General features: G+C 34.8%; 6 protein-coding genes across 11 annotated transcripts in view; 2 read left to right on the top strand and 4 right to left on the bottom strand.

Annotated features, from left to right (window-relative positions):
- Positions 1 to 10,186, top strand: part of LOC121998265 (coiled-coil domain-containing protein 124-like) — a 12,203-nt gene extending 2,017 nt beyond the window's left edge. The window contains exons 2-4 of one of the 3 annotated variants that reach the window (XR_006116467.1): positions 8,167 to 8,286; positions 9,753 to 9,895; positions 9,978 to 10,186. Coding sequence is in view for 2 of the 3 variants with exons in the window: in XM_042553100.1 (XP_042409034.1) it covers positions 8,167 to 8,286; positions 9,753 to 9,779 (147 nt within the window). In the remaining variant the exon portion in view is untranslated. Of the gene's footprint in view, positions 1 to 8,166; positions 8,287 to 9,752 lie in introns of all 3 variants that reach the window. The other 2 variants (XM_042553100.1, XM_042553101.1) reach the window with 2 other exon arrangements.
- Positions 10,187 to 13,790: 3,604 nt separating this feature from the next.
- Positions 13,791 to 27,099, bottom strand: LOC121998264. The gene is made up of 24 exons (XM_042553099.1): positions 26,918 to 27,099; positions 25,679 to 25,815; positions 25,491 to 25,575; positions 25,237 to 25,290; positions 24,722 to 24,813; positions 24,531 to 24,634; positions 23,651 to 23,717; positions 22,991 to 23,393; positions 20,339 to 20,653; positions 20,017 to 20,220; positions 19,833 to 19,925; positions 19,676 to 19,739; positions 18,640 to 18,752; positions 16,632 to 16,878; positions 16,348 to 16,481; positions 16,146 to 16,270; positions 15,855 to 15,978; positions 15,711 to 15,769; positions 15,149 to 15,242; positions 14,888 to 15,077; positions 14,705 to 14,803; positions 14,468 to 14,586; positions 14,305 to 14,364; positions 13,791 to 14,144 (listed from the first exon to the last, which is right to left on the bottom strand). The coding sequence occupies exons 1-24, from the start codon at positions 26,954 to 26,956 to the stop codon at positions 14,043 to 14,045; spliced, it is 3,123 nt and encodes a 1,040-aa protein (XP_042409033.1). The 5' UTR covers positions 26,957 to 27,099; the 3' UTR covers positions 13,791 to 14,042.
- Positions 27,100 to 35,905: 8,806 nt separating this feature from the next.
- LOC121998262 lies at positions 35,906 to 37,060 on the top strand. Its single transcript, XM_042553097.1, has 3 exons — positions 35,906 to 36,143; positions 36,275 to 36,396; positions 36,803 to 37,060. The coding sequence occupies exons 1-3, from the start codon at positions 35,940 to 35,942 to the stop codon at positions 36,975 to 36,977; spliced, it is 501 nt and encodes a 166-aa protein (XP_042409031.1). The 5' UTR covers positions 35,906 to 35,939; the 3' UTR covers positions 36,978 to 37,060.
- Positions 36,933 to 40,260, bottom strand: LOC121998263. Of its 3 annotated transcripts, none has more exons than XR_006116466.1 (2): positions 39,663 to 40,260; positions 36,933 to 37,067 (listed from the first exon to the last, which is right to left on the bottom strand). XR_006116466.1 is itself a non-coding variant. In XM_042553098.1 (1 exon), the coding sequence occupies exon 1, from the start codon at positions 40,206 to 40,208 to the stop codon at positions 39,729 to 39,731; it is 480 nt and encodes a 159-aa protein (XP_042409032.1). In that variant the 5' UTR covers positions 40,209 to 40,260; the 3' UTR covers positions 39,485 to 39,728. The 3 variants fall into 3 exon arrangements, 1 of the variants encoding a protein (XP_042409032.1); XR_006116465.1 differs by having other exon boundaries at positions 36,939 to 37,067; positions 39,650 to 40,260; XM_042553098.1 differs by lacking the exon at positions 36,933 to 37,067 and having other exon boundaries at positions 39,485 to 40,260.
- A 5,749-nt stretch (positions 40,261 to 46,009) lies between these two features.
- Positions 46,010 to 46,775, bottom strand: LOC121994461 (uncharacterized protein At4g08330, chloroplastic-like). The gene is made up of 2 exons (XM_042548483.1): positions 46,584 to 46,775; positions 46,010 to 46,509 (listed from the first exon to the last, which is right to left on the bottom strand). Exons 1-2 carry the CDS (start codon positions 46,598 to 46,600, stop codon positions 46,149 to 46,151), a joined length of 378 nt encoding a protein of 125 aa, XP_042404417.1. The 5' UTR covers positions 46,601 to 46,775; the 3' UTR covers positions 46,010 to 46,148.
- Positions 46,776 to 49,698: 2,923 nt separating this feature from the next.
- Positions 49,699 to 54,906, bottom strand: LOC121998261 (WUSCHEL-related homeobox 8-like). 2 transcript variants are annotated; one of them, XR_006116464.1, is made up of 4 exons: positions 54,715 to 54,906; positions 53,706 to 54,224; positions 53,530 to 53,621; positions 49,699 to 49,760 (listed from the first exon to the last, which is right to left on the bottom strand). XR_006116464.1 is itself a non-coding variant. In XM_042553096.1 (3 exons), the coding sequence occupies exons 1-3, from the start codon at positions 54,857 to 54,859 to the stop codon at positions 53,614 to 53,616; spliced, it is 672 nt and encodes a 223-aa protein (XP_042409030.1). In that variant the 5' UTR covers positions 54,860 to 54,906; the 3' UTR covers positions 53,219 to 53,613. The 2 variants fall into 2 exon arrangements, 1 of the variants encoding a protein (XP_042409030.1); XM_042553096.1 differs by lacking the exon at positions 49,699 to 49,760 and having other exon boundaries at positions 53,219 to 53,621.
- Between the last annotated feature and the right edge of the window lie 17,183 nt (positions 54,907 to 72,089).

The raw sequence follows: 72,089 nt of genomic DNA, 5'->3' as shown, positions 1-72,089 counted from the left end.
TAGCGGGTCTACATTTTTTTATGCATCAATTTGCCTTCTTTTTTTTTTCCTTTTTGTTCCTATTGAAAAGAATGGGAGCTTTGGTGTAACGGTAAGGTTGCTGCCGTGTGATCTGAGGTCACAGGTTTGAGTATCGGAAATAACCTCTTGCAAAACAGGGTAAATCTGTGTATAATAGACCCTTCTTCAGGACCTGCATTGGTGGGAGCTTTGTGCATGCATTAGGTTGCCCTTTTGTACGTATTGTAGAACAATTAACTAGCACCTATACTTTGAGAGAATGATGTGCAAAAAGAAAAGAAAGCAAGCAAGGTCTTTGAAGAATAACATGAAAAATCTCCTTGAGATGCAATAACCAAATGCATGTTCACAAGAGGTAAATTTTTAGGCAAAAGGAAAAACGGAATGCAACAGTATGTATGATAGCAAAAAGGGTTAGTTGCATGGTAACATGTAATGAATAAATATAACAAATTATGTAGTAAGAGTAGTCTTTTTATGATGCACCATGTTACATTATTTTAGTTAGTTTTATGTTTTTGAGCAAACATGAGCCTGATGAACTTGTGGGTTACCCCTACACTTTAAAGCAATCAAGAGGTACACAATATATGCTTAATATCTAATGTATACCAGTTCAACACTTACTAGAGATTGAATGAGATTACTGGTAATATGTTGCTTGTGGTCGCAAGTCGTCAAGCTAGTCTAGGCCCTAATCAAGCATCCATTTTATTTGTTCCATTTGGCATATTTAATCATGTTTTCTGTTATATCAAATAATCATTCTATTGGTTCTAGTTAGCATATTAAATGTTATATTCCATAGTATGTAATCAATAGTAAAGAGATAATAATACCAAGTTATAATATTAGCCATATGCAATGAAAGTTAAGCAATTAATAAGCATAAGGAAAATATGCATAGCATGTAACTTGCTGTTTGAACAATTGGTAAACATAATATATATATGAAAGAAGTATATCATAAAAGTCAATGGATAAAGTGAACCAAACAAGCAGGTTAAAACCTTAAGAAGGTTAAACTTGTTTTTTCATCAAGGTTTCTAAATAAGATACCACCTGACGTAGTCAAGGCAAAGAAAGGTTTTCAACCCAATAGTTATTTAGAGTCAGCCCATTGTAGGAATAGATATTGTAGCAACAAATATATTTTAGAGTAGCTCGTTAATAGGTAGGCACAGGTCCTATTAAACACCACACTATTGACTAACGTTAAGGAATTGACCCCAATTATTTTAGTTAAAATCATTAAATGATGAGCCTTAGAATCTTGTCTTCTCCACCAATATTTATTATCATAACTCTCCTTTTAATAGAAGTGACAATCTAGCTGGGTTGTCAAGACCTAGCTTGACTCAGTCTAGTTTGGGTTAGGCTTGACACATGGTCTAATAGAGTTTGGGTCATGCCGAGCCTGATATGATTCTTGGGCCAAGCCAGGTAGAGGTCGCTCGACCCATGGGCTGAGTTGGGCATGGTTTGATCACGGGTCGTGTTGAGCACGTCATGTTCCTAGGCTGAACATAGCCTCCATGTTGAGCCTAATCCACAAATTTTAAAAATATATATATATTTTTAGAATGATAAAAAAAATAAAATTTAAAAATGAAATTGGAAGATAATTTAAAAATTATAAAAGTTTAAAATATATTATTAATTTTATATTTATTTCCCCCTTTTTTGTATATTATTTTATTTTAAAAAAAGCCTGGTTGGGCCTAGGCTAGCTTGAACTCATGCCAAGCGTTACGTGTCGATTACTGCTGAGCTGAGCTCTGCCCAACATGTCACCTGAAGAGGTTGTCTGAACTTGGTTAACCTGTTTTGCCACCTCTACTTTTAACAACTCCTTCGATGGAGCATCACTTGATGACAATTATAGGAACTTAAACTACTTCCATTAGGTAAACATATCTAACTTGTCAACCGCACCCTTTTTTGTACAAGAATCAAGACGTTCAATTAAGTTTTAAAAATTCTTGCTATAATCTTCACTCTATTATTCAAGCAGATAGAGATCATCCTTTTTGATTTCCCCCCTCTTTTAAAGCTCTAGAAAAACACCAAGATTTTTCAATTTTGGGCTACAATGACAAAATGCATGAATCATAATTCCTTAAATCCTAGGCCATTATGGAAACACCTCTATTTGATGGAGTAAGACCCAAAACCCAGAGATAAAGATCCTACCTCTTTACGCACTTGATTCACTGCTGAAGCACTGATTAATTCCTGACTATAAGAACACTTTCGTTGTTATCCACATGGTTAATGCAGACATAAGATGGAGTTCACATTTTTTAGCATTTTTTTAATATTAGCTTCATAGTCTTTTTAATCAAGTGGTTGTACCGTCTAATTCCTACTCTTATTGATTGTTTATGTATACATCTATTTCTGTGAATTACCATCTTGTGCATTGTCAATTCTCGTATGGGATCAACATCAATTGTGTTACTAGTATTAGAACTTGAGTGTATCTAATGAATTTTCCTTAATTATAAGACTTCTTTCGGTGGATTGCCCTCTGTCCTTATCATATAATCTACCCTATTTTATAACAGTCATTACTTTCAATGGTGTTGTGGTAATTTATGGGAGTTAGTTCAAGTAAATTATAGCTTGAATTGTAGAGACAAGATTTACAAATTTTAAAATTATGATAAATAAAACTAAGGTAATGTATGAAATGTAACATTACAATGCTAAGGTTTAGTCTATTTGGATGGTTTAAAAGGAGAAGATGGGGGAACAGAAAGAAAACAACACAAAATGAATATGAGTGATCCATAATCTGTGTGCTAATTAGTGATTCTTTTTGTCTCCCCCTTTCCCCTCTTCTATTTTTCCACTCTAGTAAGCCAAGCCTAAATGGTGAAGGAATAGATAAAGGATAGATAGAATATTCTTATAAGAGGTTTAGATATATTGATGCAATTGAGTGAGGATTGTGTGAACCCAACCACACTTTTTGAAAAGTCAGTGATGAGATAAACTTGTGAGTGATCAAGCTAAGAAAATGAGGCAACAAATCCTAGTTAAATGGCTATATCAAATAATTGTATAATAATACTGATACTATTAGAGATCTGTATTATTTTATAATGACTAATAGTTAAACATATAATCATTTACCTTAATACTTTGATGAAATATATTATAATTATAATCAATATTGATGGTTTCAAAGTAATTATTCGAGATTCATAATTATTCTTTCTTATATTGTAATTAGATCGTATTGAACTTTTAATTCAGTTGATCTTTAAGTTTTATCTTAGCTTATTGTAATATCACGAACCATGATGGAATGTTCATTGTTTGTACAGGTTCACTAATATATGCATATAGTACAAATACAAACTCACATCTTGTTTATGTTGTAAGTAGGAATGTTAAATTGAGATGTGTGCACATTACGGTATATGAAAACTACTTAATGTTAGAACTCACTGGCATATATTATATAATATATACATATATCTAGTTAAGACAACATAGATATATTGATGAGGCTCAATAATTATTTTACTAGGTAGTAAAGTGTTATAACCTAATCTTACAATCTGAATTCCTAATCCCTCTTATAATGCAGGTAAGAAAGAAAGTTTTGATGTATTTTCTCCTTCCCTATTCCCCTCCTACCTCTCTTGAAACTCCTTCCAATGTCCGTCCTTCATAAACCATCTCTTTATGAGCTTTACACTTGCTAGTTCTCAACACATGATATGTTTTCACTTGCTTTGTCTTTTTATTGCCAACTTTTGAGCTTGCATGGCAACCATAGCACCACTATTTGCCATCCATTCATCTCATGTTTTTCCCATGTGTGTAATTTCAACTATATTTGAGTGTGACTATATTTAAACTTGTTCATTAGAAAGAAAAAATTGTAATCGAGCATGAAATTCTATGTTCATGCATGTTTACTAATTAGATTGTCCTTATTAAGTTAGCTAAAATTGTGTCCAAGAAACTCATCTTATTCATTTGTATATGTAATAGATAATTTAGAGTCTTTACCTAGTAAGTTTCGTCATAGATACTTGATTCATTGAAAATTGGTAGGAGAGAGTGATAAACAGAATATAGGAGCGACCAGACTAATTCTCTTTGCCTATTAGAGTGACCCATCTGCTAGAGTAGGGCTACAGATATGGTAAACAAAAACCAAACATATGCTTCTAACCTCCTGAATTTCAACTCCAGAGTTTGTACCTTATATGTAATAGATAATTTAGAGTCTTTACCTAGTAAGTTTCCTCATAGATACTTGATTCATTGAAAATTGGTAGGAGAGAGTGATAAACAGAATATAGGAGCGACCAGACTAATTCTCTTTGCCTATTAGAGTGACCCATCTGCTAGACTAGGGCTACAGATATGGTAAACAAAAACCAAACATATGCTTCTAACCTCCTGAATTTCAACTCCAGAGTTTGTACCCATAGACAGAGAGTACGAGAACACTAAAGTTGTAAAACCAAGACATTGAGATTGAAGTTAGTTCTGAGCAAATTTGAAAGGATTCTTCGTAGCAGAAGTAGAGGAAGGTGTAGCATGCCTAGACTTGAAAGAGGAAAGATTCATGTCCATTGCAATTTGCAAGATGCATGTTGATTGCCAAGTTACTAGGGATAAAGTGACCAAGCAGGCTTGGTCAAAGATAGTAGATTCATAAAAAATTATAGCACATATAGAACAACGGTTAGATCTGCTATGTTATATGGAGCTGAATATTGGGCTATGAAATGAGCACACGAGCAGAAAATGGAAGTCGCAGAGATGAGAATATTAAGGTGAATGTGTGGGCATACGAGGATGGACAAATTAGAACTGAAAATATTAGAAAAAAAAGTCAGGGTTGAAAACTCTGAGAGACACATCTAAGATGGTATGGATATGTACTTAGGCGATCAATAAATGCCTCAGTTAGACTATGTGAGACTTTAATTGAGGAAAAGGAAGACAAAAAAAAAGAGACTTGGTTAGCAATGATAAAATAGAAAAAAATTTGATTTAAATAAAAATGATGATATAGGCTTAGGAGAATTCATATAGTCGAGATCCCACATAAAAGTTGGTTGTTGTTGTTGTATAGAACATGAGAAAGAGGTAAACATGAAATAGGATTGACCTGCAAGATTGATATTGGTAGGAAAAAATAATATTGTGAGGCTAGAGATGAGAGAAACATTACCAAATATTGGGCTATGAAGGGAGCACACAAGGAGAAGATGAGAGTTGATGAGAATGTTAAGATAGATGTGTGGATATATGAGGATGGACATAGAAGAAATGAGAACATTAGAAAAAGGGAAAACTCTTAGAGACGCGTCTAAGAGCAGGAACACGTGTGCTTAGGCGACTAATAAATCTCAAGTTATGTTGTGTGAGACTGTAACAAATACACATTAATTGAGGAAAAGGGAAACAAAAAAAGACTTGGTGAGCAATGATAAAAAAAAATTGATTTAAATACAAATGATGATATAGGCTTATAAGGATTCATATAGCCAACCCCACTTAATGAGATAAATACTTGGTTGTTGTTGTAGTATAGAATAGGGATTGATCTGATTAATGCCCTTTGCAAATGAGAGTGACCTATCTGCTAGACTAATGTTGGTAGGAAACGATATTAGTGTGAGGCTAGAGATGAGAGAAACATTACCAAATATATGCTTAAAAATTTCTAAATTTTAAAATCCAGATTTTTGAACAATAGACATGCATTTTGCAACTATTAAAAGTACCATGAACTAAAAATGGCACAGACTGAGATAGTAGTTTATTGTACTGGAAGATTAACTTGCAAGATGGCAAGTTGTCGAAGAAGCCAAGACTTTAGGATTGAAGCTAGCTCTGCTATGAGAAAATCTGGAGTACTCTTCACTGGACTAACAGAGGTAAATATAGCATACCTAACTTAATCTCCACGATCTCAAGTCGATGCTGAATTGACACTGAATGGATGTACTGGAACATAGTTGCATCTTAAGAAGCTTGAGTTGAGAGGTTCAAAAGGCCATTTTCAGATCAGGAAGCTGGAGAATAACCCTACTCAGCCAGCAGAAGCTAGAGCTGCTGGAATCTTAGAAATGTAGACATAGCAGACAGGAAGGAGAAGAAATGTTGTGTCAAGCAGATGCTGTTGGAATCTAGAGATGTAAACTTAGCAAATGGAAGGAGAAGATAGAGCTGAGCACCAAAGCATATCTACAGGGAAGAGATGAGGATTCAGATTGTCACGTCTTAGGAATGTAAATTCCTATCTCAGTAACTAGCAATAATCACCTAAAGCTAGCAGGATTTATGCTACAAAAATCTTCAGGATTTTGCTGAGAGCAAGATTGTTAGCAGAAATTTGTGGCAGACTCCATGACTCCTCGAGTCACTGGAAGTGTACTGGGAGTAGCTCACGTCCATGCGGATTTGGAAAATTAGAAGCCTCAGGAGATCGTAATGAGGTAGATGGGCAGTTCCAATATGATGTTGTAATCTGGAAAATTAACAGGCTTGTTTTTTGGGCAGTCCCGTCTACCTATATATAATATTTTAAATTTACACCCCTGTGATTTGTATATTTACAAATAGATCCTTGACTATTTACAATTATGTCCCTAAACATTACAAGGAAAGTGATGGGGATAGGAATTTAGGAAACAGATAATTTGTCAGTTTATTTTAGTCATTAGCATAGTGTGATCCCTTGTCTAATGCCTAGATATAGGCATCTATTATACTATGTCATTTACTCCATAATTCCAATACTTCTGCATCTGTTAGGTATTTCTAATGATATTACCATAAGGAATATTGCTCAAATATCTTATGTGGGTTTTGCTCTCTAGTTGCTATACACCAAGATTTTCATGGAAGTGGGGCTAAATAATTTTTAGCTATTATGCTCGTACTAAGTTATATTTTCTTGATTTTAAATCTGAAATCCAGCATTTCATTTTATAAACATAAAACATTGGTTTCTATGAAAATGTCTAAATACCTTTATCGATATCAAAATTCAAGATATGTACCATTTTTTAACCTGTAGAATCACATATATAATGCCACCTTGAAAGCTATAATGATAGTGGTGTCCATGTTCAACAAAGGCTTTTGCTTACCCTTAAGAACTGTAATTTGTAATTAAGGTATAGTTCAATTGATTTAATATATAAATATAGCACAACCTTTTAATGTTTTCTTGAATCTTGCGCAACCTTTCATTTTTCTTTTATCTAGCACAACATTCATAGACCATGTTGAAACCTAGCATGTGTTCCATTCATCCACCATTAGAATGTTGATGTAACACTCACGTGACATTAGGCCAATTCTCCATCCACTGTTAGAATGCTGATGTAGCACTCACATGGCATTTGGTATCTGTATCACCTTATGGACAAAGATAGTTTCAGTGATGTTCACTACAATATATAGAAACTTTTGATCTTGATAAAAAAAAAATCACATGTGTGCTAAATTGGCCTAATGCCATATTAGTGCCATGTCAACTTTTTAGGTAGTCAGATGAAATTTTAATGGCTGCCAGATTCTTACATGATTTGAAAAAAATAAAAGGCTGTGCTAAATTTGAGAAAAAAGTCAAAAGATTGTGCTAGTTTTATGTATTAATCCTAGTTCACTTCCAAGTGAATCCTTCATAAGTAATTCAAGTTCTATATTGTTGTATGATTTTCCACATGTTTGAGCTGTAATTGTTTATTAGATTCTAACCAATGACTCTTTTTTTCTGTCAGCTATCTATATTGTTATGATTATTACTATTTTTGTATTTGCATGTTGTTTAGTCTCAATAATTCCAATGGTATATTATTAATGCATTTTATTAAGACTCTGCCACTTTGTAAGGTGCTTTATTCTTGAGACAGTGACCAGATTTCCGTTGCTTTTTTGTCATGAAAACCTTCCTCATGCATGAAAAACTAGTCATCTCTGATGGATAAGTTTTGTCATTACATGCTAAATAGGAAATTATATTTCTGATATTGTTTGCATATGTAATGAAATCAGGTTATGGTATTTGTTGGAGAGGCTTTACTTGTTCAGGAGCTTTTCGTTTGATTAGTTTCCTTTTAGTGTTTCTTGTTATTTGTCCTTAAATGTGTGTTGATATAGGCATTCGAAGAAGAGGAGCTTCCCAAATTGAAGGAAGAGAAACCAGGCCTGACCTTTAATCAGTACAGGGATATGATATGGAAGCTTTGGAAGAAATCCCCTGACAACCCCCTCAACCAGGTATGTTTTCTAAATTTTCCATGCCCAACATTTTACACAGACGATTTAGGTATTGATCTACAGTATGTTTTAATGTTCTTAACAAGATGAAGTACAGTTTTTATGAACTAGGCCCATAAAGATCTAGATTAATCATTAACCAAACTTGACCTTATAATTGACACCACTAAGGTTTTTTTTGTAAGTCTGTGGTTGTATACTTCAATGCAGATGATATGCAGCCTTGAACTTAAGCTAATACAGCTGTGAAAGCATTAGTGAAATGATTCAACATGGCTTTGTTTCATGACATGATGTTTAATCATGATTAGGATGGTTTACAATCATTCTCTTCTTGCTGAAAGAGGAAATTTTGTTGAATTGTAATGCACTAATGCAGGAAGAAAAATCCTTTTGCATATAAGAAAGGCAGTATTTTAATATTAGAATAACATTATCATGTGATGTAAGTATTAAAGAGTCATAGTGATATGATATTGTAGGTTTTTTCACCTACTTTACTTCTATCGAGACCAAATATGTTTTCAGGAATCACGATGTATGATTATAGGAATGAGAATGAAGATAATGTAAGTTGATTTAGGAGTATTGTAGTGTTTTATGCTCTACGGCACTAGAAGCCAGTGATTCCAGTTGACCTCAGTTGTTTCTTCCTATTATTTCCTGTAATTAAGTCTTAATTTCTAGTGTTAATCTTTCCTTAATTAGCAAAAAACTAACTTGTTTTCTTTAGTAAACAATTATTTACATATAGCATGGATATGGTGTCTGTGTGCATCAACACACACCACACGTGTCCTCACACTTGTGAGCAAGTGGGTAGGTAGGTAGACGGGCAGGCTAGTGAGTGGGTGCATGTATGTTGCGTGGGTGGTACCTATTTTTTTTTTTAATTCATTGGCCGCAAAGGTGAAACCGTTATCTCGGCGGCCCCTCCAGGGTGACCCTCCACCCTCTAAAAGGGAGGTAAATTACAAGGGCGTTGCCCAACAACAGCAGGGCATGCAAAGGAGGGGTTGAGGCAACCAATGGGGTATTCCAGAACCATTGAGAATCGATCTTAAGCCTATTGACAGCAACACCCTTGTATGAATTAACTGTGCGATTACTTGTTTCTTATTCATGGTGGCAAAAGGCGATTTGCTTGCCTAGCGCCTCCGTCAACCTGTTCTTAGGTCAATACGGAAGAGGTAAATCATGGGTAGTTTTTTTTATTATTATTCATCATTTTATTTGAAGTGGAAAAAGAGTCTTCAGTTGTTATTGTTTCTTCTCTCTTTTCAATACAAGATACGGTAACTTATTTTTGGTTCGTCTTTTTAAATTTCAGGTCATAAAGGAAAATCAAAAAGTTAGTTGTCAATGATATATGCCCATTTGCTTTGACATATTGCTCTTTTTGGAAAGCATTCTCGTGTAATTCGTTCTTTGGCAGAGTTGCCATTGATAATAATTTTTTAATGCAGACTGGCGTTGCTGGTGCTGCTGACTGACGTTGAGCTATTTTTATTTAAAGAATACAGGTTACTTTTGTTCTAGCCCTCAGTTTCTTGTGCTATCTTGTGTTTTTCTAATACTCGAATCACAAAGGATGCTTGTTCATTGCTAGGTACGGATTATTTATTTCCTTCATCTGATATCTGAATCGTTCTAGAAGCTCATTATGGATGTAATTTGCTGGTAAAATGCAGTGCCGGTAATGCAATCTGCTCGTTTATGGAGAGATCGGTAGATTTATAAGCTACAAGACCCCACTCAGAAATTGTCTAACTCTTGATATTAAGTGCTAAGATGAGAATGCAGCCTTTTGAATTATGTAAAATATCGCAGTGTCGAACCATTGTGCCAATACTGCGTTACATGTGTGAACTTTTTTATTCATCCTGTTTGTGCTTTTTTACATGATCTTGATATAGATGAGTTTTGCTTGGAAGCTTTTAGTTACTCGCAGCAGCTGCAGCCGAATTGCAACCATCCGAATTACAGGAGGCGGCAGTTGAAATTGTTGTCGCATAAAAGTAGGTGATTCTCGGAATTCTCTTATCATGCAACTATCAGGAAGCTAGAAATCTAAATGCGACACGTTCTAAGATGATAATTAAGTAGGCAATTTTAGCCACATCAATTATTCCTCTCCTATTTAGTTTTGCAAAGTGTTTTCTAGAATTTGATACAGTATATGCTTTTGATCTCCCTAACCTTCATGTCTTGATTCCCATCGTATTTCATCATCAAAAGCCGAGGGTTTTTAGTATTTCACTAACATTTTGATGGTGGTTTTACGACACTATTAAATATAATATTTTATTATATGGAGTAACGCTCCAATGCCATCCCTAGCAGGTTTGGTGAGCTGAGCAGCCCAAAAAACAAACAAAAGTCAAATCCATTTAAACCGATCAAGTTATATAGATAGGTACAATCAGTTAAGTCAATTGAGTTAATTTAGTAAAATAGATCAAGTTAATTAAATATATTAAATAGACAAGTAGAGTATACTGTGTGGCTCCAGTAAAGGCAAAGCAGATATTCCATAACAAATAAGATAATTCATACCAGTGAAAAGAATCATTAAAAAAAATTACGTTTTTAATTCTGTAACTTATATGTTTTTTTAATTTTAGTCTTATTATGAGTTAATTTATATTTTTAGTCTTATAACTTATAATATTTTCCAATTTCAGTTATGTTTTTTCTAAAATTGAAATTTTTCAACAGAAAATGATGAGTTATAAATTGAATTTGAGGATTTTGATTTTTTATAACCCATGTATTTTTTATATTTCAATCATAAATTAGATATTTTTCGTTGAAAAATTTTAATTTTGAAGGAAAAAGGACTGAAATTGAAAAATATTACAAGTTACAGGACTAAGAACGTAAATTAACTTATAATAGGACTAAAATTGAGAAAGATGTAAATTATAGGATTGAAAATGTAATTAACTCTGAAAAAAATGCGTTGATTATAAGTAAAAGTATTTCAGTACACTAGTTATAAGATTTTATTATTGCTTGGTTTCATTCCCCCTAGTTGTTGCAGGATCGAAAATAATAATGCTAGATTGGTAAATAGTAGTTATAGCTTTTTCATAGTTTTTATAAAATTCAGATTAATAAATGCAGAGGAATAATCAAAAGATAATTTCGACACTATTAGTTTTATTTGATTCGGAACTTATAATGACTCCTATTTTAAGGTTCATGATCGTCGATCTCTTTCGTTGTACAATTCACTATCAATTTGAAGATTTACAATTTGGAAGTAAGAATATGAAGATTGCTTTAATTAAAATGTATCGACAAAACTAAATATCCGGTGAAGAGCGCAATTATTGGAGTAATGTCGTGAAAAGCTTTTCGAAGTAGCACGTTATAAGCATGGAAGTCATAGAAAATTGATGTATCAACATGTTGGTTGAGCCATTCTTTTATAGCTTCATCTAGGCACCTCTATTCAACACGATCTAATCCTGATCTATCCTCGTCGTAGCTTATCTTGACCTAGGCGCCTCTATTCTTCTCGACGCTTCAATTCCAGGTGCCTCTATTCTTCCATGCACCTCAATAGCTGACGTGACGCTAATCATATGAGACTTTACTTTTCGAGACATTATCCTATCCCAGACACCTGGATCCCTTCCAAGCACCTCAGTTTCAGGCATCTAGACCACCTTGGTTTAGAAATCATCACAAAGTTAGTACAACAAATATATAGAATACAACAAGATCAATCCAGTTTGGACCGTCTAGTCATAACTTTTAGGTTTCTCGTGAAACCTTTAGTACAACAAATATATAGAATACAACAAGATCAGTCCAGTTTGGACCGTCTAGTCATAACTTTTAGGTTTCTCGTGAAACCTTAGGTCGAATTGACGCTTACTGTTCCCTCAACAAGGAATGCGTCATCATCTACTTCTCTCAAGAGAGTTTACCTTTTGTTAAAACACATGTTTAGACTTTTGTTCAGCATCTGATGTTCGATTCTCAATCCGCCTAGACTTTTGTCTAGTGTACGCAACCCGTAGGACTTATGTTTGATGTCTTCGATCTATCAAGTTTTTTGTCCAGTCCATCCGACTAGGACTTCATACCCAATCCCTTAATTAGGACTTCGTACCCAATTCTCTCGACCAAGACTTCGTGTCCTACTCAAGTAAACTTATTAAATCATTTATCATTATCAAAATAAAGTTTGATTCGTTGGTACTTTATGCACTAATAGTTATATGCATATCTAAAGTGACCTTAGTACTCTATCTACAACTTGTTTTTTTCATTCAAAAAAAAAAAAAAAACCTTCTTGGAACGTCTAGTCCTCCTAAATTAGAGGACTTTCCCCATTTTTCAGGCACCTCTTGGGACCTTTAGTCTTCTTGGATCAAGATAAGTAAGAAGAAGACTGTCCCCTAAGATGTACGTTTTTTAAGCACTGAAATGAATACGATGACGTTAATGAAAATATTAGAGGAATCTGTTAGCAATCTAGGAAGCATTTCAGCACCGAGCTAAATGATGTTACAGAGTTCTGGATTAATCAAGACCAATCTGGATGAGATGGAGAAGAAGACCAGGCTATCCATCTGGATTAATGCACGAGACGAGAGTCATCGGCTGGGAGCATTTGATCGAGGCCCTCTTGCATCACAAAGTTTCATAACAACCAACATTTTAAAGACTTGATTAGAATTTTCAGCTTCAGCAAAATCCTCCGTGACAATCTGCAGTGGATTGGCACTAGGGGTGCAAATGGATCAAGAAGTTCGTGGGAATAGCTCGGCCAAAACTAAACTCGAGCTCAAAATTGATTGAATTCGAAGTTAACCGAGCTCGAGCCGATTTAATTAGAAACCGAGCCGAGCTCGAGCCAAATTATTACTAGCTCAGTGACTTATCGAGTCAAATGAACTAGTAATAATATATATTTATATATTTTTATAATATATAATATATTAATTTTTTTATTAAAAAATCGAGCCCAAGCTCATAATTAAATATCGAACTCGAGCTCAACTCTATAGGCTCAAGCTCAAGCTCAACTCTCTAGGGTCGAGTGAGCTCGAGCTCGAGTCAAGCTGGTATAAATCAAGCTGAGCTTGAGCCTAAACTGGCTCGAGCTCGGCTCGATTCGTTTACAGCCCTAACATGCCAAAAGCAAAACCCAGCTGAAACCAGTTAAAGACAATTGGCCATATGAATATGCAATGTGTTACCGAAACATTTCAGACTAAAGTGAACTCAATCAATTAGGTATCTACTTTACTATCGAAATCATTCCACTTACTGAATTCATCATTTTTTCTTGTGCTTGCGCCTAGATGAGTTTCATCAAGAAGATAATATTGGAACTACCAGAAGATGAATTACATTTAGTAACATCTGAGACAATATAACAAGACCTTCAAGCATTGTAAATGTCAATGATTAAAAGAATATTTTAGCATCATGCACATGAATGAGAGTCCATATCAGACTCCTACCTTCTGTCTTCCAAAGAAAAATACACAAGGATGCAATTTATAATCTATATAATAAGAAAAGATTGGTTTCGAGCTCAAGATTTTGTCACTTTCAACAACTTTACTTGAACGCTTATCTTACAACAAAACTATTTTTATTATCATGTTGTTCCATAATACATACCTGATACCACACCACATAGACAAGGTAATTGCATAAACAAATGTTCATAGAGCACCCAATAGATAGAAAAATAAATTCAGCAATCAATGAAGAAAAAAATATAAAACATTTCACGTGCTCTTTCTCCCCTGCGACAATTGTAGCAGTTCCTTTGCCATTGATGAAAAATTCTCTGCTCCGTTTTGCATCATTGATGTTCGCAATCCAATATCCTGAAAATGAGATAACATGAACTCACGTAACTTTTCAAATTTTCAACGGTTAGAAGAAACACTTTCTTACAAGAATAATTGTACTTCTAAATAGTTTGTTCTTTTCTGTACGACTTGATTGCTAGAGAACAAAATTGTCTTGAGAGAAAGGAAATCACACCTTTAACTTTGCAACATTCTCCTTTAGCTTGCCTTCTGCTTCCTTTGCAGTACTTGCCTCCTGATAGAAAGCTCAAAAATGGAAAATAGTAGGTTTATGACTTTTGGAAAAAGGAACAGAAAAATAGTTCACTAAATGGATCTGGAATATTGACTATACTTACATCATTAGTTGTATATCGATACTTTTGTTTGACTCGATCAACAGCACTGATGTCCTTTTCCTCCTCGGATTTATCTTTTGGTGAGTTCAACTTTTCCTCTATACTTGATTTCAGCTTTCCTGCAATTCCATGAATCAGTGGTCCAAGACTACAAACCATATTGGCAATTTTGAATATCATGTTCAAATAAATCCAGAATAAATAAAACAGAGGACAGTAGGTAAACCATTTAATGACCTTTGAGAGAGAAAAATTTCTTGCTTAACTTCTGTTTACTCAAAACAGCAATGTTTGGGCCCTTCTGCTTTTCTTCAGTCTCTTCTAGGTCTATATCATCTTCAGAAATAAAACAAGAAAAAAATGTATTTCAATAAAAGTCTAACCCAACTTAAAAAAATAGAGAAAAATGATGGCATCAACCTATATCCAGCTCGACGTCTTCTTTGGTTACGGCAGAAGCATTCCTTGTCCCATCAGATTCTGGAAAATTAGCAGTTGAAAATATAGCTGAGAGTTCTTCAGTAGCAGTGAAGCCATCAGCTGGATCACTTTCATGGCTGTGCTTTGTCTTGTTTCCCTTCATGTCTTTGATGATCATGTTAAGTATTCCCTGGAAACCAGGATCCTTCATTCTGAGTATTCATTAGTACTACAACTTAACAGGCACTTTATTAGTTTTACCTTTCTCTTCTCCTTTTGGGGGTTCTTCGAGCTAGAAAATTCTTCTCGTAGAGCAGGATCGTCCGAATATACCTTGGTTATGCATTCCAAGTGTCTGGCAGCAATTAAATAAAATTAGTGCTTCAAAAGAGAAAAGATAAAACACCTAGTAAAGTTGGAAAGAGGTCTTTCCACGGTAGTAAAACATGTTAGTTTTAGAAGATTCCTGCCATCATATTGCTCCAAATTATCTCAGTACTGAAAGGTTAGAAATACTGCATGGAAAAGGATTCAATCGCAGTAAAGTTATGATTTTCCAGAGCACTGACAACAGAATAATAATAAAATAATTATTGAACTAGTTTCACTTTGTTCATACAGTTATTGTAGCATTGTAGCTAACAATAAACCTCTGGATTATGAAACAATTCCAACATCCTCTACACTATATTAGAAAACAAAAATGAATTGAAAGCTATCACTTTTTACACAACAGGAAATCTTTACTAACTTTAACAGAGTCACAGAAAGAAAGGAAGAGATTAATAAAGGCATTTTGACAGCTCGCCTAATAATACTATACCTGTAAACTTCCTTTTGAGACAAAACTGAAAGAAAGAGCATTGCTTGATCTCTATCAATCTGGGGAACATGCAAAAAGCTCAGAAACTATTAGAAGAGTTTCAATTAAGTAAAAGTTCGACACTAAATAGTCAGTCTTGCTCACCAGAAGAGCTTCTCCTTCAGAGGAAATGGAAAATAAAGTATAAGCATTTGGAGGTGAATTTGGTGCTACATAAATTAAGCCTTTCAGGTTAATCTCATTTAAGATTGCTAAATCTGGAAGGGACCTGAAATATAGAAATTTCAAACTTCAGGTATATCTTTTAACTTGATACTTTCAATGGAAGCATATTGACCTAACTGAGTGCCAACCACTATAGCAAATTCACTTCAAGTTACAGTAAACTTTACTGGATTTTACGCAATGTTATAGATACCACAAAAATAGGAACACCTTATTTCCATCTTTCCACAAGCAAAGATAAGCACCAGCCCAACCCCCATTGAAGGGCCATGTATGATTGATGCATAGGAACATATGCCATCCAGTCTTTTCTTAACACATAAGTCTTTAATCCCCTGAAATACAAAGAGTTAGGAACTAAACAAGCATTCTTACTCAAGGAACTGAAGAGTAGAACGAATCATACTGTTACCTCAACTGTGTGATTTAAGTCATACAGACGTATGGCATCTCTAGAGCAAAGTAATATTAGTGGTTGCCTTTGCATTGACACCTTTGAGTAACTCTCATTGCTTGCATCTTGGTAATCTGTAGTCTGAGCTCCATCTGATGATACATCTAATTCATTAGACGATTGCAGAAATACTGGACTATTAGTAGTCATCACGATGGACTTCACCATAAATTTGCTTCAAGGAGAAAGAACACGATGGAACACTGGTACAACAATAATAAGTTATTGTTTAGAGTGCATACCCAATACATGAAGCAATAAAGCTTTAGAAGGTTTTTTAGGTTGCAGTGGCTTAGCAATTAACAGATTCCCTGAATCCTTTTCAAGAGGCAAAATGGATGAATCTTCCGTCCCTACCAACAATATCTTCTTTACTATGCCATTTTGGGCAGAACTCCCAAAATGCAAAGAGGCGATACCACTATTTAGTTGACTGGAGACTTGTTTTTGATATAAAACAGTGGTTTCTTCCAGCTGGATTACTGATACCTGGAAGACACAACATGTTAGACAGTTCATCAAACAAACAAGTGCATTATCTGGAAGAAAAAGAGGGGGGAAGCAGCAACTGTCTTTAGTGCTTTCTGTTCCATACCTTTTAGTTAGATTGATGAAAATTACACACCCAAATGTTTCAGGGATTCTTATAAAAGAAAATGAGATCCATTGAAAAACCACTGTTGATATTCGGCGAGAATTAATCTCGATGCACTTTCAATTATTATTTTTTGGTGGCTCCAGGATTTTTTTTTTTTTTTTTGTGAATTAGGACCATAAAGTATCTAAGTTTATTGTATTTGTCTTCTAAGATTGTGTAAATAACACAGGTTGGTTTAAAGATTAAATAGGAAATGCTTTCTTAGCCAATGATCTCACATGGTCATGTTAAATATAACTATGTGATCCATATTAGAATTGTGCGTGTTTGAAAAATCCTAAATTTGATTGCCTTTTTCTGCCAATTGCGATTCCTCAAGAAACTTGGGTGTAATTGTCTAGATCTTCTATAGTTTATCTTTTGTTGGTGTCTATAATAGTACTAGATGGGGTTGGAGACTATTCTAGCACTGCTCACTAGATCCCCTCATTTCAAGCTATATACTTGTAGATTCGAATCAAGAGACAAGAGAAATCGAACAAAGTGCAGTGTACGCCAACTCCATGGAGAGAATTCAACTCTACATAATCCTCTCCTAAATGGATATTCATTTTGGGAATAGACTTAGCCCAATTTGATTAAAGAAAATTTCATTGCTAATATGGAATCTTACATTTAATTTTAATTTTGCTCCAATAGAACTTTGCTTTTTTTATAAGCTTGTACTACTTTCGACCATGGTTTAAAATGAAACAAATCATTCTGATAAATTACTAAAACCCAATACTGCTCAACACCAAAACAATGTCTCCTGTGTCAAGTATCATTTGTGTTAACACTCGACACTCGGCATGCTAAAATTAATTTATTTTATAGTTTTCTTTTGTACAAGATAAGTCCAAATTGTAGCATTCCAAATGGAAAACAAAAAAAAAATTAAAAGTCTTTTATCTTTTTCTTTTATTTCTTCGTCTCTTTCGTCCTTCCATCTTCAATTTATCACCGACACCATACACTTAAACATCAACACCAGACTAAAATAGTATCGTTCCAATCAAACACCAAAACATTGACATGGCTTGAGATTTCAAACCTTGCTTTTTACAACTTTTTCATTTCCAAAACCTTGTTAATGGAAAAGCTAGGAGGTTGTTTCTAAGATTACAGGTGGTGCAAAGGAATGTGTCCAACCTGCACTAGAGTCTGATTAAAGTTGGAAAATTTTCTAGTTTAACAAATTATCCCGTAAGGAAGCTTTTTTCTATGTCTTATTTGAATAATTTTCTTCCTTATGTTAAACTACATAATTTGTTGTCAAATGATGATGTTAAATTTCAACTACATTGAAATACAAAAAGGGAAAGAGTAAGCTTTTAGGTAAAACCCAGGGATTTTATATATGAAATCCCTTTTTTGCTAATATTGTTGGGTAAATCTACACTACAGATGACTAAAGAGTAAGCAGAACATAACCAAATGGTCACTAAATCAAAATTTAATAAGCTACTCAAACCAACAGTCCATGGAAATTTGAGCATCCCATCTTCATTTACAATTGATTTCAATTGCAGGTGATGAAAAGAGTTGGAAACTAACATAGGCTAAATGTTTGTGACACTTGGCAAAAATTCCATTATCTGTAGAGTACTTACATATCCTTTGTCAGTGCCCACAGCAAGATGTTTGAATTCCAAATCAGTACTGATAGACGTAATTGCTCCCTTGAGTTTAACACACTGAACAGTATAGCTGTCACCTGGTTTTGCTGATTTACCATAAAAAACATGTTTAAAGAAGAAAGGATATTTTTTGGCACAATCCAATGATAGGTTATTATTATAAATCGTCTATTGCGCTTAGTGAAGCAAATTGCTAGTCCAACTAGTTAGGATGCCATGCATTTTGGTAATAAAGTTAAAATCATTTAGATGAAGTGATAATTGCTAAATCTAGCATGAACAAATTTTAGCAAATCTAACTTAAACAAACATTTAATAAACCCAACGTCTACTTTTCATTTTGTTGTAAAACTAGCCATAAAGTTGCAATCAAATTTTACATTAGTTTGAAGCTAGTTCCACATGATACACATATCACAGACACCGCAATTGAATTTTTCTGATGACCATACATCTCTATTTAGGTCAATTTACAATCAAGTTACTGGATCAATGGAATTACTAATATATTATGTTTAAAGTGTTGAATGAATCAATGTACAAAGTGGCATTAGGACAACAAAAGGTCATGCAATCTGTTGAGTTGCAAGAGAGATTTATAACAAAATTTAAAGTTATAACATTCAGTCTGATACCCTTTTTTCACTTTTATCTAGTTTTTAGGGATGGTAGTATATTCTATCTGCTAGGAGTTTGGGATCTTCCACTGAATTCTCTTCACTACAGAATCACCACTTTAGTCTTTAATTGATAGGCATGTAAATTAAATAAAGTCAAAAATCATACTGAGACTCTACTTAGGAAAAGCAAAATAACCCACAAGATATCTATTTTTTGGGAAAAAAAAAATCATGTATGAAAACGAAGGATTTTTTTTAATTTAAATTTCTTGTTTGCACATATAAACTCTTGACAACCTAGCAAAGGTGCTAAAGCATGAGAGATATAATTTAAACTCCAAATGGGTTCCTATAATTTAACCAAAATTAAATATACCAAGTATGATTACCTTGCAGAAAGGAAAAGATGTTTTCTGAGGTGGGATGCTCTTTTTTGAAGAAGAAAATGCGAATCTGAAAAAACCAACAAGCTTAATGCATAAACATATAATTTCACATACTTGTCTCAAACTACTTAGCTTATGTGTCAATGAAAAAGCAGCTGACCAATCCACTTTGATCTCCAGACACAAGGACACGTGAAGAGGCATCAAAATGAAGTGATGTAAGTGGAGCAGTAGTTGCATAATTTTCACTAGGCTGACAAGAAAATGAATAGGAAGAGTTTGCTGAAATAGTTGATACTATTTTGCATCCATACTCAGTTTCAATTAAATTTGAAAAAAAAAACCTGCTGTTTGATAGAAAATATAGGAAGCAGAAGGGGGCATGATGCATCCCAAAAGTTAACAGTGCCATCAACATGTCCAGTAATCAAGAGGTTTTTGGCTTTTTCAAATCCACTAAGATATGCAGAACTCTGAAAACTTCCATCTTTTTCCTTCATGTTTGTTGAGAATAGAGAATAGTGTTTGTTGGCCAGGAATACTTGGTCCTATACATCATATAGATATTGAAATGCTAACAAAAAGATATGATGGTGTATTAAATAGACATGGAAATTCAAGGTGATCTGTTAGAAAAAAAAAGTAAAAATAAAAATAAAAACCTACCTCATAAATAAGATTTGATGCACCTTTATAGAGTTTGGCTGCACTGATTCCTGAGTCACCATATGGTAGTTTTACAGTTAGCTGCTTAGGAAGACTTGGTGTTGATTTTGATTGACATTGTGACAGATAATGTTCTATCTCTGAATCATCATACAGACACAAGGAGCCTGATCTTAGCAAGAGAACAAGAGTAGTTTGATTGCTTTTTCTATGGTTGCTGAAGCATGAAATGGTTTCCATTGCTAAACAAGGTTCACTCAATGGAAGCATCAACTTGATTGTTCGACTTTGAAAATTGCTATTGAGAATCATGACCTATACAATTGGCAAAACAAATGAAAAACTTGTGAAAGGAAAATTTTAGTGACTTAGGAAAAATGAAAAGAAATTACCAAGCCTACAATGGTCGTGTTATGGCGCTAAATATTAAATAAAAAGAGATAAAAGGAACTACCTAAGGTATCAAAATCTTAACCATTACTTCTGACATGGTAGGAGAATCATTTGTGACATCAATCTATGTAAAGAAAATAATTTGAAGAAACTAAATTGAAAATAAATTCCAGATTGGTGCATCTGCGATAAAAGGAAAAAAAATTGAATTTTTTTCAAGATTTGAGCATCTGCAATAAATCAAATATTTGATTTTTGTTATTTGATAATTATCATTTTTATTTTGGCCATAAATATAGAATACTATAATGGCTATTAAGATTTGTCTATTTTCTTTATTTAGAATATTCTGTTTTCGAATTAAGAATATAAAAGAAATTCAGAGTATCTAATGAACTTTGAAGTAATTCGATTTCTAATTTAAATTCATACATCTCTGTATGAGAATTTTATTTTCTAGGTGAGGTTATTTACTTCTTCATTTCATTGTCTCCGTCCCAAGTTCTTAGGTGGTTCAATGTTTCAATTTTGGTGCTACATCAATTTGTATCAGATTAAGTGGTTCAGTTTTGATATTAGTCATCTCAATTATCCATCATCCTCAAACGTTGATTCCATCCCTATCCACGATTCTTTCACAATCTGAGACCTTAAATTTGCAAAAAATTGATTATTTTTTTAGTTGATAAATAAAATTGCTCGCATTTATTTGATTTTTCTCGTAATTTCATACATATCATTTACCTTATTCATAACAAAAATATTTCTTATTTAGTTTAATTATCATCTAGAAAAAAATATATTTTCTATCTATTTAAGTTATCATCCATCAAATAAAACATTGTCATTTATTTTAGTTATCATCCATCAAAAACTTGTGGCCGTGATGACATAGCTGAGTGGCTCACTATGTGGTAAATTTGCAAAAATAAGCAAGGGTCTGGCCTACTCGGCTTCCTTATTTATCTCTATGATTGTAGGGCCAGCCGTGTGGGGTGCCCGGGGTCAAACCTTTTGTAGAAATTAGTTTAATTACTTGTGCTTTCATGTTAACAATTTATCATTTTTTTTGCATCTTACTCAATTTATCATTTAATTTTATTTTATAACTATCATGATTTGTCAATATTTAAATTTACTTGATGAGAGAAAATAACACACCTATCACAAAATATATGCGAGATTTAAATTTTAAGAGTGTGACCTATATAAATACTGAACTTAATGACTACAATGGTTATTTGCTAAATTTGGGAATGACATGTTATATAAGATCACATTGTCCCATGTCCAAAGAAGAATCTAATTATTTTTGTAAACCAAGTGTTAGAACAAATACCCTTATATTTAATGGTTGGTTAACATTGAAAATTACTTTGACCAACATAATTTACCCTCTACTGAACATGTGTGATTTATTAAATTCACATTTAGTGGACCTACTAAAAATTAGGAGAAGAACCCATTCTACATTGGTATTAAATAAAAAGACAATTAAAGAAAAGATATGGTCCATTAAATTTTAGAAAAGATATACTATAAGGGTATGACTACAACAACATGTAAGTACATTTAAATCAAACAACTAATAATCAAGTCAAGGCATGCTCCCCACCTAGCTTATGAGCTATGAGGCAATACTATAATAATCAAGTTTCCAAGCACATAGTTATAATTATATTATAGAGAGAATAAAATATATACAAACTAATTGTCACTTGATCAAGGGTATTAAGTTACAATATTGAATATATACATAAGAAGAGAGGACTACTGATGTTACGTAAACCTATTTTTTTTTCAATTCTCCTAACAAGTTCAATAAATACACTATAGACATAAAAGGATTGTTTCTAAAGTTTTATCTATTGTTTTATAAAATGGGTATGACAGAAACAACTCCTTGATATTGAGCCACACATTGGTTAGTTATTTAACATATTTATGCAATTGTTAGTTGCTATTTTGACATTAACTTGAAGGAAGAGCCTTTAGTTTCCACATTTGAAGTTGTTAATAAGGGAATAAGAACAAATCTTTCTCTGGATGTGTTTTTCCTCTTCCTCTAAACGCGCCTATATAGAGAGTCAAAAAGCTATGATCTGTAGGTCTAGCTGCACTCAGTACTATGTTAGTATAACATCAATTCTTCACATGCTCCTCATAGTCACTAATTCTAAGCAGAAGAACCAGCAGTAAAAAAAAAATTCAATAACAGGAAACTAGTCTCTGGAATATTAAAGGTCAGAAACTCTCTACCTGAAAGGAATGAGAAGAACCTACAGCATTGAAACCATTAATGTACAATCGGCCTGACATTTCATCATGGGCACACCACCTTAAAGAAACTATTGGAACCTTGTCCATCTTATACCCTAGATTGAGCTTAAGAAGAGGAACATTTTGAGAAGCATGCAAGTCGTTTTGATTATTAGATGATTCACTGTTGCAGTCTGAAATCACAGGAACCCCCCAAAGAAAAATATCTCCACTGCTATACCCAACCACAACTTTACTTCCAATGTCAGAAGCCCACGATGCTGATATCGCTATCTTAGGCTCATGTGATGAATATTGTGAGCTTCCACCAACAACATATATAACTTTACTTTCTTGAAATCCCCATAGAGTAATGAGTCCATCTCTAAAGATAATAAGAATCCTGCACAGAAGTTAATGCTAGAAGTTATATGACTCCAAGACAACAGTCTCAACTCTTACTATTGAATGTAATTCATTGGTGAATATTACATGTTAAAATGAAATATCTGAAATCACAGAATGATTTTGGTTCCGCTCAAACACAAAAACTGAAATCATGCTTTAAATGCACTTATACACTGCAGCTAAGTAGTTGCTTTGAATCAATAGAAACATAGGTTCACAGATTAGTGTCAGAGAGAGAAAGTAGAATTTTACCTCCTGTTCTCAGCCATTGGCTGTGGGGACGCAAGTACAACAGCTGTATCAGAGTTTGTTGAGGCACCTAACATAGTAACAATTAAACCTATTCAATAGTCTTTTCAAACCAAAAGAATACCCATGATCCTTTTCATGTATTTCCAACGTGGGACTTTGATTGTATTCCTAACAGAGTCGTGATTTTATATAAGTTAGGAGAGTGAATACAAACTTTAATGAAGACAAGGAGATGCATAATTGCAACTTCCTTTAGTTCAACCTACATAATGGAGATTCAAGAGTTTGACAATCACATCAAGCTGCTGCAGTGATGTGTAATCATTGTTGTTAGTTCAACTGTAGTAAACTATATAACCTGAGAAATTCTGCTATCACATGCACCTTGGAGGAATGAATTTCATTTTTTACTTTGAATTCAAAGGAAAATAGAGAATGGTAAAAAAGAAGTTTGAATTCAAGGGAAAACAAAGGAAAATCAACATATGCAAAGGGAGGAAGAGGAATATAGTATTGTGACAATTTGAGTTATGTACTTGATTTACTTGTAGAAATTATCAAATCAAATAGTCTACTGTTGTAGTAAAATATACTCAATTTTGGCATTTCTATAGTTTTCCAGCTTACGGTAACAAATTCATTATCTAGCCAAATATAAACCTACTAACTGTGATTATTGTTCTTATGGGACAACTAAAAGAACAAGAAGAGAAAGGGCAGTAAAGGAAAGAATGAAAAGGGCATGGTACTTACCATGGGACTCTCATTATTTAGTCAAATATAAACTACTAATTGTGATTATTGTTCTTTAAGGGACAATTAAAAGAACAAGAAAAAAAAAGGCCAGTAAAGGAAAGAACTAAAAGGGCATGACACATACCATGGGACTCTGATAATGGAATTTTATATGGCATTTGAACCAAACTCTGTGATGCATGATCAAGCATTAAAATAGTGATGCTTCCAAGGCAGTCGCCAATGTATCTAGTTAACAGGAAATTACATGTCATCAGAAACTGAATTAACTAGTACCTCTTTTAACATTAAATATTTAACATAATATCTACTTACATAAAGGAACTTTGTTTCACCACAACAAAGGATGTAATCTCTTCATTGAATTTGTGAATATGACAGACTTGTTTTTTGTCGATGCTCCACACCTAATAGTTAACTTTTTAGAAGGTAATGGAGTGTTTGAAGTTACAATTCCTGACACTTATTCTAGAGATAATTTTACTTGAAATTAAAGAATCAAAAGGGGGAAAGTGAATAAATTCATGTTAAATCCACACAAACAAGACATGAAAGGAAAATAGAAGACACTATATTTACTCAAAAAAGTAAATCATGCTTCAATCTCTACCCTACCTTGAAGTTAAAAGGGATATGTGATGATGACAAAGATGTACTACTAAGACATGCATATGGACTCCTTATTATTATGAAATCAATTTCGTCAAGTGTTTCCCAAAATTTCTACATATTAGCCTCTCTTTCAGGATTTATTCAAAACTTCCACAGGATTCAGGTCAGTGATCAAATAATAAAAAAAATAACTCCTTAAGAACATTTCAAGCACTTACCTCTATATGATTCTGAAATGTCACATTAAAAAGGAGTCCTTGATTCTCCATAAACTGCCAAAAATACGAAGATATATCAATAGATTCATACCAAAGAATAAAGAATGCAATAACAGGACGACTAAAAAAATTACAAATGCAGAAGCGAGAAGGTATATGACAAGGTAACAACCAGGATAAACTGAGAATGTTTCATGTCATGACAAAATGCAACTTAAGAACGAGAGGAGGGAGTGGGATTAGTGAACGAGAACCTGCAAGAACTTGGAGGGGACGGCGGCCTCCGACTGGAGCAGAGCTTGAGTGTTGTCTTTGCCAAACAACTTGATGACTCCATTCCTACAAACATCAGAAAGCAGCACAGTAAGCAAGAAGAGTTGCTGCGAGCAAAAACAAAGTTGTAGGCAGACGCCGAGAGAAGAGAGACCCTCCTCTTCGTCACCTCGTGGAGACGGCCAGTATGCGTTGAATGGGGTCATAGGCGAGCGTGGTGGAATCCGGCGGGATGCCATAGTGGAAATTCGTGCGCGGCTTCACATCTTCAGCTTTTAGGCCATTGATGCCATCTCCCACGTTATTCTGCAAATTAGCAAGAATTTACTGAATAATTAATATAATCAAATTAGCACACGCATGTTAAATTATCATTACCAAAACACTGTTTTTGATTAATTAATAATTAGAATTACAAACTGTTTATAATATCTTGTTAACCTTAAATTTTATTTCATACTACTAAATTTTATTAAAGTAATTTTATCATAATTTAATGATATTTAGAATTTTGTTAATCTAATCTTATCATAATTTATGCATCAAATTAAAATGGCAGAATTTTTTTTTTTTACTATAATTTAATATTGTCATACTATCAGCTAATATATTTGAATTACTAGTTTTTAAAAATAAAAATACTAGTTTTATTATCGACGTCTATGTTTTAAGAAAATTTAAAATTAAATCAAATCAAACAAAAAAATATTCAAATTATTTTATATTTTTTTAATGGTTGATTAATTATAAAATAAAATATTAAATTATAATTAGTTAACTAATGACACACTTAAATGCACTCGTGTATTGTATACCCTACCATCCACGTCGGGTTTTCACCCTTCCAACTTTCCTATGAACTCTTGTGGGCCCTATCAAACATAACGTTTGCTTCTTGCAGTCATTAAGTCGACCATATCTTGACCGAGACGTCGTTTTGATTAAAATAGTTGGTCGGCGATTTCGGTGATCCACCTGGAGCTCTCTCCCCTTCCGCGATGGCAGGGTTTTAATTACAGGTATAACTACGAACCAAAATTAGTTCCTTTCCAATAAAATACGAATCGTCCTATCGGCGATCGAGGAACCGCCCGACTCCTCCAAATTCACAAATCATTAACCTAATGGCAGATTGTTCTCAAGTAGACTAAGAACAAAACAAAACAAAACGACCTCGGAATCAGTGAGGCCCACATGGATTGCTTCCGCGTCGTCGCCGCGCGGTGTTTTCGATGAAAGCGATTTGATTTTTACTCGACCAGAAGCCAAAACCCTCGCCGAATCGAGTTGAGAGATGACAAATTTGAAATCCGAAACCAGCAAACCCGTAAAAAAAGGAAAAGAGGAGGGAAAGTAGATCGGAGGAGGAAGAGGAAGAAGAAGAGTTCCAGAATGAGGAAAGGGTTACCTTTCTAGTGGCCTTCTCCACAAGCTTCCTAACGAACATGGTCGAATGTGCTCGTCTCTCCTCCTCCTCCTCCGCAAAAGAAACAAACGAGGGTTCCTTATTACTCTTCAATGAGGAAAACAGAGAATCGACGCCAATGGAGGGCTTCTTCGTGGACGAGACGATCGAAAAGGTACGACACGAGAGATGGGAGTTTGGAACAGTTAGGAGTCCATTAAAATAACAGAGGGGAGTGACAAGTGGACGGGCACGTGTCGGTGTCGCATAGGGTATATGAGAGCCGGTACATTGTTTCGATCAGATGCGCGGCTATGGACACCGGAGTGCTGTGGGAGCCAATCAATACAAAGGCCGACGCGGAGGAAGACATAACGGCGTTTTCCGTCACGAAACGGATTCGTGTCCGTCACGACCGAGGGTAGATCCGAATCTGTTTCCTCGTAAATTCAAACTAAAACGCACTCCGATATCTATTTTACAGCTTAAAAAAAAAGAAAAACAAAATAAGTACATAAGGGCATATTGGTAATTTTATTGGAAACTATTAGAAATAATAGTTTACTAAATCGTACGTCTAAGTGACTTTACTTAGGCTACGTTTGATAGGGTATAATCTGTCTTGTAATGTAATCAGGATTACATTACAAGGTTAATTATTTTGTTTGGTTTAATTTTAAACTTGTAATGTAATATAATCTGGATTATAAAAGGTAGTGAAATTTTGTAATCTGAATTACAAAGTAAATACTATATAATCGGATTACATTACGAGGTCAACGTTTAATCAAAATTTAAATGTCGAATATACCCCTAATCCACCGTGGTCGCCATCCACTACCGTCGACTGCCGCTGGCCATTGCTGTCGGCCCCGCCTACCGGTCGGCCGTCGGCGATCACCGCCGGCGACCACCGCCGACCGTCGGCGACCACCGGCGGTCATCGCCCGCCGACCGATCGTCGCCGGCGACCACCGTCGGTCGCCGCCGGTGATCATCGCCATCGCCGGTGGCGGGTGTCGACCGAGGAGGCCAAGGACGATGATCGTTGGTTGCCGCAAGCTCCGGCAGAGGTGCGACGACCATCGGTAGAGGTTGCAGGATATTTTTGTCATTTTATAATAATACGAATTGCATTCTTTATAAAAAATAATGGACACCAAACAAAAGAATGTAATCATCCTTGTAATCAAAGATTACATACATTATATTACCAAACGTAGTAATGTAATTAAGATTACATTACATTACATTATAAATTTGATTACATTATAAGTAAGATTACATTACACTCAACCAAACATAACCTAAATGTTATAAAGTCATGACCCCAGAGGAGTTTTTTTTTTAAAAAAATATTTTCTATTAAAAAAAGAATGTGAAGTATTTTGAAATTTTAGACCTCCAAAATACAATCAACTAATTGGATGCAGATCCTATTCTAAGATTGGATACATCAAATCAAATTGTTAGATCATTATGTGACTAGAGGGATTGAATCTTATTGTACTCAATTCTATTAGTTAGAGTTAGATGTTGGTTATCATCTCTAATTAATGGACTTAATTATAAGTTATACATATGAGTATACATTAAACCTATTAAAATGATCTAATTTAAAATTATTAGATATGAGTTTAATGTATAAAATCCTTTAACCCGACTATTATTATCTATACGTTGATAATGTATTGGATTATCTATATAAGGGAAAGGTCCCCAAAGATTTAGGGTATTATCTTTGAGATGTTTCTTCATTCCCCATTAGATGAAAATGATTCAGCACCGTCAACCCTAATTCCTTTGGAAGACCAACCTTCTCTTGCTTCCGCTACTTCTTATTTGATTATCAATATTAAAATCAATCGTAGAAGGCTTTTGGATCAATTAAGGTAATCAATTGGTAACAGCTAATCGATTACCATGAAGTTTTAATCGATTGATGAGTTAAATGTCGAACATAGAAGGTTTTGTAATTGATTAGTCGCATCGATTATTTGCATCAATCGATTGGCACTCATCATCAATCGATTAATGATCCTAGAGTTATCATATGGTATCAATCAATTAATAAGCCTAATTTTTGAGTTATTAAGGTTGATCAAGTAATTATCTGTTCGGTTAAAGTTCTATGGTTTTCTTGAGTCTATTTACACATGTGCTATTAAATTGAATCATTATGTTGACCCAAAGGAAGGTACTTTAGATAGATTTAGTGTATTTATGCAAATAGACGTATATCTATGCTAAAATAATTGACCAAAAGGAAAATTATTTTTATGTTAGATTTATGTTTCCAAGTAACCTACAACTATAGAATATAGTTTATTTTGTTCAGATTATGCGCAAATATGTTCGCCCAAAGAAAGGCATATTGCGTGGAAGAAGGCTCCAACCCGCTGTCGCATTCGACACGGGGAGCAATCAAACAACCGACGCTCAAGAGAGACAGTGTGCAGAAGCTGTGCCGAGCGGCTATCCCATTCGGCTAGACAGCAAAGCTTGATGTGTGCGGAGTTCAACTTCGGCCGAGCGGCTACCCCGCTTGGTCTGGCAGCAGGCTTCGACACTAACAAAGTGAACTTTCGGTTGAGCAGACACACTGAGGAACACCGAGTTCTGGCCGACCAAATGGGCCTCCATGGCGGCGGAATTCCGGTCGAGCGACCAACCCGCTCGACCTAGCAGTACACTCCTGATGATATCCAGTGATATCCTTTTGGGAGTTGGTGCCGCCGACATCGGGCATGGACTACTAGAAGATCATATGATGGAAACTTCCACTGTCACTTTAGAGATATGCTTGGTCTGTTAAAGTACTGTGTCAGGGATACTTTACTAGCAAGTCTTTTCAAAGAAAGCTTTGAGAAGTATGCACGCCTTAGAAAGCGTGCACGCGCGCTACCGGAACTCTATATAAAGGGGGGTCCAAGCATCAGCGGAGGTATGTGATATTCATTGTTTCTGCTACAGTCTTCTTGTTGCTCTGCTTTATTCTTCATCGTTGGTGACTGACTTAAGCGTCGGAGGGCCAACGCTTGGGACTCCTTCCCTGCCTCGGTACTAACGTAGTCTGTGTTGCAGGTCCGCTCGGAGTGCACGGGAGATCAGCGTGAGTGTCACATCCCCAGCTTTCCATCTCTTCGACTTTTGGACAGGATCAGTTATTATACTCATTGACACTTAATAGATGGATACCGATGTTATTACTCACATAAGTATCATTATGCAGGATTGTCTCAGGAGCTGACTTTCATTTGATGGTGAAAGATACATTTATACGAGGAATGGAAATAATCCTAAAGTTGAGTCGATTAGTATTTTTAGACTTTGTTTAGGAACTAATATCTTTCTGGATTTGTAAAATACATTTATTATACTATTTTTTCTATGAAATTTAATTTCAATTTCTTATTTGAATAAATCAGGTTATTCTTGTTCATTTAGAAATAAAATTTTAAGTATTTTCTCTAATTCAGTGTTGGTTGTTAGTGTAGGAAGTACCTGATGATCAAACTAAAGTTTTGATTATGGTAAGAGGTTCAAAGTTAAAGTTTCTTGTTGTCTAACAAGTTGAACTAAGTATGTAGGAAAATCCTAAGTGATCTTAGGCAAAGGAAAGTGCTAAGTGATCTGGGTCTTGGAGTAGGAGTTCCCACAGACTCCGAACCAAGTAAATCTTGACTTGTTAGCATTGCTTTATTTTCCATCTCCTTATATTCCGCTGCATTTTACTGAATCATATTTTAAACAAACGTGAAAACTACTAGTGTTATTCACCCCTTAGCGCTTTTGATCCTATATTGGTTGCCAATTGTTCTTTGGTTGATAAGCTTCGTAAATTAAACACCATAATTTCTACGGTTGACAATGTGATTATGCATAGTATAAGTACGAAACGTAAATTGACTGATGAGAATTTGTTCATGTTATGATGTAGACATTTAGGATATATATCCAAACAATGCTTAAAAAGGTTAATGTTACATGAAATTTTTTATTCCTTTATCATGCCAGACTTTGATATCTGCATAGAGTGTGTTAAAGGGAAGACAACTAACAAAAGAAATAAGAGATCAAGTCAATGTAGTGACATTTTGGAGCTATTACATACAGATATTTGTAGATCATTCTCTAAGACATCTTGAAATTGTCGAATATATTTTAGTAGCTTCATAGACGACTACTCTCAATTTAGCTACTTGTATCTTATGTATGAAAAGTCATAATCGTTGGACATGTTCAAAATTTCAAAGTAAAAGTTGAAAATCAACTAGGTAAGAAAATTAAAGTCATTTGATCTGACCGTGGAGATAAATATTATGGTCAATATAATGAATCAGGTGAATAACGTCCAAAACCTTTTGCAAATTATCTTGCTAAGTATGAGATTGTGCCTTAATATACCATGTCTGGTACTCCCAGTTAAAATGGTATGGCTGAGTGTCACAATCAAACTCTAAAAGACATGATAAGAAGTATGATGACTTACACTTCTCTAACAAAGTCTTTATGGAGTAAAATACTCAAGACTACAATTTACCTTCTCAATAAAGTACCTAGTAAGACAATAACTAAAACTCTATTCGAGATATAGATGAGTAGACAACCCAACATTAGGTGTTTACACATTTGGAGTTGTCCAGCTGAGGTTAGGCCTTATAGGCCTAACGAAAACAATTGTACTAAAGAACAATTAGTTGTAATTTTGTATGTTACTCTAAGAAATCAATGGGGTATAAATTTTATGCTCTCTAAGAGATCTTTCTTCAAAATAAGAAATGACAAATTTATTGAGAACAGTGAAAGTGATAAGGTCAAGGAAGTATCTTTGAGGAAAGTGTTGGCAATCTTCTTCAACAGATCAAAGAACATGATCACTAGTTTGAGTCCTTTCAAAGTTGTTTATGGAGGAAACCCATCTGAGGTACTGGATTTAGTCCATAGTCCATATTTTGCATCCAGGACAAGTTAACCCCAAGGCTAAGGAGATGGTTAAGCATCTTCGAGTCATTCGTGAGCAGGTTAAACAAATTATTCAGGAAAGCGACACCGAGTTCAAGATCAGGACATATCAACATCGACGTTAGGTTTTTTTGACGTTAGTGATATGGTTTGGGTTGTATTAACTCGTGACCGTTTCCCTATTGGTAAATACAATAAACTCAAAGATCGAAATATTGAGCCTTGCGAGGTACTAGAAAAGATTAACGATGATGTCTACTGGTTGCATCTTCCTAATTATTTAAAAACTTCTAATATTTTTAATGTGAAACACCTAAGTTACTGTGTTGTGGAGCCGGATACACCCTCCCTAAACTTGAGGACGAGTTCTCTTCAACTTCAGACGACTGATGTAGGAGGGGATCTAAAGTATTCAAATTTACATCTTTGAGTTTTTTTTTTTGAATTGGTTATCCATTTATTAAATTTAGTTTGTTTTTTTCCTTAATTATATTTAATCTCATCCTAAATCAAAACAAAGTCTTGCTGATTAATTTATCCTAAATCCTAGGGAACTAAGTTTGGTTGGTTAATTTTCTATTTAAATTTTTTTGAGAGCTTTAAGAACTATATAAATCTATGCTTAGATAATGTTTAGGACAAGTTTGTTTGGATATTGAATCAATTTACTTTGCTTAAGTCACGTTACGGCTATATATCTTTTTTCTTCTATTTCTGCTCTTATTTTCTCAAGAAGATTTTTAAGCCTAACTTGGGCTACTTATTATTTTGTTATTTCTCCCTTATTTTCTCGTTATCCCTTTGAAACTTTACGACCCAGAATAATCTATATTCTGTCCAATGTTACTTTGTGTGTAGTCAATCACTAAAATCGCTTGCTTATATATACAATCTAGTTAATACGTAATCAATATCTTACTATTTTATTAAGAATCTGTCCCATTTACTAACTAATTTTGGCAAATCCCAAAATGGAATTATGTTAATATCCTTTTTTTCTTTTCACATCGAAAATAATTTTAAGATTTATTAGTAATTTCTACAAACGCATCAATCAAGGATCTAGAGTACTAGACTTAGCCATGGTATATTATTGAGAATTTTTTTCATTAATTAATCAGTAATCTAAAGTTCGAGACTCAGTTATGTATTATTGGAAAATTTTCTTATTAATCAATCAGGGGTCTAGAGTTCAAGATTCAGCTGTGACATATTATTGAGAATTTCTCATTAATCAATTAGAAATCTAGAGTTCTCTTTAGTCTCACATATTAGAATTGGCAACACTGCGAGCAAAAAAATTTTATAAATATTTTAGGTCGACGTTGCTAAAAAACATAGTTCGACTTTTTCGATAAGATCAAGTATAATATTAGCATTATACTATTGTATGAGTTTGACACCCCCTTAGCCAATTTATGAGCGTCCTTTTGTCTAATATTAAGTGTAGTATTTATTCATATCAATTTAATATATAATATAAAAAATTAAATTAAATTTTTATAAAATAGAATTGTCCCACCTCAATTTTTTGTAAATACCCTTAGAGATGTATAAAATTATAAAAATATTAGAGTTTTATCCTATTAAAAAAAAGATAAAAGTACCAATAATATTTAAAAATTAAAATTTTAGTAAAAGTACAGATAATATTTAAAAATTAAAATTATTTTCTATAGGCTAATTAATCTTTCTTACTCTATTACCCCACATGATATAAGGGCGATAGCTCTACTATCAAATACAAATCTTCATGTAGTTCTTATGTCTCCTATGCATTACACATTGCATGATCATTTTCCATAACTAATAATCATCAGTCGACCATGTTCATTTTGCTTTGGGTATGCCCTGTTTCGTAGACTACAAATTGCAACATATTTAAATGTGCCACAAAGATGGTGTTTTTGTTTCCAGAGAGTGAGCAAAAAAAAAACAAAAAATTAAATCAAATTGTCATAGTAATCCATGGAATTCTAAAGTTTAGTTTTAGTTAGTTCAAAAATTCAATTTAAAAAAAATAATATTTTTTTATTTATTCGATATAATTTTGATTTCAAATTCTATAAATTAATTAACCAATTAAATGAAAACATCATTACTCAATTGATATATCGTAATTTATTTATTTGACAAAGTTTAATTGTTTGATTTATTCAAAAATAAATTTGATTTAATCAATTTTGAATTTCGTTTGGCACCAATTACTTCAATTTTTATATTCTTTGTGAGCTTGTGGACGTTTTTCATAGTTGCACTGCATCACGTCGTTCGCTCTGTTGATTAAAGGACCAGTTTACTACCTCTCAGCAAACTGTTCTGACAATTAAAAAGTCCTAATTTATTAGCTTTTATATATATATCCAGGTTATCAGATCTTACTAATCTCAGAGATGATTATATATCCAGATATCAGATCTGACTAATTTTAAAGACGACCAACTCAGTCTTAAAACAAAAAAAATCTATCAGTTACTAAAATAAATCCGGAAACGAAAAGCCCTGTAGATAAATTTCTTAAGCTCCCTAAGTTTTTAACTCTAAAGTCTAAATGCATGGATAACAGATTTTCTTTTTCTCTAGGACTAGTTAGTCAATGAAACTAACTGAGTTTAGACCTACCTAGTCTATCATTGATCGTAAGGGTGTCAATTCAAATGGGTCGGATCGAATTGGATCGGGTTAAATTTTTTTTTTTTTTAACTCAACCCAAACCCGACACGAACCCGAGTTCAACCGAAAACACCTCAACCCGAACCCGAACCCGACTAACACGATCAACCCGAACCCAACCCATATAACCAGAAAATCTGATTCAAAACGACTTTTTTAGGCTATTTTCCCTATAATTCTTCACTTTTATCTCAATACTCCATCATTATCATACAAACATGATATTAATATACATAAAAACATCTAAATTTTTAAAATAAAATTTGATTTAACCTCAAAAAAATCCACAAAATCCTATATTTAAGTCAACCAAGGTCAACCCGAACCCGACCCGACCCAACCCGAAATTTTTTTACTCTCTAACCCTCCAACCCGAACCTGACCCGAACCCGAAAATGCCCAACCCGAACTTGATTTTTTTCGGGTCAACTAGAGTTGGGTCGTCGGATCGGATTCATTTTTGACACCCCTAATTGGTCGGCCGTCTAACGACACTATCAGCCATTCTAGGACTAACTAGTCAATGAGACTAACTGAATTTAGACCTACACAGCTTGTCATTGGTCGACCGTCTAACTAGGGAGGGCAATTTCACTCGAATCCGATGGATAATTCGACATCCAACCCGAATGGAGGAGGATATGGAAGGAATTTTTATACCCGATTATAGTAAATGGATATTCAGATATGCGTATTTCGGATATGAGTATGGAGGCGGATGTGATAAAATCCTACCCATAGCCTACCCGATACCCGATATATTTTTTTATTTATTTATTTATAAGCCTCATTTTTTATTGGGAAAGAAAAAACTTTAACTTTTCCATCCTAGAAAAAAAAACTTAGTTTGTCTCTTTATCCTGTTATCAACACACATTTCATCTTTTTTTCCACGGAAAATATTCACCCGATCGAAGGAGGGTGAGATGAGAAAGAGCTGACAAGTGCATTGAAATATTTTTTTTAAATGATAATGGTATGAAATAATAGGATAATAGGTAGGATATGGGTATCCGAAACTCTAATGTGTATGGGGATGGGTATGAAATAGCCGATGGGTATGAGGATGAGTATAAATATAGATATAATAAATGGAGATGAGTACAAGGATATAAAATCCTACTCAAATCCTATCCATTGTCATCTCTATGTCTAACGACACTATCAGCCATTCAGTGGACCCTCAAGAGAAGAAAAACAAACAGAAATTGCTAGACCCGAAAGCTATGCAATATAAATCTGAAACCATCAGCCAACCACATCCACCTCCTCTGCCAGTCCAACTTAGAAGTTTAGGTTGGAATAGCAGTTTATGAAAACACGAGGAAATTGAGCAAGGAGCCCAATAAATTTAGCAGGCAAGCTAGTTGAGTCCGTGCAGAAAGAAATGGGTTTAACAGGAAAGACGACACTTGCATCTGTATCCGAGGCATCAACCCCATTACCCTTGCCTCGGACAAAAAGGCCGGCCGTCAGAAGCATAACGGTAGAGGAGATCAACCAATATTGGAGGATGAAGCGGATGATCCAAGAGGATCACCTACTTGCAGCTGAGAAAGCAGTGGCCAAGATCAGAGCCAAGTCTCTCAAGGCAAGTTCTCCCCTTTTAACTTTTAGTCACCATATGATGAAGATTAACAAAGTTAAAGTGGCTTTAAGATGAAGATCATCTTGCTAACAATATTCTGATCCAAAACTCATGTCGATAATTGTGAGATGCAGGAAGAAGACTACCGGAAGTTTGAGGAATCATTGGAGGAGACATTGGATGAGGCTAAAGGCGAAGGAAAGACACAGGCTAATCACAATGGTGAGATGGAGACATGGATAAGATTCAGGGACTGGTAGGCATCCCACTTCCCATGAGATTCTTTCGAGAAGCTTGTAATATTTTGTTGATAAATGCCGAACCAACAGAAACCAAGTGAAGCCTGGCATCTAAAGAGTGATCAAAACCGTCAGAAAAACCCTGGTACACAGAAGTCCCACCTCTTCGGTAGCATAGGACCGGCAATATTGAATAACCACAACAATCAAATCTTTATCCCACTAAAAGTCAGCTAAACGACAATATTGGATACAAACAGAAAATCATAGTTCACTCAATCAAGATATAATGCAAAAAAAAAAAAAAACATACAGTATCATACACAACAACCATATCACTAATTTTGCAGGTCATCAAGAAGATTCACTGATTTGTAATGTAATGGATTCAAAGATTAATAAAGTTTTTGTGGATGAATGCAGGTGGACCAAGAGTAAGTACTCGTACTTGAACCAGCCGGCAACCGAATCCATGGGACAGAATGCAACAACAAAACACCCAACTTCTACATACATTCCACAGTATACCTGTTTCGCCAACTACTCTTCTCCTGCACAACTCTACTTCACATCATGCAGGGTTTTAGGCCAAAAATAACAGGTGGCCAACACTGTAATGCACGCACTTGTTAGGCACTGCAATACAACAAAAGTATCCCCGGTGTTCACTTCCCTTCTAAATCACGTGCTGTAGAGATCAACCATAAATAAATAATGCAATTAGAAAATTAAGTTTTAAAAGTTTTACATTGTCAAAAGGATGATTTTGATAGAATTAGTTTCAATGGCGTGGGTAAAGTTCGTAAATGTTTGTTTTAGAATGTTAAATAGTTTTAGCAAGTTTTAATTTAGAAGAGAGTAATATTGTAAAGAGTTTTATTTGGATTTGATTGTTTTCTAATTTGTTATTTGATTATTTTCCTAATTTGTTTTGGTTGAGGTATTTTAAAATGGTGTAATTCTTGGATCATCTGTCGATTGAATCATCAAGAGCAAACATGGTTTAAAACTTATATTACTAATTCTCATATCCAAACAGGATGTTTTAAACCTAAACCACATCATCTAAAACTTGCAAAATACTCCAATCAGAGAATCCTAAAATATGCTGTCCAAGTTTAGGGAAACAAACTAACAAATAATCATTCTTGATGAGGGCTAATATCAGAGAGTTAGAAATTCTTCTTAAAAACTTTATAAATTTATAATGTATGATATAAGCTTAACAAAAAATTTAGAATGTGGAAGATAGGTAGCGCATGGTTATGAACATTAAGGTAGAATGGCAGTCTTAAGGTAGAGTTAACTCAAGATCCATAATTTTGAAATTCTTTTTCCCCTGATCAAAGACAAATGAGAAAATGAGTATTTGGACTGATCAAGGTCATTCTTTTACACTAACCAGTAATGTGCCCAGTTCTTCCAAGTGTCTCCTAAGCCCTTACATTATTCCATATTCACAGTTGGAGGTGAACCAAGGAAAATTTGTTTACTGCACCATCTAACCGTAAAAATGCTATGGGAGCAATTCAATAACAATATGTCCAATTTCCATAAACAATGCACAAGACTTGCTTCTTTACTTAATTCCTAGTTTCTACTATATACTTATTCATGAGGTTAAAAAGATTTATTGCCTGATTTTGCTGCTGAAAAATGCTCCTGCACTATGCTTAATTCTAAAACCAACAATTATTTGGTAAGTAGCCTCACCTTTGGTATTTTCTTGTCATTGTGAGGTCAAAAGGGCCACTTGTAAATTTGGAGTAGAATTATGATAGGAAAAATTACAAGAAAACTCCAAGAATATGCCAAGAAATGATCCAAAACTTTCAATGGTTAACCAAATAGATGCTCAGAATTCTATCATGAAGGTGTTTGATAAAGTATATTTATTATCTAGGTAGTAGGTAGGAAAACTATTCAAATTTGATTATGATTGCAAGTAATATAGACCTACATGATTAAGCAATAACTAAAACATATGGTGTCAATTAAGATGAATTATTTGGATTGGCCTCTTCACATCATGGACATCATGTGCTGTAAATTGGCTCCTAAAGGTAACCATAATTTGACAGAGCTAATGAAAAATGATCCTTAAATATTTCACTGAAGAAGTAAGACAAACTAATTGAAAGTAAAGAAGTTTCAGAACTACAAAAACTTTTACTTGCAAATTATCTAATTTTTTAGAATGGGAAAAGGCAGGAATATAGGCCAAACCTATCTAACATATTCTGATTTTTTTTACTCAACACACTAACATGGTTTGATTACATAGGATGAAAGATTCATCCCTTTTTTTTGAAAAATGTGAAAATAATGCTCTCATCTCACTTACTCATTCTAGTGTTAACAAGCAAGAGGCCTTGATAATAAGACTGGCATGTCACACATGGCCCAATATAGCTTAAGCAAGTATGTATTCAGGAGCATAAATTGAGTTACTAGGATGATTCCATTATTCTCCAACAGTCGCTGCTATACCCAACACCAGCATTTTTCAGAACCTCGTGCAAAATGCAAAGAATTAAAGGTGAAAAACATTAGCATCTCACATTCAGAATCTTAGGAGCAATTCCTGGAATGACACTAAATTGATGGTAAAACACTCCTTATCTCTCATCCTTGGTAATGATATGGTGTGTCCTCAAGTATCTAAAAACTGGAGCATGCAAGAAATACAGACTACCTTAAAACATCTAAACAAACTCAAACTCATTTGATTATAGTGACTTAGTGAGAGATGATTAATGATCAACAACCTCAATCATCACATATATTACCAAAACAAATCACTGAATGGCATGAATTGTTGTTAATGAGACAGATTTTGTTTGGCTTGCGGGTAAGAATAAAAGGGATCATGTACTGATACAAGCTTCTTCTTAGAACAAAGTATAATCAATACAAAGGGGACGTTTTCAATTCATAATAAGTAGCACTAAAAACTTAAATAAGAAGAAATAAATAGCCTCTATCTCTGTTGCCTTGAAAAACTAAATAAGTCCCTAAAGATCTCCTCTAACTTAAACATAGCGCTTGAGGTTTTTCAAGGACTCTAAGAAGAAAATTCTCGTTTTTCAACTATGAGAAATCAGATTAAGTCTATCCATTCCCAAGTTTTATTCAGGGTTTAATCAATTTCGAATTAACAGATATTCAAGATATTGTACATTACAAAAGGCATAAGTAACACGATGAAGGGCACAAATCTCTGTAGGTCGCAAACGGATGGAGAAAAGAAAACCAAGCAATAGAGTGTACCAATAGAGTGTACCGTCAAGGAGAACAAATGAAGTGGAATTTCTTCTTTTCTCGAGATTTACTAGTGGCAATCTATTCGTCATCTTCTCCCATCCCTTCGCTTCTGCTCCTCGGCCTCGATGCTCTTCTTACTGGCCTCGACGAGCTTGTCCAACGCCTTCTGCACCGCGTCGCGGCCGCCAATAAGCAGCCGCGTGACGACCTCCGGGTCCCTCTCGAAGCGGGCCTCCTCGAACTCCCGGCGGGCGTTCCGCCGGAGGACCTCCCGCCAGGGCATGCCGCTGGCGTCCAGCCAGGTGAAGAAGCGAGAGGCCCGGATGATGTCGCGATAGAGGGAAAGCGCCTCCCGACGATTGCTGGTGAGCCTTCTTCGAGTGAGCTCGCTATCGTCGTCGTGGTCCTCCTCCTTGGGTTTCTTCTCGACGAGATGGCGGTCGAGGAGCTCGTCGATCGTGTCGGGCCCTTCGTGGAGCGATCGGAAAAGTATAGTTTTAATCGCGAAGGAGGACATCGCAAGGCACGGGAAAGACCTCCGCCGGACGAGGGAAGAAAACGCCATGAGCCCTTTGCTCTGCTCCGGTATTTGGGAATGGAGATAGTGATGGGGAAGAAAGAGAAAGCATGGCGAAGTTTTGTGCTGCCAACTGGAACTGATGGCCCAACTTCGGGCCTATGCCTGGCCCAAGAAGTCGTCTGACTTTTATTAACTTGTTTAAATTTTAAGTTTGCTAATTGATTATTGAATTTGGTAATATAATTTTTTTTATTTTAATGAATTAATTTATTTAATATATTAATAAAAATTTTATTGATAAATATATTTATGAATATTATCTTACTATTTTATTAAAAATTTCTCACTTTACTAACTAATTTTGATGAAACCTAAAATGAACTAAAATGAATTTACGTTAATATTCTTTTTTCTATTCACATTAAAAATAATTTCAAAATTTATTAATAATTCCACAAGCGAAACAATCAGTGATCTAGAGTTCGAGGCTCAGCTACGGCGTATTATTATGAATTTTTTTCATCATTAATTTTTTCTGGTTGTTTTATATAAAAAAAATATAGTTCTATTTAGTCCCATATCTTAGAATTTACAACACCATGATCAAAAAAGCTTCTATAAATATTTTAGGCCAATGTTAAAAAATATTCTTTTCTTAGTTTTTTATTAAGATAAGTATAATATTAAATTAAATTAATTTTTTTCATAAGGAAGTCTATTATGATAATTTATTGTTAGGATTCTCTAGCGTCACTAAATACATGTGTTTAAACTTATTCATTTAATTTAATGAATTACTTAAATTTATTCATTTAATTGATATCATAAACATTTAATTCCATGAAAAATTGTTCATTTAAATTGAGATGTAAAGTAGATGTCGATTAATCCAACGTTTTTATAGAATTTAAATACTCTCTAATAATTATAGTATTTTGAATAAAATTGGATGTGTTATCATATTAGTTTTAATATTATGAGCTCTATTTTTTTATTAGTAATTGAGGTATTTAAACTTTGTTCCATTAATCTTAAAAGTATATAATCTCCCTTCCCTTAGAACATTCACAGTGGAAGCTCCAAACCTCCCTCCCATAATAGGAGGGAGGTTTTTCACTCGAATGAAAAAGCGGCTCTGTCATTACAGAGCCACTTCTTCGTTGGTTTTAATTTTTTTTATATTTTAATTTTTTAGCTCCCAAACCTCCCTCCCATAATAGGAGGGAGGTTTCACTCGAACGAAAAAGCGGCTCTGTCGTTACAGAGCCACTTCTTCGTTGGTTTTAATTTTTTTTTATATTTTAATTTTTTTAATAATTAAAAAAAAAGAAAGGACAAGAGGGCAACAGTTACCGATTGCATGCCGTTGAACAACGGCTAATTTTTAGCTGTTGTTCAACGTTTTAATTTTATTATTTAATATATATAAAAAAATTTATAAATATGGGATCAATTTTATTTATTCCATTGCAATCTTTGCTCTCAACTCATTTCTTCCTTTCATTCCCTATTTGTATTCGAAATGGATGAAAATCTTAATACTTCCTTTACGAATATTTTGAATTCTCCAAATACGGAAGGAAATTCATCTTCTCAAAATACTCGCACTCCTCCAAATATCCAATATCCTCATATTTTCTCTCACCCACAATATCCTCCAAATGTTCAAAATATTTCATATGTTCCACAATATTCTCCAAATTTTTCAAATTCCCAAAGTTCTCAAAAATTTTTACAACCGTGGAATCCAAGTAACGCCGCCCCAGCTCCATTTAGTATGTATCCATCCCAAGATTGGTCAGCAATGGGTAGCCAACTTGGGATGCCTTATCCTTATGTATTTTCTCCTACTCAACCACCTGTCATACATTCGAATGAATCAAGAAGGGCAATTATTGATCCATCTATTAGCGACAAAGAATCTCTAACACCATCATCTGTTCCTGCAACTCAGTTGCCACCACACTCATCACAAGAGGAGCGTGAAGTTGAGCTGGAGGAAAATGAATCGAAACGAAGATTTTGGTCTGTCGATGAAAATATGGTCCTTGAGAAGTCATAGGCAACTATAAACACTGATGCAATCATTGGTAATGATCAGAAGGATCAAGCTTTTTGGAAACGTATAGCTGATTACTACAACAAACATCGACCCACTGGATCTATGATGAGAAGTTATCAGCGGCTGAAATCACATTATTATAGGTTTGCACCAATGGTAAATGAATTTTCTGCAACTTATAAGAATTTTTATATTCATCGACAAAGCGGTTGGAGTGACGAGAATGTGTTGGAGAATGCATTGAATATGTGGAAAGTCAACAACAAAGGCAAGGATTTTAAGTATATGCATGTGTGAAGGGTTGTCAAAAAATATGAGAAATATACTCCACAATCAGTTGCTCATTACTCTAACAAGAAGGCAAGGACATCCGAATCAGGGGGAAACACTTCAACATCAAATTCAGATACAAGTGTTGATTTAGATGACTCTGAAGTCCGCATTCGTCCTATAGGGCAAAAGGCAACGAAGAGAAAGGGTAAATCTAAAGCCAGAGAGGGCGACGCAATGTAACATAGCATCGACAAAGAATGACAAGATATTAAAGAATATCAAATTCAAAAAATGACTTTGCGGGAAGCTGAGATCTTTCATAAGGATTATGAAATTCTTATGAAGGATATCAGTGAGATGACACCAGGACAACTTTATTTACATGAGAAAATGGTGGAAAAATTAAACAGAGACATGCTTGGTGTAGATGAGTTTACGTTTATTTTTAGGACTATTATTATAATTTATGTCTTTTTATTTGATGCACTATAATACTTATGTATTTTTTAATTATTAATGTTGTTTCATGTTAGTAATTTATAAATTTAAATTTTATAAAAAATTAATGGTGTATAATGTAAAATATGAAGGAGAAATGAGAATTATATATAATGAAAAGTGTGGGACCCATGAGGGAGTTGTTGAGAGGTTTTTTGATAGTGGAATAATGTATGAGGTTTTTAACTTTTGATGTGATGCAGACGTGGCAACGAAGGATCTCTCAATGGGATCTATCCACTATGGATGCTCTTAGAGCATCCACAGCGGAGCTCCCACTGCAGACGTGGCAAAATGGAAGAAGCTCCCTCCCATTGTGGGAGGGAGCTTTTTCCCCATTGCTAAGAAACGGTTTCATCTGTATGGAACCGCTTCTTCACCAATTTTTTTTTTTTAATTAGAAAATTATTTTTAAATTAGGAAAAAATATATATATGATTTGGAGGTTAAAAAAAATATGAGACCATGAAGTTTCATGTTAACAATTTATAAATTTAAATTTTATAAAAATTTAATGGTGTATAATATAAAATATAGAAGAGAAATAGAAATTATATATAGTGAAAAGTGTGAGACCCATGAAGGAGTTGTTGAGAGATTTTTTGATAGTGAAAAGATATATGAGATTTTTAATTTTTGATGTGATGTAGACGTGATAACGAAAGAGCTCTAAATGAGTTCTAACCACTGTGGATGTCCTTAAATTCGTCTATCAAATTAATTTAAAATATAACTTGTATAGATTTAAAAATCGACATCTATAATATTCTTCATATTTAAAATTTAAATGTTGATTTTCTTATAGCTCCTATCACGCAAGCTGTTGCTAAGCTTAGCTTATAAGCTCTAATTTTGGAAAAAAAAAATATGATAAATCTAACTGAGTCTTGGTTGACTAGTTCAACCATAAAATTTTTCTATCAATTATTAGGATAAATTAAAAAGTACTTACAACGGACGTTTCAGAAGTTCAGCAATTCTTAATTATGTGTCTCATTTGAAATTTTTTTTTTTTATAAATATATCATAATTAAGGATTAAACCACGGATACTTAAATGACAACTTAAATACTCTATTACTATATCATAACTACTGATACTTAAATGACAACTTAAATACTCTATTACTATACCATAACCCCAGAGAGAGCTCACAATTAGTTATTGGGCATCACCGAAATATTCAAGGGAATATCCTCCCTTTGAATTTCTAGCATTCTTAAAAGAGATACTAAATCACAATCCCATAGGAATGAGCAGAGCAGTTGTACTAAAATAATTCATAATTCTTATAATGTGAAATAATGCAATTTTATCTAGGAATTGGAAACGAAAAAGAACTATAGTGGTTAAATTCAATAATGATTCAAATAAACCTAATATATTAGGAAATAAACTACATTTATTATAAAAGAAGAAAAAAAACCAATGAGCATATGATAAAATACATTGAAAAGATAAAAAAATCACACAGAGACATAGAATTGGTAATAGTCAATTTAAATTTAAAAAGTTAACAAGTAGTAGAGTTGATAATATAGTCCATTTAAATTTGAAACCTAACATGATTAAGAATAATAAATCATGTGAAATTGAAACGCAAAAGTGAGAATAAGGATAAAATTGATATAAAAAAAAGTTCAACTAGGTAATACTAAATTTGGGATCAAACTGTGAATATCTAGGTAACAACTTAGTGTCCTTCTACTGTACCATAGCACCAGGGGCAAGATGAAATTGATACTAACTTAGAAGTCATCATATCTAATACAATTGATGAAAATGTTTTTTGTTTACCAAAATCATTCACTAAGAAAAGTTTCTTAGTACTCATTTACTTGAATTCAATAAAATAAAAAAAATAATCTCTAAATTGTCACACTGAAAGATATAGATTTTTTTATGAATAGCATCAGCTTACTCCATCTATTACTCCACCTATTGTATTGATATTATATTTGGTTTACATGCTTCTAGATTTTTCAATAATTATGCTCAAAAAAAAGTAAAATGGTTAACCATATGAACCTGTATTTTACAACCTTGCTGAAAATAGCAAGAAGACCATTTTCTTGGTCCTTGATCCGAATAATAATATGAAGACAAACATTCTCAAATGCATAGGCTAAACTATTAATTAGTGGATTGATAAGGAGTATTACACAGTTCATTTTGCTTTATTTTATAGTCTACAAGTTTCAGACATTAGAACCTACAGAGATGAAACCATCACCATGTAATTACTGATCTAAGAAAACATAAAGGTTTATGTTTATATGCAAATGATTATTATCATGTCCTATCAGGCATCAGTTTACCTATACAATTGCTATCTACAAATGCAATGTAATTAGTTCCTGCCTGGTTTGCAAGGTCTAATGTAGAAATTAAGAGCCAAGATGCTTAATGAGTCAGTAAATATTATGAGAAGAAACTTTAGCACTTGAAAGTTAAGAGGTACTTCTTTAAAATATGAGAAATTGTGATAACTTTTGGGGTCAGAGTTTGCCTATGAAATTGACTATGATCAAGGAAGCTGCTGCACTTTCACAAAGTCAAGAAAGAAGCCCAACCCTTCAATAGAACATGGAAGCTGAAAAAATATTTTAAACACTACCTAGATAAGTGTTCATAATTCCATATCCCTATCAGAAAAACAGGTAAGAAATAATGAGAATATGCTGGTTAATGAATTACTTTGCTTCAATGTTCAAACTCCAGATTTTCAATGCCACGCAACACCAATACAAAACTGTAACATATAATGGACTCATCAGAATATCAATATATGGATATCTTCATTTGATTGTTAAGCAATCCATACGTTAGAATGGACATTGGACAACACACATGATTGCAATTATCCTAGCAAGTGTTAAAGATATCTATTACTTCAATGTGTTTCCTCACGGATTAAAAATAGGCAAAAAAAAATAGGAATGATGGAACTTGCTCAAGATAGAGGAATAGAAACTTTTAGAGAACAATCGAAAATCATAGAAATTTTTTTTCCTTTGTTCGAGAAAACGAACTTTATTATCTGCGATCATTTCAATTTACAACAACCAAATCGACAGCCAAAGCGTCGTTTCCCATCACCAAGATCACGAATTTATACAAACAAGGAAAACAACAACAGAGAGAAGTATGAATTAAGAGGAGGAGGTGTTTAGTGCCTTGATCTTGAAGCGGTACCTGGGGGCGCGGGGGATGGCCTGGCTGGGGCCGAATCCGAGCTGGCCGTGTCCGGTCATCATGGGAGGGCCGTCGTCGTAGAGGTGGCCGAGGAGGCCGCCGCAGGAGTCGCAGAGGAGGCGGGTGCGCTTGCGGTGGATGCCCCAGTAGTTGCGGGTCTCGAAGAAGGGCCTGATGCGGTCCTCCTTAACGAAGCGGAGCTTGGAGTCGTCGACCCAGGAGAAGGAGATGCTGCCCTTGTTGCCGGCCTCGAAGTAGACGTCCGGCGGGTACAGGTGCGCCGCGCTCAGGTTGAGGTCCACCCCGCACTCCGCACACCTACCAGGACTTGGGTTAAACTAAAACCACACACACAAAAAAAGGGGAGAAAATCGATTAGGGTTTTGATTTACCGGTAGATGTTGGCCATGGCTGATATCGTAGAATCGTGGCGGTTGTTGACCGGACGAGGAGGACGAACGACGTCGGTCGGTCGGTCGGACGTGGGATCGATGGAGGGGGAGATTGGAATGGCTCGAGGAGTATGAAGAAAGCAGACGCGGAATGAAATTTCTAGATGTTGAATTGCGGGATTGTATTGGACCGCACGGTTCGGATTTGACTTTGAAATATGGTGAAAGAGGACTGGACTTGAAAAAGTAGGTAAATTATTAGAGCGTGAAATGTTTTTTTTAATCAACGTAACGAGGCCTTCGATCCAACTAATGACGGCTACAGATCAGTCATTCGATAAATTGAAGAAGGTAGATGGATTTTGACATCGTAAGATTTAAATCGTCTTTGCATAGGAATTATCCTAGCTTCTTAGTATCATATATATGGAGTAAATCAAAAAACATGAGAGTTGCAATGATTTTTTTAAATACCTGCTTCTTACAACCACGTAATTATAACAGTAAGAACATCCTTAATGGAATGTTAAATGAATATTATAATATCCATTTAACATCCTCTAATGAAATGGGCATTATAATATAATGAGCATCCTCAAAATTTTTTAATATTTTCTTTTTCTTTTTTAAATTATAAAATTTTTAATATTATTCAAAAAATTAATAAAAGGGATGAATAAGTAGATAGTGGGACTCATAAATAATGAGTGTTAATGTTAAAAAGGATGTGAGTGAAAGAAATATGTTGTTATAATGAGTATGTGACAGTGTGTCCCATATTTTTTGATGAGATAGTGGATATTATAACGAATTAGCGTTACGGATACTCTAATATACAATTTTTTTAATATAACTGTTACGGATGAAGCGTCTTATTTTAAGAATAAATCATAAAATGAGTTTTTAGTTTTTCCCAAAATTTATTATGTGAAAAATACAATACAAATTTATTAACTTGATGATTGAACAAGGGAGTTCATCGGAGAATAGAGAGATTGCCAGTGACATGATTTGTGACAGACACTAATGAGAGGTACTGTTACACTTCGATTGGTCTTAAGGCGATGTACCCCAAAGGCCAGATCTCTTGGTCGTTAAATGGTGATCGTAATTAGTTGTGATTTATCTTTAGATTTATTGTCATAGTTTGGATTAGAACATATAGTCAAAAGTTATTCCCCGCTCGACGCTCAACAATTTGATCACTTGCCTACTGTCAACGGTCTCAGGATAGCCTTTGACTATCCATCCAGACCCAAAATATACTTTAGGGAGATGATAAATTTAGAGAGGCATCACAATCGATTATGATCAAATTACGACCATAATCCAATTATAATTATAAATAGTTTAGCCAATGGATTTGTATATTTTGTACGTCATCTCTCTATTCAATATCTAGGACAAAATATTTTCTATCAGCGATTTTTTTTTGATAATTTATATATTTAATTTTTTTAAATCATTAATTTGAGTGATCGACCGCACGAAAATTTCCTATTTATTATCATGATAAATTAAAAAAAACTTTCATCAAGACCATCCAAATAATTTTATTCTTAGATTTATTATTTTAAGGAATGTGCATTATTAACTTTTTACTACCCTTCTGATTTAGCAATTCCAAGAAAAATCGCTACCGTTACCCAGCTGGAATTCTAATTTTAAACGTGTAATTAATCATTCGGAGCACCGTAGCCGAGGCGGCACGAAGGAACCTATTGTTTCGTAGGAAACGTGTCGATCAAGCCAGACAGTTCAGTGGGGGAGGTCCCTATGTACATTATCCCATGTCAAAAAGCGTCTGAGTGGTTCAGTAGAACAAACAAAGACAGAAGAAGAAAAATGTAAAAATTTGAGAGATTTGAAAGGTTCGTGTACTTTAATGTTTATCAAAGAGATACATGTATGTTGTGATCATGCCGAAATTTCAAACTATTTGTCCATGTCAGTGTAACTAATCATGGCGTTAATTATTTGACCAATGTAGACAGGGTGAGGGTCGGAAGTAGGAGGGATCATTTTGTTGGTCGTGGCTGACCTCGACAACTGTTAACATAATATTTCGACTTAGGCAAATGACTTCCGACTAACTTAGAGAACGTGACTCATGGTTTATAAAACCATGATCTGCTCGAGCTCATGATTTATAAAATCGCAATCCGAATCAAGTCTGATATGGCTGAATTACTCACTTATTATTATTATTTTCACCAATTTTATTTATAGGGATAGCAATCGATCGGGTTCGGGTCGGATTCTATATCTTCCGTCCTCATACCCATCGGGTATAGGATCTCCAATGGGTATACCCATACCCATTAAAGGATCGGATATCTTTTATAATTTTAATTTTTCTTCTTTCTATCTAACTATTATCATTCTACAAAAATATATTAAAATTAACATCCTATTAACAAATATATATATAATTAAAAAAATAAATTAAACATCTATATTCTCCTCCTAATATCAACAAAAAATAATAAATTGATTTTGAAAAAAGAAAATTTTTTTTAGTATATATATATATATATTATTTAATCGAGTATTCGGGTCGGGTATCGGGTATTGATAGTCCCTCCATACCCTCCTCCATTCGGGTCGGGTATCGGATCCTCCATCGGATTCGGGTGGAATTGTCATCCCTAAATTCTAATAGTCAGTATCAACTGTCACGCCCCAGAGGAGTCCCTGCCCGAAGAAATTTCGGCAGCACCTCCCTTGTACGACGGACAATCTGAAACTTCTACATAACACATATACCTCAACCACAGGCGGCTGGAATTATAACAATAAATAAAAACAATCACCACGCAGTTTATATAGATATTCAGCCTCTGACTGTCACAACCACGCAGTTAATAATAGTAATCACAAATAATAGTACTCTGACTCGAAATCCACCCTACTCAACTACACTCGTAAAGCTCAAATCTAACGAACTCACCTCTTCTGCCGTTCAGGCAGACATGTAGTAGAATAAAATCCAAATCATACCAAAAGTCCATCAAACGGAAGGATTCCATACAATATCCATATGTAAAAATCCAAAACAAAACTAAAACAAAGTCTGATAGAGAAAAGCTAAAATAAAATAACAACTCAAAGCTAGCAGAGGACTAGCACTACGTGCTGTGGGAACCAGCGACTGGAACTGCTCCTGACAGCCTCAACCTAAAAAATATATCAACAATGGAAGCGGGGTGAGTCCAACACTCAGCAGGTACAACTGATATGCATAATAAAACAAATAACAGACAACACTAATCATGCGTACAGTCTCCTGAATACGAGAAGGATAAATGCAACTGAAACGAAATCAGGAGATAATTGTACTAACCGGAATCAAAGTACAAAGGTAACAGGGTCGTCAGACCGGGGAAGTCATAATCCTGTATGCATGTCAATCATATGCATCCATATAAATGCAGCAAGTAAATGCAGCAATCACAAACAATAAATGCAATAAATGCATATGGTGTCCGTGCACTCTGACATCACTGCTCCTGATGAGCAACAGAGTGGACGGAATGCTGTCGGAGTACTCCTGTCCTCTGACCTCAAATTATAAATGGGGGAGCTCAATGCTCTCATCTCCCGGTACACGATGACGGAGAGGATATCTCTGCCGGCTACCACGTTGAGTCATCTGACCAACGGAGTCAAACAAAGTCCACCATCTGCCGGCTACCACGCTGCTACACTAAATGCCAACAGAGCCAAACAGAGCGGAACTGACTGCCGGCTACCACGCTGAGTCACCTGACCAATGGAGCCAAACAGCAGAACCGCCACACACCTGCCTGATATACCACTAACCCATGGGTGGTGGTGGTGTGTGCAGTACATGTAACTGGCGATGGGCTCAACCATAGTGGAGCCGACAATCACACAGCATGCAATCATGATGCATGACACTAAGCATGAGAATCTCATGAATAACATAGTAATGACCATATAAATAATACAAAGTGTGTACCACTGGAAGATGTATCAGATAGAAGGTACACAAATCAGATAGGGCATCAAATAAATCCTAGATCCAGAAGATAACATAGCATGTGGTTGGGTCACTACCTAAAGCATATATGATCAGCTAAATAATATGCAGTGCAGAATAAATAAACAAGCAACCATGTAACTATCATGTAGTGACCAACCGAACAAAATGATTACACAATCACTGCTATATGTTAAACATATTATTATGCATATCAAAGACATAAGTCAAAGTACTCGCCTCCAATAAGAAATGGTCCAATCCGATAATCGAGATACTCGTCTCGCGTCAAAGTCCTGTGTTATTAAACAAAGGTCTAGTTTAGCTAATTCTATCATACAACAATTAGCCAAACTAAATTCTAATCCAATTAAGAAATTTTAAATTGGATCCAACTAATCAACCCAATACACTTAACGAACTCTAATTAAATAAAACCAGTGGATCCACTAGAGTTAGTTCCTTAACCCTAATCATCCTAGCTTAAGGATTAACCTAACAAACGAAATATCACTCACCTGAGTTGAATGCCTCAGTCGAATCTCACAGCCACTAATTTGTACTGATATCAAAGAGTTGTGGGCTAGAATTTCTGCCGTTAAGGAATGTTAGCTGCTGGAAACAAAACAAACAAACCACATCAACCATTTTCCTTCCAAACCATGTTCCAAAAACATAACCTGAACACTTTACCTCTTCCTTTACTGCCTGCAACGACCAAGGACCGAACAAGGCTGATGCTGGGAACCCTAACGCCAAAAACTCAACTGAAGTGAGGCTAAAACTAGGGCACAGAATGTACCACTGGGCGGCAATCGAAGGCAGAAACAACAGTCAGAAATCGGGCGACGCCAGCACCCTATAGTCGAAGTCGATTGTTGGGGTCAGCGGCAGCACAGAGGAGAGGAAATCAGAAGTCGACCCGACCTAAGGCAGAGGAAGTCGCGGCTGTGTAAGCTGTGGCTAGGGCCCGAACATCAGAAGGGAGCTCGGACTGCCGGCAGTGGTGCTCGGGTCAAGAGTCGGCGGCGGCAAAGCACAGTGGCGATCGAGTGATGATGGCCGACGATCGGGAGGTAGAGCAGTCGGTCGGCTCTTGCTCTGCCGGAGGAAAGGAAAAGACTCAGCCGGCGGGCTCGCCCGTCGCCGACGTTTGGGTAGGGAAGAAGAAGAAAGGCGGCGTCGGCGAAGATGCTAGGGCACACTGGAGAAGAAATCAGGAGTCGGGCGGCTCTGTGAGTTGCGGCGGCGGCGCTGGGAATCTCCGCGGCAAGGCTACGGCAGAGGAGGGCTTCGGCGAAGAAGAAACCGCCGGGCCGGCGGTTAGTGCACAGAGATCGCGCGTGAGGAAGAAGGCTCGGCGCGCACGATGAGATGAAAACGAAAGAGAAATCAGAAAACGAATAAAAAGAAAAAGAATTAGAAAAGGAAAAGAAAATAAACTTTTCTTCACATAAATGGGTAGCCTAAACAGACTTTTCCGGGTCCCGTTTTTATCCCCGTTCACTCGTCCATACGAGTTCCGGAAAATTCCCGAAAAATTTCCAAAAATTCCTGAAAATTCCCTTATTAATATTCGTCTAATTTTGGTATTTTACATCAACAAAGTTCAACTACATTCAACACTAAATTGACGCGCTAGCGCGACATCGTAAGCATGAAATGCTTTAATCTTCTTTATTTTTCATCGTTGTAAACGCAATAGTCCATTCCTCCAACTCATCAACCCCCTTTAACTTTGAACTTAAGGCTACGTTTGGTAGGGTGTAATCTACCTTGTAATGTAATCATGATTACATTACAAGTTGATTATTTTGTTTAGTTTAATTTTAAACTTGTAATGTAATGTAATGTAATCTGAATTACAAAAGGTAGTGAAGTTTTGTAATCTGAATTACAAAGCAAATACTATGTAATCAGATTACATTACGAGGTCATCGTTTAACCAAAATTTAAGTGTCGAATATATCCCTAGTCTATCGTGACTGCCATCCACTGCCGCCGGCCGCCGGCGACCACCACCGACGGCCGGCGACCATCGCCGGCGGCCGGCGACCACCGTCGGCTGCCGGCAACCACCGTCAGCCACCGCCGGCAACCACCACTCGCCGCCTCCACAGCCACCGCCGCCTGCCGTCGCCATTGCTGGTGACCACCGCCGCCGCCGGCGACCACCGTCGCCCGCCACCGACGATTGTCGCCGTTGCCGGTTGCCGGTGGCGCCTGTCGACGGAGGAGGCCAACGGCGACGACCGTTGGTTGCCGCAAGCTCCGGCAGAGGTGCGGCGGCCATCGGTAGAGGTCGCAGGATATTTTTGTCATTTTATAATAATACGAATTACATTCTTTATAAAAAATAATTGACACCAAACAAAAGAATGTAATCATCCTTGTAATCAAAGATTACATATATTACATTACCAAACATAGTAATGTAATCAAGATTACATTACATTACATTACAAATTTGATTACATTACAAGCAAGATTACATTACACCCAACCAAACCTAGCTATAGAAACAACACAATCGCTCAATTCCATTGGAAAAGCATATGCATGCACATCTCAGAATGCTCAGAATGCTACAATAAAAGAACATGGGAAGAAAAGGAGATGAGAATCAATAGCACATTTTGGTTAACTTTCTCATGGGATTAATTTTTAGTTTATATTGATGTATGAATGACAAGGTGATTATATGAACACAGTCAATTATTTTAACCTAACAATGGCACCATAACTCGAAACTGATCAACAATCAGTGCCACAAATAATGATTACATGCTTCACATCAACATGAACAAACCCACTTAAAACAACCACACACTAGTATTTCGTATCCCCTCTTTGAACAAAACGAAAAAGAAATAATAAAAAAAGTTAAAACTGTTTCAAATTAGAACCATGAAGAAGAAGAACAAACAAAAGGAATTCTATTACCTTTTGAAAATTCACAAAGAAACTTCATAAATGGACCAGCGATCTTGTGTTCCTTCAGCTTCTATCAACAGATTTACGACATATTCACCAGCCTGAAATATTTGTGAAAGGAAGAGTTAAGACACTCATTGAATTAATGAACTCAAAAGGAAACAACTCATGGCTACTTTACTCACTTGGATTCGACCAAGAATTGCCAAAGACAGCCATGCCCCCGGAACCATTGGCAACCTTCGAAGCATCGATGAACGAATACACAGCTCGGCTTCCACCGTGATCCTGATCGACGAATCGCAACTCGGAGCTGACATCCTGAAACAGGTGATCATCGCTTACAGGGGATAGATTACTGCTCTGGGGAACCAGTTTCTCAGTCCTGGCTCTCTTGGCATTGAGGCACTCGGCCTCTTCGGATTCCGCATTGTTTTGTGTTGGATTCGCCTGCTTTCTCTTAGACCGAGCCCTTCGGTTCTGGAACCAGTTGTAGACGTTTGTCTCAGAAATCTGGCCGTGCTCGGCGAGCTTGGCGGTGATGTCCTTGATCCCCTGCTTGTTCGGAGTGCCGCTCCCTTGGTAAAAGATGCTCTCCAGAATCTGAAGCTGCATCGGCGTCGGCGTCCAGCGCTGCCTCGCAGAGATCTTGGAGCTTCCACATGCCATTGCAGAGTCCGAGTACAAAGAAGTCATTCCCATTCCTGAAAGCAATGACATATTATTCGGTAACCCTTGAATCAACGGATTGAATTATTGTGGAACAAAACGTCTACTATTGTCTTAATCTCTCGCCGAGAGAGATCGTAATGATTTCGACATCAACCACTCACATGCCTTTCTGCAAAAGTCAGACACCTAGGTTCCTAGGAATTTGCCCTCGCAAGAACCCTTTTTGAAGCTGAAAAAAAGAACCTAGAAGAAAGAAACTAAAAAAAAAAAAATCTTGAAATCGCTTTATCAATCAAAACAGCCAAAAAAAATATCGCTTTATCAATCAAAATTGGCTGCCGGCGTACAAATCAAGATCCAAAACTGCAGCATTAGGGCGCCAAGATTCAATTTTTACTGGCAAAATCACCACATTGTAGACGATGAGAAAAAACATGGATTCAACTAAAAGAAAAAGGAAAGGTAAAGATCCAATTTTTGGACGGCGCTTGAATAAAGAAGGAGGAGGAGGGGAGGAAGAACCTGTGAAGGATTCCTGGCGCAGCGTGGTTTCCCTGTGCATCTCCGCGAGCTGCTCGCAGATGGTGGAATAGGCGGCGATTTGCCGCCTCAATGTCTCTATCTGATCATCCGTCATAACCTTCCCACACAGAGCTGTATTTTCCATCTTGAATCCACAGCTTCCGAGCGAGGATGAGTGAGAGGAGGCAGAAGAAAAGTGGAAATCAATAATCTGAGACTCTGAGGTATAGAGTCAAGATTCGCGTCTAGGATGAACGGTCAGATCGGGACAGGGTGGACGGAAGTTAGAAAATCTAATAATGGTTTGAATTTGTAAGGTGATCTATCAAATATTTAATGTGATTTAAAAAAAAAAGGAAAAAAAATCCAATAAATTGCACGCTTAACATATGGAAAGAGATAAATAGATGACAAATTTAGGAAATATATTTGATTGACTGATTACATAAAAGATAATAGTAATACTTAAATAGGTATCAAATATATTATACTTACAAAAATGTTTTATTAAATTTATGATTTTTAGTGTAAATTTGTGCAAATCCTAGCTTAAATAATAAATAATGTAATTGATTATTTGAACATGATTTTTTTTTCCAAATTTTACTAAAAAATTGAAGATAATAAATAAATAATTTTGTACACCAATATATTTGTCTTGTTATTACTGTACTATCAACTCCATTAACTAATGACAATTTTGTATGATTACTACTTCTTAATTAAGATAGCATGTGATGGATAATGTTATCCATGGAAATTTTAAATTAAATTAGATTTAAGTAGCTAAAACTTTTACATTAATAAAATGAGTTGGAGACTTTAGACTAAAACAATGTTTTGTGGACTAAGAGGACGAGTGTAGCTTGTTAATGTGGTCAACATTATTAGATATGAAAGATAAACTTTTATGATAGTTTGGAAATTAAACTACATATATTAAATATTTTAAGATAATAAATTTTAATTTGATAAATACAAATTTGAAAGGATTTTCTTGATTGACCCAACCAATTAATGTTATATTATCAATTATACAACAATGATAGTAAACGGTGCACATAATAATGATAAATCAAGAAATTATAGTTGATCAATTTAAGAAGGATTTTTTTCCTCTAATAACAATTCTATCATAGCCAACTCAATCCTATCATAATGTTTCAATTATACAACAAGATTTATAGCATGTTCCTCGTAATTAATGTTCTATTCGATAATATAACATGTTAGTTTACTTTTAATTCTTTCATTTGACTTAATTATTTGGTAGTACACGTATGATAAAGAGTTATTGTTTGAAATTTAATCCAAAATCAAATAATTATATCATGGATGAGAATTTTTAAGGGAAAAAAATAAAAGATCTCTTTAACTAATTAAACGACTAATTTTTAATCTTGCTAAATTATATATATATTTCCTCTAATACATTTATATCCCTTAAATATATTACAATATTCCCTAAATACTTAAATATATTTTATTTTAAAATTTTCTTTTAAATAGACATTATAACCTAATTGAGAAGTTTGTTTTTTAAAAAAAAATAGCTTAAAAATTATAACATAATTAGAAAGTCAACCTTAGAAAAAAAAATCTTAAAAAAATATTTTAATTAATTTTTTAAATTCAAAATTTAAAAAACATTAAAAAATAATATCTATTATTATTTTTTAATTTTGAATTAAAAAAATCAACATTTCCTTATATAAATTTTTAATAGACATACTCCATAAATATTTAAATTTATTTTATTTTTAATTTTTTAACTAAATATTATGACCCAATTAAAAAAAATCTAAATCCTACTATTGAAATATTTTTAAAAAATTAACTTAAAAATTATAAATTTGAATCTTAGAAATAAAACCTTAAAAAATATTTTAATTATCCACGATGGATTCGTAGGTTAACATGGCCGTATAATATAATATTAACCTTGTTAATTATAATTTTGTTCGAAAAATGCATGCATGCATGCATGCATGCATCGTCATGATCTTTTTCCCACCACCAGCCGTTCCCTTCCTTTATTCTAATCTTCTATGATCACATGCACTAACTCCAAATCTCGTCCTTTTCGCATTGTCAGTATCTGCTGCCCTCAATGATGGAACAAGAAAAAAATAAGAAAAACTGCTTGGGAAATCGAGGGGCACTCCCTTGGTTTTGAGATGGTATACCAACCTTTGTTATCGATAAATTTGAGTCGACCAAAATTTAAATTTATCAAGCTTAAAAATTAATTTTGTTAAAAAATTAATTAAGTATTATTAATAAAAATTAATTAGATATTATTTTTGGAATTAAATATGAAGATAGATAAAAAACTATTATAATTGACTTATAAAATAGGATATTATTAGGACATCTTTAATAATGAATCAAAAAAATATTAGAGGAGAAATCCATGTCATACTAATTATTTCCATTGATTTGGCTTGTGTTTGACCAGTTCATAGATCTAGATCATGCTTTCCAAGACTAGAGTTGTTTGACGGTAATCTAGCTAGGATTGCACTGTTGGCATTCGGGGTGATCAATAGGCAATTTCGACTTGAATAGCTAATTGTTAAGCCATTAATTGAAAAGAATGAAATAAACTAAATCCGGTCAAAAATCAAGAGATGGGTAACTTATAAACGTATATGAAACCGAGCTCTTTGTAGGCTCGACACATATCAAGTCGGCTTCCATCGGGTTAGCTTATGTTAGATCGACTCCTTTCGAGTTAACTTTTGTCAGATCGGCTTCTATCGGATAGACTTTTGTCGGATCAACTTCTAGTGACAGATTATCATCGGGACTGGAATGATGTTCTTCAGGCGGCGAAGGCTAGAAAGACTTGAAAAAAGATGGAAAGAAGAAAAAAGATGGAAAGAAAAAGGCAAGGTTACCTTGACGAGATCCCTCAAATGCTAAATCAAATTTGACAGAAGAAAATACTAATATAAGAGAAATTTCTCTGACAAAATAGAAAAGAATAGTAAAATGACGTGACGATTTATAGAAGGTACCATGTAATATTTATAAGAGTCAACATAGTAAACGAGACATTGGTCAAAATCAAGGTTGGAAAAAGGAGATGCATCGCTTCAGTGATGACCAAGTCGATTGGGAGTAGATAACTGATGATCGTTCACTAGAACAAGCTCTTATGATTTTCAATCCTTCTCAAGTAAATTTTAAAGTGGAGTTTTTGCTCTTGCTTGGACAAACATCTGAGCGACCGCTCAAGCACCTTTATAGGTTTCAAGTGATCGTGCCTTAACTCAGGCATCATTTAGGTAAGCAAGTTACCAAGTTACCGATCAAGAAAATCATCACATTAATCCGATGCATTAAATACTCAATGCGGCTTATAATCAGCACTGCCTATATTATATATGAGCTCATAAAAGCATGAAAAAGGGGGAACATGTCGAAGAGAAAATTAATATTCTTATTCATTTATTATGAGTTTATTAATAATAACTACATTAAAGTTAGAGGAAGGCAAAACGGAAATTCCTTGTGATTCATGAATCAATAATTGATTCATTACTCCCTCCTCTTATAATAAATGCAACTTCAATGATAAGGAAGGTGAAAGGTGTGGGGAAAATGTATAAAAATATCATAATAAAAAAAGAGAAGGTAAGATATTTCTTTGTTTTTTTTCAATATTATTCTACCATTTTTATTGTCTCTTCTAAAAACGTGACGACTTACGTCATCTCCTAGGATATTCCTTTACTTATACATTAGGAAGTCAACATTGAGGATCTCGGGATAAGATCAAATTGACGTCGTCTGTGAGAATCTCATTTACCTCAACCAAGACTCATGGAAGGCACCGACAATATTACTTTGACACAAGTGGAGTTAGATAAGATTGTATCAGATGTTGTGAAAGATGTCTTAGAGCAACATCTAGTAAACCAAGTGCAACAACAGCAAGCAAGTCAGGAGCAACCACCACCAACGATAAATACAGCAAGATCATGTTCATAACCCTCCCCATGGAGCTCTGCCTGCTGCGCAAAGGGAGCAACCCCATCTATCTCAACCCACAGTGAGGCACACCGGAGGTGTGGGGGCACCTAGGCACTCTCCAATTGGAATATATATATATATATATATATATATATATATATATATATATATATATATATATATATTTTTTGGGGGGCGTCATGAATCATCGGTTGGAAATGTTCCTTCTCGAGACCCCATTCTGCAACAAGTGCTATCCAAAACAAAGCAGGAACTTTGGTGGTTTCTCCATTCAGCGCGGAGATTCTCAAAGATCTACTGCATTGCCATTATAGACCACCTACTACAGGGGAGTATAATGGTTCAACCGCTCCTCGAGGATCACATCTACAAGTTTGAGAATATGTCATTGCTGCATCGATACTCAGAGGGGATAAAGTGTAGAGTATTCTTAACTACACTATTGAGATCTGTGCAAGGATGTTTCTCTCGGCTCCCCTCAGATTCGATTCATTCGTTCAGAGAATTTGGAATTATATTCCTACACCATTTCGCCAATAGTAGGAGGTATCACAAAACCTCCATGAACCTATTTCCTTGAAACAAAAACCGAAGGAAACACTAAAGAATTATATTCAAAGATTTAACAGAATGACGCAAGATGTTCCCTCAGCCACTTCTAAAGTACTAGTAAGTGCCTTCTTACAAGGCCTTCTGGAGGGGGATTTTTTTCAGATCTCTTGTAAGATAGCATCCAGCCAATTTTAATGATTTGCTTGGCCGCTCAAGCAAGTATGTGAACGTGGAGGAAGTTCAGTTAGCTCAAAGGAAAGATCCTAGGATGCCAACCCAACAAGATGTTCAGCTCGAGCAGAAAGCACCTCTTCTCTCGTTGAAGGCAAAAGAAGCTTACTTGTATAAACCAAGGGACCATCAAGCAAAAGGGGCAATTCATAATATAGAGACAACTCCTTCAACTCTGCATTAGGGATCACAACAATTTCCCAAGTAAGAACGTTTTTGCACTTATCATCAATCTTTGAGCCATGCCATCGAACACTGTTATTACACTCACAAGAATCAACAAAAATGAGCTTCCGCTCAGACTTGGCATAGAAAGGCGTCGTATAATTCCTCCTGGTCTACTAAACCTAGACGGGGAGGCAGCTGATCGGCAAGGAAGGAGTAACCAGAGCGGAAGCCCTTGAATCGATCAAGAGAGCCCCTGAATCGATCAGGAGAGCCCCTGAATCGATCAGGAGAGCCCTCACCATCTTCTAGAGAAGAGGAATAGAGGAGGGGAGAAAAGGGAAAAACAATAGCTCGGGAGCCTATAAATTATCAGGATCATTTCAGGTGGACCAACAGATAGTGACTCGAACTGCGCTAAGAAAATGTTTGACGGTTAGAAGTCCATGCAGTGGCAACTAGTCTCGAGCAGAGAGTCAACCTATCAACTTTGGGCCATAAGACCTAGACGAAGTTAAGACACCACACGAAGACGCTCTGGTAATATAAGCTTCAATTGCAAATTATACTGTCAAAATGATATTTGTGGATACAAAAAGTTTCGTGAATATCATCTTCAAGAAAGCTATGGACCAGATGAAGATCGATGAAGAGTTACTACCATTGACCACACCGCTGATCGGGTTCACAGGACATCAAGTGAAATCGCTCGGGATGATTTCTCTTTCTGTATCGCTAGGCGACACCACCCAGTATCTTGAGAAGACTAGAAGAACATTGTTTATGGTGGTGGATACTGTTTCCTCGTATAACGTCATCCCGGGGAGGCCAGCTCTAAATGCCTTCTAGGCAGTTGTTTCGACTTATTATCAGAAAATCAAGTTCCCAATTGGTGACCAAGTGGGGTAAGTAAGAGGTGACTAGTTGGCATCTTGGAAATACTATGTGGATGTGGTTCAGCTTAAATCACGAAAAGCTCAGAAAACCATAGAAACTCTACAAATTGCTTAGGAGTTTCCTTTATCTCTACCGGATAAAGAGGAAAAACCTCACCGACTAGAGGAAGATGAGCAAGAAGAGATCTATATTCATCCTGAGCGAGAAGACGACATCACGAGAATCTCAGCCGATCTAGAATCAAGATTGAAGCAACAACTGCTAGATTGCTTGAGGGAGAACTATCATGTTTTCGCCTAATTACCAAAAGAAGTCAAAGGTGTTTCTCTAGTGCACAAGTTGAATATCTTGCTGGATTCCTGACCGGTAAAACATAAGAAAAGACACTTCAGCATCGAGCAGAATCAAATTATCTGAGTAGAAGTGGACCAGCCATTGGAGGTGGGATACATAAAGGAGGTATAGTTCCCTGCATGGCTTGTCAATATAGCGTTAGAACCAAAGTCGAGCGGAAAGTGGAGAGTGTGCATTGACTTTCGGGGCCTCAATTGAGTGTGTTCTAAAGATTGTTATCCTCTTTCTTGTGTAGGATCGATGATGTGCTAGAGGCAGGGGGTGAATAAAACTCGTGATTTTTTCACTCGTTTCAAAAACACAAAGTAAACACAGCGGAATAAAGAATGAAAAGACAAGCAACGCTAACAAGCTTTCTTTTACTTGGTTCGAATCTTATGGAAACTCCTATTCCAAGGTCTGTGATCATTGATCGCTTATGTTGGGCAATCACTATAAATCTAGAAATACGTATAGATATTAAGTACAATTGCAATACAATAAATTTACCGACGACAATAGAAATAAAAGTCTTTCGTCGATTGTCGGAGTAGCGTCGGAGAGAGCAGTAGTTGTTCGTTCTTGATCTTGGAATTGTTGTTCTGTTTGAAGCTGCAGGTCGACCCTCCCTTTATAGCCGAGCCAAACCTAATCCAGATCCACTGATCTCAGGATCAGTCTTTGACTCGAAGTTGATCGGTCGACTGATCTAGGTGTTCGATCAACTGAACCCTCTAAACTTGCTTAGCTTCTTGTCCACATACTTCTGCCGCTTGGATAAGTCTTCATTTGGTCGACCGATCCCATCATTCAATCGACTGATCCTGCTGACCTCGCTGGCTTATCTGATCTGATCCACCCGACTTGACCACGTCGACGCCTATCCATCGATCGGTCGACTGAACCCCAGGTTCGGTCGACTGATCCTTCGGTTGAACCCGATTAGCTGGCTTGGAAGTCTACTCTGCTTGCTTGGAGGTTCGGTCGATCGATCCTCGGTTCGGTCAACCGATCCCCAGTTCGGTCGACTGATCAAAGCCGAAACTCCAACTTGCAAAATGTTAGTTTCCCTGCAAAATAGAGTTAGACAAATAACAAGCAATATATGAAAATAACTTTTGACAACCTTCGGGCTGTTCGATTCTGACTTTCAGATTTTCTTCGAAAATCCGAAGTCAAACTGACGCCTACTGTTCCATCAAAGGGTAACATATCCTCACTTACTCCTCTCAAGAGAAGTTACTTGTTACCAGACCGATCCTCCAGATTGATTGGAGTTTTGCTCAACGCCCAAAACCTCAGGTCTTCATGTTGGACGTCCGCTCCATGACCCGTCCAGACTTTTACTTGGTCCGCGACCACCAGGATTTTCACCTAGAGTCCTCAACTCTAGGAGTTCGCCCAAAGTGCTCGACCCGCTAAGACTTTCCACCTAGGGTTATCACCTCCTAGGACCTAATGTTACCTTCCCCGAGGGTTTTCCATAACCTAGGGTTACACCTCCTAGGACCTAGGGTTACCTCCCCCTAGAGTTTTCCACCTGCCTAACTGCAGCTAGGACTTTTGTCTAAAAATACTTAGGACTTTTCCTGCAAGCTTATACAACCTTGTTAGATAACAAGACATTTTAACTTTTGAATCCTTTGCCATTATCAAAACACATGTTTGATCATCTAGTGCTCCATGCACCAATAATCTCCTCCTTTTTGATTATGACAACCAGGTTCAAAAGTTAAGTAAATATATAGCAGTTTAAAGAAAAAACATTTAAAGAAAAACAACATTTAAAGAGAAAAACATAGCATTTTCTCACTAAGTATTAGCTCTCCCTTAATTTATCACTCCCTTTAACTTTTGACCATTCTCTCCTTTGCTATATATTAAAGACAATATAGGGAGGAAAGGTACATTTAGTTTTTCAAATACTTTGAAATATAATTGTCCCTTAAAAAAAAAAATTCTAAGTGGGGGGTTTAACATTGCTAAAAACTGTGAAAAATCATTTGAAAAATACTTAAGTTTTAGAAGGATAAAAACATAATTTTTGAAACTTAGTTTCTCAAAAATTTATATATTTTACCTTAACCTTTTTCTTTTAATTTAAACTTTATCCTTTTTCTTTTAATCAAAACTTTATCAAATACTTAACTTTATCAAAATCTAGTTAAGTACTTAGCTTTTTGAAAATAGTTAAAAGAAAACTTAGTTAAGTATATAAAAATTTATTTTTCAGATAAAAATATTTGAACTTGCTTTTCAAAAAATATTTTATTTAAGGTTGCTTTTTAAAAGAGTTAAACTTTATTTAAAAAAACAACTTTAACTTCCTTTTTGAAAAAAAATTTTAAAAGTATTTTGAACTTTTTAAAGAACAATACTTTGAAATTTTGAAAAAAACTTTAAATTTTAAAAAAATATTTAATATTTAGAAAATTTTTTAACTTAATTCCTTTTACTCCCTTGATTAATGTAGAAAAAAATAAATAGGATATTTTGGGGGGCCTAAGTCCAAACATGAAAATATGTAAGATAAAAATAATTATCTATTTTTCTGTTTTTCCATCTCACCATTTCTAAGTTATCAAACATGTGAATCTTATAAGTTTATGTGAGATGGATTTAGTTAGTTTTAAAAATTATTAAGTTTGAATTTGAAAATTTCAAAATGTTGAAGACAAAAGTATTTTAAATTTGAGTTTCAGAATAATTAAGTTTGAATTTTAAAATATTTATATTCGAATAATTAAATTTTAAAATTTGAAACTTTTTAAACAATATTTGAAAGTAATTATGATTTGAAAATTAATTAATCATTTAAAAATTATGATTTGAAACTTAATTATGATTAAGATTTTAAAAATTAATCATTTAAAAATAATTTAATTTGAAATTTGAATTTAAATATTGATTTTAAACTTGATCATATCTAATTTAAGTTTGTTCAGATTCAATTTTGGTCTTAATCATATTTTAATTTGAAAGTTAATAATTTACAATTGATTAAGGATTTTAGAATTTATTAAAGTTAAAAATTTGAAATTAATTATACTTTGAAATTAATTAAGACTTTAAAATGATTAATGTTATGATTAAAATTTTGAAATTAATTATGATTTGAAAATAATTATAATTTTAAAATTAATTACGATGTGAAAATAATTAAAATTTTGAAAATAATTATGATTTAAAAGTAATTAATAATTTTGAAATTAATTATGGTTTGAAATTAATAATTTTAAAATTCATTATTATTTGTAAATAATTATAATTTTAAAATTAGTTATAATTTAAAAATAATTAGGATTTTAAAATTAATTAACATTTTGAAATTAATTAGGATTTAAAATTAATTAGGATTTAAAATTAATTAATTAAAATAACATAGATTACTTAATTTGAATTAATTTTAATTGAATTGAGCTTAATTAATTTGAATTTGGTTAACTACTTTTTATTTTAAACCTAGGTCTATTTCATATTTTTCTAGATTTTCAATTAGGGAACCTTAATGGTTTTGTGAGATGGTTAATTTAATCTTCATTTCATATTAAAATCTAAGGATTGATCTATATTTGAGTTAAACTAAGATTTAATAGTTTGTTAATTAAATATTCATTTCAATAATTGACTTCCAGACTATGGCAAGACACTAAGCCTTTTGGATATGAGATCATCCATCACTTCTAGATAAATCCTTTTGAAGAAATTAAATATTTTATTTCCTTTCTGAAAATCCTAGGTCTAACTAGTTAAGTGTGAATCAAGCCTAAGTCCTTATCTAACCACTCTAAATTAAGCAATTAGTAATCATGACTAACATTTATCAATTTATATGTATGTTCATGGTAATTATGCATAGATCAAACAAATCAAGTACTTATTAGTTAAGTTAACAAGTTACACTTTTAAATTAGCTTTTAAGTTGAGTTTTGAGTTTACTGATTAATTTAGTGTTTATTGATTAATTTCATAATAAAAAGGCACTTGATTATAGCTTAGTTTGTGGAGTTTAAGTTTCACTTTAAACTTGTAATCCAAATATAGATTTTGTGATTTGGTTAAATTATTAACAATCTTTTCTAATTTATCAATTTTATCTTTTAAATTATTATTTTATTTTTCTAATTTTCTAAGAGTTAATTTCTTATTTTTATTAAATAATTTTAAATGAATTTTATTCATTGTATTATTAGCATGCATATTTAATTTTTGGGAGGGAACTAAACTAGAGAAATAGTGATTAGTTAAGATACCAACATGTGTTGCAAAAATTAGATTTTCATGTAATGTAAATTTACTGACCTTGATTTCTCTCGGATTCTTAGGTCTTCTTTTTGAGTATTGACTTTTGTAGTGACCCATCCATTTATACTTGAAGCACTCCATATGCTCCTTTTCTTTCCAGACTCCTAGCATTGATTTCTCCTCCTCCAGTCGTGCCATTCGAATCTTACGAGTAGGGCACTGGTTTTTGTGGTGCCCTCTCTCCCTACACTTAAAACAAGTTATGTGAAAAATTAAAATTTGAATTTAAACTTTTACCTCTTGGATCCATGATAGGATTCTCCCCCTTGACTGTTGCCTTCTCGAATTCAGACTCAAATTCATCTATCTTTTCTTTGGTCATTAGTGCTATGAAATTGGTCTGATTTGATTCTTCTGAGTCTGGTTCAGAGGTTGACTCTGGAGATTCATACTCAGATTCAGACTCAAGTTCTACTTGGTCTTCTGGCTATGATGGAATCTCATGAAGCTCGATCAATTTTTCTCAAAGCTCTTTAGCGTTGTTGAATTTTCCAACTCGATCAAGATCTTTATTTATCAGTCCGCATAGGAGAGTACATATTGCTTTTGTATCATCTTCAATTTTTCTCATTGTTTGTGCATCCCACTTGTCACAGGCAATGGTCACACCCTCTTCGGTGGGGAGTATGAATCTGATCTAGATTATGTTCCATATCTTCCCCGGGGTCTTTAGTTGGTGCTCTATTTGATCTTTCCAGTATATGAAATTCTCGCTAGACAAGAGTGGCAGGCGTGCGGTGTTGTAGTCTTCTTGGTAAGCCATTTAAGAGATAAATCTTGTACAGAAGAGAATAATGAAACTTGTTCTAAGACTTAGTCTTGAATTAGTAGTCACTACAACAAAAACTGCAAACGACAACGGATATTATCCGTTGTCGTAGGGTCAAAAATCCGTTGTAACTGAGGGCGTTGTAGAATGTATTATCCTACGACAACGATTTTGAATCCGTTGTCTTTGTAGACATTTGACAACGGTTTTTATCCGTTGTTGTTTATATGCTCAAAATTTGTTTATGAAGGATACGACAACGTTTTAAAACCGTTGTGGTAGATAATTTCAACAACAAATATAAACTGTTGTGGTAGACCCTTTTTACAACAGATATAAACTGTTATGGTAGATAATATTTACTCGTTTTGTATTTTACAATAGTTATAAACTGTTGTAATATAATTTTAATATGCTTTTACAACTGATAAAACCGTTGTCTTTTATCACTTTTCACAAAAAAAAAAAAAAAACCATTGTGGTTTACGTATTTTTTACAACGTTTCTAACCGTTGTCTTTAATGTTCATGTTGTAACGTGATAATACCAAACAACAATTATATTTTTAATATAAGCAAACCACTAATACAAAACATACAAAATGAGTTGTATTCATCAAATTTAGTAGTATCAAACCATAAATCACATGTTTTCCATTACTGTTCTTCATATGACTTTTACACATTAGCAAGGCAATTTATAACCTAACAAAGCTCACTCCTTGCATCCAAAATCTCAAGCCTCACGAATTGCCCGAGTTACATCCTACAAGAGAAAAATTAAACAAAACTTATCAAAGAAAAATATAAAATATAAGAAAAAAGATAATTGTAGTAAGTACTGCTTGAACTATAACTATAGAATAAACATTTCGCATAGCTCTAATACCTGGACATGAGAGAAGGATTTCTAGAATTCCAGGGCAACACTCAATGTCTACAAAACGGAAGAGAAAATTCTACATAAAATCTACATAAAATATAAAGCAATTCCAGGACAACACTCAATTCCTGTGGAATAACCGAAAAGTGAATCCAAGAGCAAGGCAGTTCAGCATAGCATCAAGGGAAAACAGCATGGTTCCTTGGTTTAAACAAGTTCAAATGGAGTAGAAGTCTCGAATTGGATTAGTCATTTGAGGATAAGTGTCTATACATCACTAAAACTAGTAGTACGATGTCACCAAGAACACTTATGAGAAACCGGGATGAAATAGATAAGGATTTAGATATTTGGCCTTAGCATCACCAAATAGCTGCATTGAAGCTTCGAGACTCATCGTTGTAAGATAGTTACATCCTAGTGAAAACTGTTAGATGATAGTTCTCAGAGCCATAAGACTTGTGCTAGAATCATGGACTAGATGGCAGTAAGGCAGATGCCATAGTCCAATAAGCTTCCTAAAACAAACAATAACATGTGAAATGAAGCATTCATAAACAAAAATAGAACAAAAAAGTATGCACATTAAAGAACCTGAATGGCTTGCATACGGTCTGTTGTGACCTCATCTGCAAATAGATCAAGAGCTTTCCCATTCTTTTTTAGTGTAATGAATCCCATTTTATCTTTGAGAGAGAAAGACCTTTCATTTGAAGGACTACAAGGAATTGTTTCAACAAAATATTGAATGATTGATCATGAATGCCATATAAACACAAAAGTGTGCAAGAAACAATTTTAACAGGAGTCACTACATGTAAGAAAGTTTGATATTGAGGTGAAAGACTTACAATTGGTAAAATTTGGTTGCCATCATGTCATGAATGTTTCTTATAAACTGCACAAGAGAGACAGATTATTCACATTACTTGCATCTTGTGTATTGAATTATAGTAAAACAACAGAACAAAGGACAATGAACATTATAATCATTTCAAAAAATTTATGGGATATAAACTAGACTCCGCATTTTTTAAACTAGTTAATCATATGACACTTATGCAAGTAATATACATGATTAAACTTACACCACAACGATGTTGGAAAAAAAAGCAGTACATCTTCTACCTTCAATGCCATGTATGCATCTTCCATGGCACGTCGTCTAAATATGAAGTCATCTCGTCGTAAGTCGGCCTGGTCAAACTCAAAATGTTTTGAAGAAAATTATACAGTTATAATTAGATGTAAAATAAATATATCAAAAGACACTTTAACAGGGTTGTTATGGTCATCAATAACAACTTCCACAAACTCCATAGTCACACAGTCATGTAATTTCTTCCATTAACTCATAAAAGAAACTATAATCCACACTTGATATCCAATATACACATAATATTATGGACAATAATTAACTTGCAATATTATGAGAAAACAAGCAGAATATTAGCTCAGCAACCAAAACTAAACTATTTCATATATTCCTTGGACGCAATCTACAATGGAGTATGTAGCACATTTCAACAAACACTTTGGTAGCTTGTTAAAGTTTTATTCAGTAACCATTCCTCCAAAAAAAATTTAAAATTATAAAGGCTGGTCATCAGTTTTTTTTTTTGCCTACATGTTGTGTTTTCCCTCCCTCTTCCACTCTGATTTAATACCCTTCCATTCCTCACATTCAAAAAAGATTTCAAATGGTTGTGAAATACATCTACCCTATCAAGTTTGGTTCAAAACACTTGCCAGATGATTGCTTCATTCTTATGAAGCCACTGTAGTTTCATTCTGAATGGAATTTCCTTTTAGATTGAGAAATAATACAATAATCTTCATTCCAGAATATTGAATATAGAGGATCTTCTTTACAACTCAAAATAAAATTTGATGATGGTTTTTCCAAATAAATAATGAAGGAAAAAGTAGAAAATCACGACTAAATAAACTGAATAATTGCTGTTAAATACTACAGAAAAAGAGAAACCTCTAAGGCCCCATCACTCCAATGCTGATCTGCTACTCTCTTCAGATCAGATTGAGCCCTGTCCTTCAAGATATGCATGAATAAATCAAGCCATGCAGATAAAAAAGAGATTTTTGGCTAAAATTGGAAAAGCTAAGCTAGAAAACATACAGTGGCTAAATGCTTCAACCGAGCAGCCTTTTCCTTAACACCAAGGTCAATCTTCCTTGTGTCCTCCCTTGCACGAGCTTCCACATTACATAAATGTTAGCACTTCAAAAATATTGAAGGAACTCTAAAGAACAAGTGAAAACTCTGTTATATTCAGATAAAGTATAGACTAAAGAAGATGTTATACCATCAAGCTTAAGAAATCCAAGTCGAAGAACAGCAGCATCTTGGCGTGCCCGATCATTTAGTCTTGTTATGCCACTAGTGCATAAAAATTCCATGGAAAAATATCACCAAAGCAAAACAATAATAAACAAGCGAAAAGATGATATCAAAACAAATGGCGACATAGTCAAAAGGTTGCACAGAAATGTAGTCTGACCATACATCTATGACCATTTGAATTAGCAATTTAGTTATGAGTAAGCTAATTAATTAAACTGGAGACTACAAAAGAAGTTTAATTGTAAAAAAAACATGAAAAAAAAAAAAGAGAATCTAGAGTATACCATATCAATCACATTTCACTCAGAATAACAACAATGAATTATTTCATAGTTTCTTAAAGCCAATGGTCTTTCTCAAAGATGTTGATCCAGTATAATTTGATACATTTGAGAATGAGATTATAAATCCACTTCGGCCAATAACTGTTATTTTGCAAGAAATCTTGCCAGCCATATTTGCAACTAGTTGATGCAACTATGCAACTTATTAAGAATTAATTAAACAGAGCGTCAACATTTATCCAATCTTCTGCAGCAAGCTTTCAGGCATATGTTGTTGAACCTTCACACATGCTGATGACCTGAAGAGTGTTAAGTTCCATATGAGCATCTCTATCAAATTATATGGTATGAGTATAAAATCATGTTAATATGTAAATTAGTACATGTAAGCACATACTACATTATCATAATCTGCACATAGCACAGGCTTCTCCTTGAGGAAAAAGGAGCTGCTCTTGGCACAAGTTCCACGCCAACATGCTAACAATCATGAGTTGGAATTACATAAATGTATCTTTTCTCTTTAAAGGAACCCCAAAAATCTCATCAATCCAAGAGAAACTAAAGATATGGGGAAAAAGACAAAGGGAAATTATAAATCGACCCCAAATACATAAAAATACCATCTTTTGATGGCAGACGAGTCGCAAGCCCCAAAATAACACAAATCACGCCGAAAAAGAATGTTGCACGCCCGGATCATGAACACTGAAGCACAAGGAAAGCAGATCCAGCCCTCCCAGACCAGACATCAGCAGAACTAGGATGAAACCCAAGAAACAAGACAAAAAATGGGAGCAAAGCGCGAGTAAAACCACACCTTGTGTCAAGTTTAGACCTTAAGATCGCTAGACAGGCAGTGAGCAAGGGCTCCAACTCTTACACTGCAGTCCACATCTCACCATGGAACATAGAGAGAGCGAAGTGGGGGGATGGGAAAGGGAGAGGGAATGAAAAATTTCTTAGGGTTCGAGAATGCGAAGGGGAAACACGGCGCTAAAAAGATTTTCGGAGAGAGGGAAAACAAAACTGCAGGGGGAAAATGACGAAACGAATAAAGTCAAAGACAACGTTTTATCAAAACTGTTGTCGTAACCCCTAAAAACGCGCTTAAAGACAATGGTTTATAAAACCGTTGTAAAAAGTGTTGTTGTTTTAAAAAGAAGTTGCTCAATGACAACAGTTTTCACAAAACCGTTGTCTTTTATATTTAATGGGGAGTTCAAAGACAACGGTTTTGGCAAAAACCGTTGTCTTTGAGTGTATACGCAACGCTTTCTCTTAAAACCGTTGTCGTAGGGGTGTTGTCTTTTAACATTTTTGTTGTAGTGAGTGCGGGAGATAAAGAAATTACTTGAGTAGTAATGCATGAATTTCGAGAAAAATACTAAAATAATATTAAAATAACAATAAAAAATATTATGACAAAATTTTACCAAATGCAATATTTCATCAATACTAACCAATGGTGAAAAAATAAAAATAAATTTTTCAAAAAAGATTTGGAGGGAAAAAAAATAAAAGGCCCCCTGCTCGATTGGTAGTTTCACCAATTCAGAGCGGCCTTGCTTTGTTACCAATTGTAAGATTGAAGATGTGCTAGAGGGGGGTGCATAATACTCGTGACTTTTCACTCGTTTCAGAAATTACAAAGGAAACACAGCGGAATAAAGAATGAAAAGACAAGCAACGCTAACAAGCTTTCTTTTACTTGGTTCGGAGCTTGTGGCGACTCCTACTCCAAGGCTCGCGATCGTTGATCGCTTATGTTGGACAATCACTATAGATTCAGAAATAGGTACATATATTAAGTACAATTGGAATACAATAAAGTTACCGACAACAATAAAAATAAAAGTCTTTCGTTGATTGTCGGAGTAGCGTCGGAGAGAGCAGCAATTGTTCATTCTTGATCTTGGAATTGTTGTTCTATTTGAAGCTGTCGGTCGACCCTCCTTTTATACCTGAGCCAGACCTGATCCAGATCCACCGATCTCAGGATCAGTCTTTGACTCAAAGCTGATCGATCGATCGATCCAGGTGTTCGGTCGATCGAATCCTCTGAACCTATCCAGCTTCTCATCCACATGCTTCTGCCGCCTGGATAAGTCTTCGTTCAGTCGACCGATCTCGTCGTTCGGTCGACTGATCTTGCTGATCTCACTGGCTTATCTGATCCGATCCACCCGGCCTGACCACGTCGACGTCTATCCATCGATCGGTCGACTGAACCCTAAGTTCAATTGACCGATCCTTCGGTCGAACCTAATCAGTTGGCTTAGAAGTCTACTCTGCTTGCTTGGAGGTTCGGTCAACCGATCCTCGGTTTAGTTGACCGATCCCCGGTTCAGTTGATCGATCCCCAGTTCAATCGACCGATCAAGGTCGAAACCCCAACCTGTATAATGTTAGTTTCTCTGCAAAACAGAGTTAGACAAATAATAAGCAATATATGAAAATAACTTTTGACAGCCTTCGACCTATCCGATTTTGACTTTTAGATTTCCTCCGGAAACCTTAGGTTGAACTGACGCCTATTGTTCCCTCAACGGGAAACGCGTCCTCACCTACTTCTCTCAGGAGAATTTACCTATTG

This window comes from Zingiber officinale, chromosome 6A (assembly GCF_018446385.1).
Source record: "Zingiber officinale cultivar Zhangliang chromosome 6A, Zo_v1.1, whole genome shotgun sequence".
Lineage (NCBI taxonomy): Eukaryota > Viridiplantae > Streptophyta > Magnoliopsida > Zingiberales > Zingiberaceae > Zingiber > Zingiber officinale.
This window is presented reverse-complemented; position numbering and strand designations above follow the sequence as displayed.

Bases quoted from the DNA above. Each gene is read 5' to 3' on its own strand.
- LOC121998263 (XM_042553098.1), bottom strand. From the start codon at position 40,208: ATGGCGTTTTCTTCCCTCGTCCGGCGGAGGTCTTTCCCGTGCCTTGCG.
- LOC121998261 (XM_042553096.1), bottom strand. From the start codon at position 54,859: ATGGAAAATACAGCTCTGTGTGGGAAGGTTATGACGGATGATCAGATA. The intron at 54,225-54,714 runs GTTCTTCCTCCC...CATTGCTTTCAG, and splicing joins GCGCCAGGAATCCTTCACAG to GAATGGGAATGACTTCTTTG.
- LOC121998264 (XM_042553099.1), bottom strand. From the start codon at position 26,956: ATGTTCGTTAGGAAGCTTGTGGAGAAGGCCACTAGAAAG. The intron at 24,635-24,721 runs GTAAGTAGATAT...CCTGTTAACTAG, and splicing joins GTGAAACAAAGTTCCTTTAT to ATACATTGGCGACTGCCTTG. The intron at 16,482-16,631 runs GTATGCACTCTA...ATGTATCATCAG, and splicing joins TTTATTGCTTCATGTATTGG to ATGGAGCTCAGACTACAGAT.
- LOC121998262 (XM_042553097.1), top strand. From the start codon at position 35,940: ATGGGTTTAACAGGAAAGACGACACTTGCATCTGTATCCGAGGCATCA. The intron at 36,144-36,274 runs GCAAGTTCTCCC...TGTGAGATGCAG, and splicing joins TCAGAGCCAAGTCTCTCAAG to GAAGAAGACTACCGGAAGTT. The intron at 36,397-36,802 runs GTAGGCATCCCA...GGATGAATGCAG, and splicing joins TGGATAAGATTCAGGGACTG to GTGGACCAAGAGTAAGTACT.